This window comes from Panthera pardus, unplaced genomic scaffold (assembly GCF_024362965.1).
Source record: "Panthera pardus isolate Hobbes unplaced genomic scaffold, ASM2436296v1 HiC_scaffold_25, whole genome shotgun sequence".
In the NCBI taxonomy this organism is placed as follows: Eukaryota; Metazoa; Chordata; class Mammalia; order Carnivora; family Felidae; genus Panthera; species Panthera pardus.
This window is the reverse complement of record NW_026526821.1, coordinates 81,337,464-81,409,552: the sequence shown is the minus strand read 5'-3', so window position 1 is coordinate 81,409,552 and position 72,089 is coordinate 81,337,464. Positions and strand designations below refer to the sequence as shown.

The following is a 72,089-nucleotide window of genomic DNA, read 5'->3' as shown; positions in this document are numbered from 1 at the left end:
CGCTGGCCTGCATTAAAGGAGATCTGCTCCCCTTAAATCTAGAGTACACGGTCCTTAGGAGAAGTGAGAAAATCTGTCGTTGATCAGAGGGCCAAGATGGAATAGTGAGCCAGGTGGTTGGAGACATAGGGAGCAGGAGCCTGGGAACTCTGGCTTTGAGATGGGCCAGGACCCATCTCTCAACTGGCTCCTGAGGCAGAGCATGTAACACTTGCACAGAGGTGTTTGCCGTCATTACTGCTAATAGTAACACTTGTGTTCAACATCCGAGTATACTCTGTTTACACTTGCTTAAGTGGTGGAATTTTAGGAACTGCCCCTGGCGCGATAGAAAGGGGTCGGCGTTTCTATGGAAACCCTCCTAAGTAGGATCCTACCACAGCGTTAGTCAGGTTAAGAAACAGACTGAAGGTTGGGATCCATTGAGGAAAGAACACTTGGGAGTAATAATCACTGATAACTGCCGAGTGCCTTCTATGTGCCAGTATTATGCTAGGCACACTCTGTTCATACATTCTTCACGGCAATTCTGCAATGCAGCTTTTTTTGCATACTAACAGATAGGGAAAGTGAGGCTAAGGAGATCAATAATTCGCACAAAGTCACAGAGCAAGTAAGTGGTCTGGCAGGAATCTGAACCCAGGCCAGCTGCAGTTAGATCCACATTGCCACTGCCATGTTCTGTCTCTTTGTTCCGTAGGTGCTAACACTTGGGCCTTGGGTACACACAACCCTTCAGAACCATCCAGGGCCCTCCCATGAGCACAAAACCTCGTGTAGAGGACTCTACCCTCGGATGGTGAATATCCCAGCTTCAAGCTACACGGCTATGAAGGTACCCCCTAGAAGTTTTGTTTTTGCTAGTTACATACATCTCTTCATCCACTTAGTTACTAGTCACGTCATAAAAACCATGAAAGCAGAATGTTTCCGACGCCTTTCTGTTACTTGACACTTTTAATAGCTTGGATTCCAGGCGAAGAATTTATTGTGGTTTGAACAATAAATGGTCATTTTCAACCCCAACTTTACTGAACAGTTAGCTCACTCATTTTGTTATTTATTGCCTGCCCAAATAAGGCAGAGCACAGTGTCACTAAATCTTTCATTTAGTAGGAAAATTATATTTCATTTGAATACACACATGTGGTAGTTCTACTGAGTTAAAACTTACTGAAGCTCATTTTGAAACATAGAGTATCTGAAGGTTGTATGCACAGTACATTTCTCTATGTCCTTTTTTATTTAGGTATAGTTGACTTAAATACTATATCAGCGTCAGGTATACAACATAATGATTTGATATTTGTGTATATAGTGAAATGGTCACCACAATAAATCTAGTCAACATCCATCACCACACACAGTTACAGTTTTTCTTCTTGTGATGAGACCTTTTCGGATCTACTCTCTTAGCAACTTTCAAGCAAAACGATATAGCTACGGTTGCCATGCTGTACATTACATAATTCCCATATTTTATAACTGGAAGTTTGTACTTTTTGACCCCCTTTACCTATTTTGCCCATCCCTTCCACCCGTGCCTCTGGCAACCACTTCTATGTCCTTTCTTCAGTTAATAAATACCTAGGGTCCAGCTTAACTGCCAGCTTAACTCTTTTATTGCAAACCTATCCAAGTAAAATCGTATGTTCAATAATTCTGGAAGAAGACAAGTTCTTCCATTTTGAGGTAGTATCTTTTACCGTAGAGTTAAGAATTTGAAGTTTATCTGATGTTGACTTGGCATGATCAGAAATACTTTTTTGTATTATGACATTAGTGGGTGTTTTTTTTAAATGTTTTTATTTATTTTTGAGAGAGAGAGACAGAGGAGAGAGACAGCCCTAGTGGGGGAGGGGCAGAGAGACAGGTAGAGAGAGAATCCCAAGTAGGCTCCAGGCTCTGAGCCCAACATGGAGCTCGAACCCACAAGCCATGAGATCATGACCTGAGCTGAAGTCAGACGCTTGACCAGCTGAGCCCCCCAGGTGCCCTGACATTACTTCTTAAAGGGGAAGCTCCAGGATTATCATCCTGTTATATAAAAAAAAAACAAAAACAAAAACAAAAACAAAAACAAAAAAACCTGTATTTCAAATACAAAATGCATTTTCAGTTCTGTATTTTGGTATATATTGAACCCATATTACCCCATTGGTAGAAAGCAAGAGGAGGGTTTTTAGATTTTCTGTTATATTAACAGTTACATCAAATGTGTAAAAGAGAAGATAGACTTGAGCAGCTTGTAACACCACTGAATCTGAGTTTCATTTGGTCAGATTGACAGAGTGATTTGGGAGTTTAACCTCCTCCTAAAGAGGCTCATACATGAGAAGTGTGTCAGTTGTATTGAAAAGGGCCTCAAAAGAGCTTCTCCCTGCGGGATTCAGAATTTGAACAGCATTATCAGCTACTCTCAGCGCGGCTGGTGAAATCTGGCTTCTCAGATAAAACAGGATCCCAAGAAATGACATTTACAAAAGTGTGGGTCGAGCCAGTTTGGAGCAAGACTTCACACATTCACACTGTAGTCCTCACTGCTGGCAGAGACCAAATTGTGAACATTTTTAGCACGGAGAGCTGGCACTTGGCTCTGACCCCCGTGGTGAGGGCCCATAGAGAACGAGATAAAGGGTTGTACAGTTCGCTCCTCATAACCACGTCCTCTTGACATTGTGAATTTTTGCACGAAATTATCCAGAAGGCATTTCAAAATGCGCTTTACTTCGTAAATCATTCCTGTAAGTGAAAAACATATAGTGATCACTGGCGAGATCGGGGTTTCCTTTTCCAAAGTTTTTGGAGCCAACTTGTAGTTTCTTCCCACCCAGGGAAAAACTGCTAGAACGCTTGGGGGGGGGGGGAAAGTAAAATTTGTTTGTTTTAAATGTGAGTCATGACAAACCTAGGGATTAGAAACTCAGAAAGAGGAAAACTTATCTGAGCAGGGAGAGTAGCCAAAAAATTCGGAGGAAAACTGGGGGTAAAAAATCCTGTTGCTCCAAGACTTTTCAGACCAGTCTTTTAGGTGAAGGTACATCTCCACAAAGCAGAATAAAATGTTATCTGGAAGAGGGGATACATTAGTCCAGCGTGACTGATTTTCAAAGTGTCAGAGTCCCTAAGGTAGAGACTAAGGTTGGGTAAATTTGGAAACTGGGAACTGAGTGGAGAAGGGAAAGGGGATCAAAAGATAGGTTCAGAGTATAAGATGGGGCGGTGCCAAGCATGAAGGGGGCCCTGGTTTGCCAAGGGAACCATGGGGGTCTATGTTTTGGGAATAGGAGGTAGGAGAGAAGCAAAATAATAGCTGGCTGCCTGTCCAGTCAGTCCTCATCGACTATGACATGGGTACACATCTTTTTTTTTTTTTTTTTTAACCAGCTTTTCATAAACTGTAACGCGACACTGGCCTTCAGTCATCACAAAGCCTGCAAACCTAGCTGCACCACACAGCTGCATGACTCTTTCCACAAGTCTATGCACCTCACCTCTGGTTTCACTGGCTCGACCAATCTCGGCCGTTCTGGATTGTTCCCTCCCAAAGTGCTCTGCGTACAGGAGCAGCATGGGTCCCTGAAATCCAGAGGCAGAGGTCTGATCACAGCCATCAGCCTGAACCTGCTGTCATGGACTTTTTCCCCATTGCTGCCCTTTAACAGCTAAATAAGCAGGTGGCATTTCCCCTCCTGCCCCACTCTGCCCTCTAAGAGGAGTAGTAGGAGGTGAAAGGGAAAAGGTCAGCATGTTTGAATATCCTCAGCCCACCCAGGAAGCCCTGGGATCATCAAGAACGACCGGGGTTCCCCTAGATAATTTTTCAGCATCCTTCCCTCATGCTCTGCTTTGCACATCACTCAACACACCCTGCGTCATGGATAATTTACCAGCTCTTTTACCGGTTACATTACTTCACAGGGGGTGGAAGCTTCCAATTGGCCTGTAGCCCTCCAAAGCTTAAAAACAAGCCTATTTTCTACCATGTTGAGCTTTCAGGCTCTAGCCATCGCGTTATTATACCTGAGCCCCAAAGGACATCCTTAAAATAGGGGAGCTCCAGATAGCAGCCCTGACACATGGACCTGTTTCTCATCTAAATTAAAAATGTCCAAGTCTATTTTTTCCCCTCTTTCTGGGAAGCTGACCTAAACAAGTAAGGATGTGCTATAAATGTCTTTCAAGACTCAACTTGTAGGTTCTAATTATAATTAAGACAATAATAATATCACTTTGTATTTTCCCTGCGCCTTTCTTGCAAAGCGCCCGGAGCATTCCCAGCTACGTGAGGGCAGGTATTACAAGTTCGTTTGTGTCTACCTGCAGATTCTAATTATACCTTCTTTTGATTCTAGTTCCAAACTCCTCTTCCTTCCCAGAGCCCAAGGCGCAAGGGCGCATCACCCGGGCTAACTTTCCTGGGTGTCTGGCCTGCCCTCCACCCGTGTTATCTGATGGAGCAGGCTTTCTCCTCTGATGTCTGACCTGGAGGCTGGGCCTGACCCTGGGGCGTTTTTAGAACCGTGGCCAGCTCTTCCCAGTCTCTTCCTGCTGCTTGAGCCTCTCTCCATCACCGCCCTGGCTCCCCAGACTCCCCGGTGCCAGGGAGTGAGCTCGGCTTCCTGCCTCTGCCGCCAGGAAAGGGCCTTTCCTTTCATGGTGCAGAGATCCTAACCCTGCCCTGCGTGGACTCGATGCCCTCGCTGGCCCAGCTTCAAGGCGGGAATGGGCTTGGGCTTGCTTATGTCCCCGCTGCTTTGTGCCAGTGTGATTGGGGCCAGGTATCACACGGCAGCTTTGTTTTGTCTTCCGGGATCTCTTAGAACTTACAGTGTGGGCTCTTCCCCTGGCCCCGGAAGGAAACCCAGACAAAGCCTCTGACCTTTCTTGCCCCATTTAGCAAAACATAAAGAGTCCTATGGTCATTGAAGTCACAAAAGCAACCTCAATTCAGAAATTAAAATGTCCAGTCTTATGTAATAATGAAAACTCTGAACCAGGTTGAAAACTGAGGCCTCTCCTGGCTCCAGGCTCAGGCCAACTATTGGGGGTGGGCAGTGGGGGGGACTGATGTGATTGATTTTCTTTTCCCACTTCTCCTCTCTTGATTCGTAGACTCCAGTTTCTGACACATTGTCTCCACCCTCACCCCCACCCCAGGTCCCTCCCCTCCCCACCACCACCACTACCACCACTGCTGGAGGAGAAGGGGGAACTAGGGAAGGGAACAGGAAAGTTCCAGGCTGGACTTTCTCAGGACTTGGCCAATATGACAGCTCAGTTTTCTTCAGAGAACCCCCACCCCCTTACCAGAATCACTGGGTTCTCTCACCTGTGTGCCCTGGGACAGTGACAAGATCCCAGTGGTTGCTTATCCCTCCTTGGTTCCCTGAAATTCAGTGACGTCTCTGCTTCTCTAAGCTGAAGTCCTTTTACACCCTGCCCTCCAACCCTGCCATCAAGGTGGCTCCATGTTACTGCATTCTTTGTCCTGCATGCACTCGCCCGGTCCTCTCCCCGGTTCTGCCAGCGAGGCCACCAGCCGGTCCATTTAGGTTTTCCAGGCTGATCTAAGCCACAGTGACCCCCAAACTGAAGGCAACACACATTAGGTTCTCTATAAGCCCCTCTACTGTGAGGGAAAGGAGGCACATCCTGTTCATCCCATTTGTGTACAAGGATGGGGGGGCCCTCAGCTCAGCATACCATCAGCTTTCTCCAAGAATCCTTAATGAAAATCTTGCCTCTCAACTCTGTTTTTAGGTTGGATGTAGAGAGGGCATTATGAATAATCTCTTTGTACCTCATTTTGAACATGGTTTTTATTGTTCCTAGTTCTTTGGCTATAACCCAAAACTGTGGGAGAGGGAAGCACAAGCAGAAATCCTAGCTGCTCTCCCTTTGGGACTTTAACATCACACGCTCCCAAGAGCCCTGATCGTTAGAACACGGATTTTCCCCCCACTTCAAGTAGGAGCTTTTATGATGCCATAGTGTTGAGTCTCTGAAGAAAAATAGAATTAGGATTTCTCTGTGTGTGTGTTTCCCTGTGAAAATCAGAATAGCTATACCTTCCTGGCCTCCACCAAAATTAGACTTTTCCAACGAGGGCAAGAGAGCCATGGTATTTGAGTTCACATTATGAATGCATCTTGTGAGTACCTGGTACCCAGAAGGAGTTTATCCCACACAATCTCAATCTACTTCCCTAATTAAGACAACCATGGTACATTTTGGATTGCCTCCCCTTTCTATTAGTATCATCTGGGTGTCTAAAAGTACACTTTGGAGAAGCATCTAGACACTTTGGAAAATGGTGGTCAGACACAGTTTTACCTAATGTTTCACCTTATAAAGGTAACTGCTTGATAAAACACCTACTAAAATTCAGTACCAGAAAATATTTCTATCCACACTCAAACTTGTGTGCTTTTTTTATTTGCCAATGAGAGCTACATAACTGGATGTATTTCTCACTCTGCTCTGCCTCCCAGGAAGCTCAGCACAAAAGTGAATGCTCCATTGCCCAAGCTAGTGTGTCTATCTTATTCCACTTTTAATTGTTTCCATTATTTCTCTTTCTTGAAAAGTTTTGCTATATTTCTGGGTATATTTTAACATCATAAACCACCTCCAATCCTTTTTTTTTTAATGTCATCAGGATATAAATCCTAAATAAATATGAATAAAACTCACATTTATTCATGCCTTCAGAAATATTTGCTGCTTACCTCCTACTTGCCCAGCCCTTTGCAAGTTTCTCCCCAGAGGTATCACTAGCTGCCTTCCCTCTCCTTGGGAGCTTAGTCACATTGTAGACAGAGAAACAATGGTGAGCAAACCAATCTTCCCCGCCCCCCTCACAGAACTCACAGGGTACTGGGTTTACATGCAGGAGGAGGAGCACTAAGAACTCAGGGCACCGAAGAAGACCCTGAGAAGGAAAGTCAGGAGATGATGGGGTTATGGAAGCCAAGGGGAAGTGAACGTTACTGAAGAAAATCGTCCCCTGCTACAAGAAGACCAAGTAAGACAAGAAGTGAGGTGTGCCCACCTAGCAACAAGAAGGTCATTAGCTACTCTTCCCAGAGCAGTTTCACTGGAATATTGGAAGGGAGATGAAGAAGGAGAGACAGCAAGTGTAGACAACTCCTTCCAGAAGTTTGGCTGTGGCAGAGAGAAATGGGCTGCTGGAGGAGGACGTGATGGTTGTGCTAAGAGGGGACTCAAGGCTGCAAAGGAAGGCCACCTGGGTAACTTCAAATGATTATCTGAATTTCTGTTGAGTTCCAAATCTCCTTGTGCTTAGGGTGAATGCTAATCTCCCAGAAAAGAGAGGGGTTCAGGGATGGCTGGGCTAGGAGACAAGGAGACAAGGAAGGGTACAAGAACTTGAACTGATCAGTGATTGGTTTTCTTCTCTTAAATATCACTGTGGCTGTGGCTGATATCTTCTCAGAGCACCCAGGATCCCAGGAGCACCTAAGGACTCTATTCTTGACTCCAATGTCTGGCGCACTTGGCTGCCAGTCCACAGCTGGCCTCCAGCCCAGCTTGACTTAAGAACACCAGAGTTTCCAAAATCTGCACGATCAATTCCTCCACATAGCAGAGGAAGAAGGTTGCCAACAAGCCCCACGAAGATGGGAAATACATTCACATTCTATTTTTCCAGCCCTGGGTTCAGGTCCTCTTTGGATCTCTGTTGGTTGCTTTTCTTGTTGACCCTGCATTAGCTTGATTCATCTTAAAGATGGTTTTAATGACTTATGAAAGCAATCTGCAGTGTTGTTTTAATGTTGGGAGTCTAAAAAAGGAGCCAGATAGCTTTAAGGCAAATAGAAGGGCCACATGCAGCTTTTCCAAATCTGCTTTCCCAATTGTTGAAGGAAAGTGGTAACTTTCTCCAAAACCATTGTGACTCAATATATAATTACACGATATTCTGCCTGCTCTTTCTTCTTCATCATGCACTCAACTTGTATATCATGTAAACATTCAGTCAACTCTCTCCTATTTTATAATGAGATTTTTGCATTGCTTGCATGTCTTTCTTTGTGTTGGCTTCTGGGAGGCTCATATTTGGGCTTTCTTTTCAGATACAGCAAACTTCTTGAACTTTTTGGTTGGCATATTTCTTTATCCACTTTCTTTGACTCTTTTTTTTTTTCAATTTTGCCCATATTTTATTTACTTCCTGTACATGACATTTTTGGAAGCTGCTTCATATTTTTTTTTTAAATGAGGTAGGGAATAAATAAAATCAATAACCAATTTTACAATCTTCTGTTTTATGAATCCATTCTGCTTTCAGCTTATTCTCATTTGTGGTGTAGGAGGGATTCTCCACCTATTTTCAAAGATAAACTCCTTGCCATTTCACCAAAGACTTCAGGTAGGGGTGTGTGTGTGTGTGTGTGTGTGTATAACACGACACAGCTGAATTGTTGAGAATGTGAACTTTGGAGAAAGACTGCCTGGGTTCAAATCCCAAATCCATTATTGACTAGCTGGGTGACGTAAGCAAGTTTTTTAATTCTGTGTACTTCAGCTTTAATTACGAGAATAATGCTTACTTCCTAGTGTGATCGTAAGGATGAAATGCTAATACGATCATACACGGGAAGTGCTTAGAACAGGTGCTCAATTACCGTTAATGGTCATCGCTGTTGTGGGGCAGGCAGGTAATGCTGAAAATCGAGGCTCTCTACAGAGAGAGAAGAGGAGATGGTACCACTAGTTGTCCTCTCTCTTTTTGGGACATTATCCAGACTGTAGAGAAGAAAGACAGGGCTGGGCCTGCTGAGTGGCTTAGAAACACCCCCCTCTGCCCAGTAGGCCTGTTTCCTGGTGGAGACTCTCGCTTGACAAGGTCTCACCCTAATTTCCCTGCTTTATTGGTTGGACCAAAAAACTTCAGAGGGAGCTGTGTCTCTTCTTCAGTTTAATCCATCTCTCAAGCTTTTAATTCCAATGGCTTAGACTTTCAGTTTGGTTCTTTGTTATTATTAGTCAGGGAGTCCATTTTTATTTTTATAAAGTGACATGTGCTCATTGTTAAAGGAGACAAATGGTCCTATAAGGGAATCTTCTGTTCTCCTCCCCAGAGAAATCACTTTCAGCTCTATCAGTTGATTATTTGGGATTTACTGCTCTCTCTCTAAATAACATGTTCGTATTGTTGTTTCTTGCCTGCTTATTAGTTTGGGCGACTGGCATTATATTGCAATCCTGCTATGGAAAATAAGGTCTGAGTTTGCTTCCAGTCATGCCTCCCCACATTCACCCAGTCTCCCCACATTCCATTCTTCCATAGGTTATTCTCTGAGTTGATTAGATCACTACTCAGTGTTTACATTGTTGTGATCACATAAACACCTTTGATTGCTGGGCCATGTAAGACTACTTTTCCTTTCCTGTAACAGTTTTGTTTCCCATGGAATCAATACTTGTTTTTCTCAACTGCTTATTTTTTTTATGAATTTATTGCTCATTTAATCCCAACCCTCTGATGGTTGTTTAAACCTTCTCCTAGCCTGTTCAAATATATCAGTATCTCCTCAACCTTGTCTTTTTCTTATTAAGAAAATTAAGAGAGGTTCTTTATATATCCAAAATATTAATCTTTTGCTAGTTATGTTTGTTGCCATTATCTTCTCTCATTTTTTACTTTGTTTTTTCACTCTTTTAGTGGCATGTTATGATGAACCAAAGTTTTACTTTATTTTACATACTCAAATTATAGTTTCTTTTATATTTTTGCACATTTGTTTGTGAAAATTTTCCTCATTCAGTGGTTATAAGAACATCCTACATTTTTTTAAAAAATATTTAAGTTTTGTCTTTTTAACACTTAAATATTTAATCTATTTAGAATTGATTTCTGTGTGTGGTATGATGTAGGAGCTCAATTTCTCCACCCACCCCCCCCATCTTTTTTTTAATGATTAACCAATTATCCCAGCTCCATTAACTTTTCTTTTTTACTTTTTTAATGTTTATTCATTTTTGAGAGACAGAGAGAGACAGAGTGCAAGCAGGGGAGGGGCAGAAAGGGAGACACAGTATCTTAAGCAGGCTCCAGGCTCTGAGCTATCAGCACAGAAGCTGACATGGGGCCTGAACCCATGAACTCTAAGATCATGACCTGAGACAAAGTCAGATGCTTAACTGACTGAACCACCCAGGTGGCGACCAACAACCCCCCACCCGCCACCACCCCAGCTCCATTTTTGATTACCCCATTCCCTTCTTGGTTGATATATAATGCTTGCTGTATTATGAATCAAGTTTTTCTCATACAATGAATTCATTTCTAAGCTCTCTTCCATTCCATGGAAGTGGTCTCTTTGCCTACCACCCCCCACCCCCCCCATCAATTCTCCCCTCCACCATGTCTTAATTGCTAGGATTTTACAGTAAACTCTGATATCGGTAGGCAAGTTCTCTCCCTTCTTCTTCTACTTCTCCCTCTTCAGGATTTGGTCTCCTTCTTCTGGCCCTTTGCCTTTCCATATGCATTTTATAAGCAGTTGGGGTTTTTCTGCAGAATATCCACAAAATATTTCCAGTGATTGAAACTACAGATAAACTTGGGGCAAATTGATCTTCATGTTACTAGGTCTTCATACCCTTGAACATAACTTATTTTTCATTTGGAGGACTTTTATTTTATTTTTTTAAGATTATTTATTTTTGACAGAGAGAGAGAGAGAGCACACATGTGCAAGCAGGGTAGGAACAGAGAGAGAGAGAGAGAGAGACAGACAGAGGATCCAAAGGAGGTTCCGCCCTGACAGCAGAGAGCCCAATGTGGGGCTCAAACTCACAAACTGTGAGATCATGACCCAAGCTGAAGTCCCATGCTTAACTGACTAAGCCACCCAGGCACCTCTCATTTGGGGGTCTTTTAAATCTCTTTCAATGAGCTCTTCTTCCTTTTTTACTATTTTTTTTAATCGAGGTATAGTGAACATACATTATAATAATTTCAAGCGTACAATATAGTGATTCAACAATTCTATACATGACTCAGTACTCATTATGGTAAGTATGCAACGAAATCATATTTTACATCAAGGCTGAGACAAGTTTTTTTTTTCCTTAAGTTTATTTATTTTGAGAGAAAGAGGAGGGGGCAGGAGGCAGAGATAGAGGAACAGAGAGAATCCCAAGTAGGCTTTTCACTGTCAGTGCAGAGCCCAATGTGGTACTCAAACTCACAAACTGTGAGGTCATGATCTGAGCCGAAGTCAGACACTTAAACAAGTGAGCCACCCAGGCGCCCCAAGACCCAGACAAGTTTTTAACGCTAGGATCATAGCCTGGGTTTCTACATTCTGTAGATAATATGAGTTCAGATCTCACCTTATGCACAGTACAACTCCTATTCACCTCTGGCTTTGATTTTTCTTTTTGCTTCTGTAACTTGGCAATTTTCTTTTCTTGATTTCATGCTAAGTCATATACTAAGAACATTTTGCTTATATTTTATCTAGAAGTTCTTAAGCATTCAGAGTGAGTGAAGGACTTCCACTTGTGTGTTTATCATCTTTAGCTGAAGTCCTCCTGATAACCCTGTAAAACATCTCTCTTGGCTTCACAAATGAATCAGAGGTTGGAAAACCTGTGATAGAGAACACAGTGTAGCTTTCTGTCATCAGCCGTGTCTGTCTGGGCCCATTCCCATCCTTCTCCTTTTGGGCTTCCTAACTTATTTGGATTGTCAACAAAGGCACATCTACTTCTTCAACATTCTGATGACTTTTAAGAAGCACTCAATAATAGCAGAAATAAACCTATTAAGAGGTGACCGCTAAGTTTGCAAATATTTATTAGTTATTTCTTTCATGGATGAAAAAATTAGAAACACATGTGGTAGCAGCCAATAACAAAGCTTTTCTGGACTGCAGACTACAGGTCTTCATCGTTTCCTCTCCTTTCCTCCTCGAAGTAAACAAAAACGCCCGTTAACCCCAGAGGCTATCAGACAAATGTCCATCGTGCTGACCTTGCTTGACGCCTTTTAGAAAAGCTGCATACCCTTAGAAGTAATTTGCAGAGCCGTGATCTCTCAGCCAGCAACTACAACGTCAGTGTTCAGCAAGCTCCCGCTAAGAAAACAGAAGATTTAACCACACTAGTAGGAAAGTCAGATGTTTTACATATAGACCACGACATTGTGCTGCTGGCTGCCTTCTGCAGAAAGATCCCAGGCAAACATATTTCCTCTCTTGAGAGGATCAGACGCCTACAGAACCACTCTCTCCCCAGCACACAGTGTAGTCAAGCGAAAACAACTCACAGATGAGGTAGGAAATGTCTCTGACAGAGAAGGGTAAGTGGAGGGTATTTCACAGAGATTAGTAGTGAAGTTAAGCATGGTGCTGCCTTTTTTTTTTTTAACGTTTATTTATTTTTGAGAGAGAGAGAGACAGAGCATGAGCAGGGGAGGGGCAGAGAGAGAGGGAGACACAGAATCTGAAACAGGCTCCAGGCTCTGAGCTGTCAGCACAGAGCCCGACATGGGGCCCGAACTCTGGAACTGTGAGATCATAACCTGAGCTGAAGTCAGATGCTTATCCAACTGAGCCACCCCGGCACCCTTAGCATGGCGCTGTCTGGGAGGGAGCAGAAAACAAAGAGAAGACGGAGCTCTATTTCACAATGGGCCTGAGCTCATTTCTGCTCTGCGGCTGTAGGTCTCTGTTTGGCACCAGACTGAATGGGATTCTGAGTGTTCATGACTCTCAAAATAAAATATGACCAAAGAGTCCTAAATTCCTATGATAAGATGATATATACTGTTATTATTATTCAAAAGTAATAAGGATAATGCAGTAAAAGAGGAATTAAAAGAGAAATGGCCCCCCTTGGAAGACGATTACTTGGTGCCTGGAGAAGTAGAGGCTGAAGCAGCCCTGTCTGGCCCTCCTCCCTTCCAGGAAAAGAAGACAGTCCTTAAGCCTGACAACAGAATCATGGTTTGGACTCCAGGAGTCCAGGTAATGGAGTTTCAGCTTCTTTGCAGTCACCAGAGATATGTCTCGTTCTCAGAGGAAAATAGTGAGGTGGTAAACTGGAGGGCCAGGAAGGTGGGGGGACCTGGGTGCTAGGAACTGGGGTTCTAGCTCCTGTAAACACTGTGGACCTAAGCAAGGAGTGAAAGCAGTAGAGCGCCCCGCCCCCTGAGTGCTTGGACAATGAGCACATCAGCAACTGACCGGTGTGGGCCGGAGGCCAGAGAGCCTCCTCGAAAGTTCTGCTTTATGTAAGTTTCCTCGGACCTTCTCATATCTTGAGGGGACTATTTCCAGTAATGAATAAGATGTAGACGGTAAAGGCTCAGGGTAAGATGTCATTTGATTTAGAAAGTATTTGGGTAATTTTTTTTTTTTTTTTTTTTTTTTGTACTCAAGTGTGGTGTTTACAAATACATACCTGCCACAAAAGCCACTTTTTTCCTCAGCACTTGTATGTCAGGCATGGAGCTAAGGACTTACATGCTTAATTCTTACGAAAATCATTTCAATGTATGTATTACTGTTGCTGTAGACATAGCTTTGATGGGGACCAATGGCTGACATCCTATACCCTAGAGCAAGCATATTTTAAACCATTCAAACAGCGTTTGGATTTTGTTATGCAAGTAATGTAACATATGGAATGTAAGTCACATTTCTACTTGCTCCTTGAGTGTGCAAAAATTGCAAGCTTTCCATTGACATAAAACATAAAAATGAAAACCAATGCATACTGTCCTAACAGAGGCTGAAGAGGCATCAGCAGGGTCCTGGGTTTGGGAAAGACTGACTGACTCGAAGGAAGTGAACATTTAGAACCATGGGCAAAGGGCTGACCATGCAAGGGCAGCCCCCAACCAAAACAAAATACTTCAGGCCTGCTACCTCTAGGATTATCCCCACTTTACAGATGAGGAAAATGAGGCAAGAGTGTTTGAGCAGCTGCCTAAGGTCACACTCCTGATAATAAAAGAGACAGAAATTGAACTCAAAGTCATCTGATTTCAAAGTCTATGAAATTTTACAGTTTGAGTCAATCCTTCCCCTCTCTCCCCTTCCCTTGATGTTTTGAAGATTCTCCATCAGGGAAAGGAACTGCATTTAAAAAAAAATTATGGGGGCGCCTGGGTGGCTTGGTCAGTTAACCGTCCGACTTCGGCTCAGGTCATGATCTCACGGTCTGTGAGTTCGAGCCCCGCGTCGGGCTCTGTGCTGACAGCTCAGAGCCTGGAGCCTGCTTCCAATTCTGTGTCTCCCTCTCTCTCTGACCCTCCCCCATTCATGCTCTGTCTCTCTCTGTTCAAAAATAAATAAACGTTAAAAAAAAATTTTTTTTTAAATTATGTTTATTTATTTTTGGGGAGAGAGAGAGAGAGAGAGAGCCAGGGAGGGGCAGAGAGAGAGAGAGAGAGAGAGAGAGGGAGAGAGAAATCCCAAGCAGGCTCCCAGCCATCAGAGCAGAGCCCGACTTGGGGCTTGAACTCACAAACTGTGAGATCATGACCTGAGCAGAAACCAAGAGTCACTCACTTAACTGACTGAGACACCCAGGCGCCCCAGGAGCGGCATTTGGACCTCCGCAATGACATTCCAGATTTGAAGCAAGAGAAACAGCCCCAGAAGCTGCACTGATATCCCTAGTGTTTTCATTTCTTCTCTCTTTGGTCCTTTTTTAAGCATAGAGCACTCGAAGCAAGGTGGTGTTAGAGGCACACGAAGCCACATCGTTTCAGCTTATTGCTTCCAAAATGCATTTTCAGAGCCGCTTCCATTCCCCCTCGCCCCAACCAGCCAGACGTCCTCCCGCCCACCCACCATGTGCTGGCCATGTGCAGCCAAGCCGCCTGTCCCTAGCACCTCTGCGGGGTGGCAACAGCTCGGTCCTATCAGAGATTAGCTGCAGAAACCCCACTGTTCATCAGCACCCCTGCATCTAGAGCTAGAAATAGCCCAGCAGTTTCCATGTACCATAAAGAATAGAATAGGGATGGATATGGGTAAATTTTTTTCAAGCTATTTGGTACTTGATTGTTTTTGTATTGGGCTGTGTACACGACTTCTTTCCAGAGTCAATAGAACCCATCCACATTTGGGGAAAGGAAGCCTTATACTGCTGGCCAATACAAAGACCTGGGCAGGCAGGTCAGCAGCCCCGTTTTCTATTGTCCCTTCTCCCTTCATCTTCAGGGAAGCTGCGGGGGGCCTTTTCCTTTTTCTAACAGCTTTGGTCTTAAATGTCTTCTAAAAATCTCTTCTGCTGTTACTAGGAGACAGGCCTTATCACTCTGGGAACTGAATGTGCCAGGGCAGGATACAGGGATGTGGGCAGGTGAGGGTGGCAATCAATGGTTCATAGAGTAAGGCCATCAGAGTGAGCAATACTCCTCCTCACTGACTTCTGATTGACTGCTAAGCGCAGGTTCCCTCCATCACTCCCTCTTTACTTCGTTGGTCTTCCTAAGAGCCTGAGGACTCCTCACTGGGAGAGAACCCCGGCCGCCTCTGGTCCTTAGGGCTCCTTTGGCACAGCCTTTTGCCCAGGTCCATATCCAGGGAAATGATCCTGGCTAGATTTCAGCCTCCATTTACTCCCTTAGTTGGATGCCCATGCACAGGGTACGACCTGTACAGCTGTGCATGGAGTCCCTTGTCCTTACTGCCCACCTCCTCCTGCCAGTGTAGAGATGGTCATTTCTCAGGTCCTCTTCTGCTTTTCAGAGTCAATTTGCTCAAGGTCAGTGAATCAGCTGCATTTTATGTACTTTGTCCTGAGCAGTTTTAATCTGAGAGATACCAGGAAAGGAAGATTCCCTAGACTCCAAGGGTATATGTTATAGGGAGGATTCATAGATACCAGGTTCTGTTAGCTTAGGCACCTGTCAGAGTCTGCAATTTTCAAACACCGTGGGACATTAGTCACCCAGCTTTCAAAATGTATTATTGCCTGGATCTTCTACAAAGAGATCCTTTTATGGGGCGGGATATAATAAGGGTTAAGTAAAAACAGAAGAAAGACAACTCTAAGTCTTGAACAAACTGAAAGCCCTTTGTTCATGATTTGTTCACCAAATATGTATTAAGTGCTTATTGTGTGCCAGGTGATAGGATATGAGAATGAACAAAAAGAGACATGAGACATTAAAAAAACTGACATAGCAGGGGAGAGAGAGATTAAACAAAGAAACCCACAACAACATAATCACAAGCTGTAAAAGTTCTATGAATGAACAGTACTCACTGCCCTTTGAGGACATAGAGTATGTTTTATATGTTCTGGTATCACCAATGCCTGTTACTCAGTAGGTGCTAAATAAATATTTGTAGAATCGATGGATGGATGGATGGATGGATGAATAACTACATGAAAGAAAGAATAATTGCATAGCATAAGAACCACCTAAATGCACATCATTGAGATATTGTGAAGACGGAGAGCTGTTATTTCTGGGTGATTTTCTTACCTTGATTAAACTTGCATTGCAATCTCAGATTATCAAATCTCTCTGCAGATCAGCTATAAACTGGCATGGTCCAGAATCCCAGGCATGTAGCATCTCCTCACAGGACCTTGTTTGCTACTCCGAAATTCTTGGACTGAATGTGGGTTTCTGGAAACCAAGTAATGTAAATAGCCCTTCAGTAGGAAGAGGCAAAACCTGCAGGTACGGTGTGATTTCTACCACATTCTCTTTGTAGCTTTCTTTAGGTTTTCTTCCGGGTTTATGGCATTGTGGTCATCTCTGAAGTTCTGATTTCCTACTTGCCTCGGTTGAGACTCTTTGGTTATAAGATACTGAAATACATTTAAAGAAACTAAAAAAGGGGGAATCATAAAGAAAGAGGGAAGAATCTCATAGGAACCAGTTTAGAAAGTAGAGCTTATCTCTCTATCCCTTTCCCTTTCCCTTCCTCTCCCTCTCCACCCCCTCCCATACCCCTCACCTAGAAACCATAATGCCCAACATCTCTTCTTTGCCCTGCTTATCTTCCCCATTCTCTCTGCAGACTGACTTTCTCTGCAAGGCTATTGTTAGGATTACACTGAATGTATAGATCAAGTTGGGAAGAAGTAACCTCTTGACAATATAATTTTCCTATCCATAAATATGGAGTATCTTCCCATTTATTTAGTTCTGTCAATGGCATTATGATTTTAATTTCAAATTCTACTTGTTCCTTGTGGGCATTTAGGAAGCAACTGGCTTCTGTACATAAACCCTAATCCTTCAACATTGCCATAATCACTAATTCTGGGGACTTTTGGACAGTTCTTTTATATTTTCTACATAGATGGTCATCCCAATCTGTGTACCTTCTGATTAATTAATTAATTAATTAATTAAGTCTTATTGTATTTGCAAGGCATTCCAGTACTATATTGAAAAGGAGACATGAGGTGTGCCTAGGTGGCTCAGTTGGTTAAACATCCAACTTCAGCTCAGGTCATGATCTCGCGGTCCATGGATTCAAGCCCCACATTGGGCTCTGTGCTGATGGCTCAGAGCCTGGAGCCTGCTTCGGATTCTGTGTCCCCCTCTCTCTGCCCCTCCTTTGGTCACGCTCTGTCTCTCTCTCTCTCAAAAATAAATAAACATTAATTTTTAAAAAAAAAAGAAAAGGAGATGTGAGAGGGGACATCCTTGTACTTAATTTTAGTGGAGAATATTCGAGTTTCCTACCATTAAGTATGATGTTAATTGTAAGTTTTTTATAGATAGTCTTTATCAAGTTTAAGAAGCTGTAGATTTTTTATGACACATCACTTTTTTTGTCCCTGTAATTGCAGTTGTTTCTTTCGGCATCTTCCCTTAGGCTGTTCTCCCTGGGTCAAGTGCAGAGAAGCCAGGTCTCATCCATTCTTGGCACTCAAAGGCCCACTGATGTGACTTAGGAGCACACCCCACAGGTCAGAAGCTCTGGAGTTCCCTGCTGAATCATGAAGTCCTTTGGGACCATCCCTTCTTCTTCATGGCTGCCAGTCACCTCCTCCCAGAACACCTTATTGTGAAGAGGGTCCATTGGGAAGGTGTCTTCTTGCTGTTGTCCTCTAGTGGCTGGACAAGATGGGGATGGCCTCCTGGAGCTAAGACAAAGGGAGACACTCCAACTGCCCAGGATGTGGGAGGCAACTGAATGGGGTGCAGGAGTTCCTCCCAGATCCCTAGACCCTGTGAAGAGCATATGGATTAGAAGATGCACAACTTGAATCTAAAGGATTTTTTTGAACAGTCTTCTGGATGTTGAGTCTGTGCCTGGTGAGCTAAAATAAACCATGCTACCTATGTCTTCCTCTAATAATCAGTAGATGTGCCCCCATTTCCCTAGGCAATGTTTGATCACTGTTTCCCACACCAGAATGTAAAGTTCCCCAAGGGTAGTGACTGTGTCTGTTTTGGTTCACATGGCAGTCTCTGCCCAGCCCAGTGCTTGGCACATTGGAGGCCCATGGTAAATACTTGCAAAAGGTCTATATACCTGACCAGGAAGATGGGAGGCTAAGTGGACAGCCAGCATTGGACGATGGGGGAAAGGCTGAAGATGAGAGCGTGTGTAGAGCCAAAAGTCAAGTCAGGGCATGGGAGAATGTGGAATAGGGTCAGGACCAGAGAAGAGGGGCCAACACTTAGTAAAACATGGAGGAGACCCTAGGCAGTTCTGGGGAAGCAAAGAGCAAATGCAGAGGGCCAGACAATGACAGCAATGAAAGTAGGACTAGCAGGCCGAGCGAGCAAGTTGGAGGGGTCAGCAACCCTGGGACTGCTGCCCAAAGCAGGTGTCTACTTGCCTGGGTGAGCAGGGCAGACTGCATTTAATGGTCAGAGGTTAAAGAGTAGGTAGAATGTGATTAAGCAGTGGTTTTCAATTCTGGCTGCACATTTGAATCACTGGGGGTAATTTTTTAAAATATAAAGGTACCAGGTTCCATGTCCAGAAATTCTGATTTTGTTTTCATCCTGAAGGCAAGGAGAGGCTACTGAAGGTTTTAAGGATGCGTGTGTGTGTGTGTGTGCACGCATGAATGTGTGTTGATGTTTATTTGGATAACAGATTGCAGAGACCGGTTAGCAGGGTATTGGGCATATGACTCAAGAATAGGTATTTTGCAAAAGTATCCCATGCATTTAAAATATGCATTTGGGTTGGGGAACCACTGTTCTAAAACAATAGTCTTTGGTCTTGGGTGCACATTGTATTCATCTGGGGAGCTTTAAAAACTTTTGATGCCTAGACCTCACTCCCAGGGATTCTGATTTAATTCTGTGCAGAGAGATTTTTCAAAATGCCTCCAGATGTTTACAGTGTGTGACCAGGGTTGAAAACCACTGTGTCTCACTGTTGTGAGACTTGCCACTCAGTGTGGTCCAAAGACCAGCAGTATAGACATCATCTATGAACTTGTTGGAAATGCAGAATCTCAAGTTCTACCCCAGATCTACTGATTCAGAATCTGTACTGTAAACAGATTCCCTGAGTGATTAGCATGTATAGTAAAGTTTGAGAAGCATTGGTCTAGAGCAGTAATTCTCAAAGTGTGTTCCTTAGAGCAGCAACAGCATCACTTAGGAACTTATTAGAAATGCAAATTCATGGGCCACTGAATCAGAAACTCTGGGAGATGAAGTTTAGGATTTCGTTTTAACAGGCCATCCATTATGGTTTCAGAACAATAATTATAAATGGAGAAGGCAACAACTTCAGATTGCAAATCCACAAGGGAATCTGGCCAGCTGAGTATTTGAGAGATTTAGGGGTTAACTCACTTTTCTAACCTCTTCGTGCAGCTTTGGCTTTCAAAAGACTTGGAATAAATAAATAACAGTTTCTCCTCTGTGAGAGCCACCTTCCTCCCATCTTGGGACACATCCGGTTGGAGTGATGGCTTGACATTTTTCTCACGATCTCTCTGATCCCCCTCTCAGGATATCTGCCAGAGGCTACGCCGACTCCTGCCCAAAGGCTGACTTCCCAATGACTTTCATATTAAATAAAGAAAAGATGGGGCAGAGAAAGCAGCTGCGGGGCCTCAAAGGCACAACCCAAGAAGAACTAAGGAAACAAACACTATCTGCTCACAGGAAGTGAGTTTCCTCTTTATGGCTCAGGTGCACAGAGTGAGACCTGTGGCAGAGGGAGAGGTTACTGCAGTTGACCTAAGGAAGGAGTATTCTCCCTACAGGTGCATTTCTCTGGCTGCACCCTCTGTGTAACAATGTGTAGCCATAGGTATGATTTGTCCCAAGGTATCCAGCTCCTCTCCTCCATCTTGTGACTAAGCCAGGCTTTGGTCAGGCAGCAAGCTGTAGAACACATGCATATTTTGGCACTGGAATAAGGAGCTAACATTTCACAATAATGGGATCAAGGGTGGGCCTTCCCTCTCTTTGTGGATTTTTAAGCAATGTGCAGAAGGTCTATAAATGTGCTTCAGGGACAGGCCAGAGGGCTGAGGCTTGAGTGTTCAATATAATACAAGAAGAAGTTTTGTGTCCTCATCATTCGCCTCCCCTAGCGGAAAGGGGAAGGGTCTTTTGGTGAGGCAAAGACATACTTTGCTAGTTTAAGAATGGGGTCAAATTGGGGCGCCTGGGTGGCTCAGTCATTTGGGTGTCTGACTTCAGCTCAGGTCATGAACTTGCGGTTCATGAGTTTGTGCCCTGCATCGGACTCTGTGCTGACAGCTCAGAGCCTGGAGCCTGCTTCAGATTCTATGTCTCCCTCTCTCTCTGTTCCACCCCCGCTGTCTCTCTCTCTCAAAAATAAAGACTAAGGGGCCCCTGGGTGGCTCAGTTGGTTAAGCGTCCGACTTCGGCTCAGGTCATGATCTCACTGTCCGTGAGTTCGAGCCTCGTGTCAGGCTCTGTGCTGACTGCTCAGAGCCTGGAGCCTGTTTCAGATTCTGTGTCTCCCTCTTTCTCTGACCCTCCCCCGTTCATGCTCTGTCTCTCTCTGTCTCAAAAATAAATAGACATTAAAAAAAATTAAAAAATAAAGATTAAAACTTTTTTTTTAAAGAATGGGGTCATTTTAAAGAATGGGGTCATTTTAAAGAATGGGGTCATTTTTTTTAAAGAATGGGGTTATATGTTTCTGTGATGGAATGACTGAGATATTATTTTGAGGTTTAGTCTTGCTAGTTTTTTCCTCCCCTATTCCAAGAAGGTAGCTGGGCCCTTTGAGGTTCCTTCCAGGAGAAAAATTGTCCCAAACTTGGAAATAGGCAAGAGAGAGTAAGATTTAAGTGTTGTTTTAGGGCACTGCTGGACCTGCCTATTTACTAGGCCTATTTTACAACTCTGTAGGGATAAGGTGAACTTACAGATTTTTGTCAGGTAGAGATGCAAACAATTTCTGTCCCTCAGAACAGATAACCCTCAAAGTTATTGTGAATGGCCCTGCTGGACATTTTACCCCATTTTGTATGTGAACCAGCAATCTACGAAGCCGTGTATAAGATTCTCAAAAGCTCTTTGGAGCAGCTTCACATCCCGCCAGTTTCTCTGCAAAATGGGGCTGAATACAATCTTCTACATGTGCTCATTTTATATTTACACGAGAGTCACATTTCTTAACCTTTTGAGAATGTAACATTCTTTTAAGACTGGTTTATGTTACAGACACCTTCTCTTTCTGGCTTTTGTTTTTCAAAAGCCTAAGCTTCTTGGCAGGTTTATGCTAAGTGGGGAGGGAAAGAAGACAGAAACAGCAATACAGAGTTGGGGAGATTCCCCCCAAACTGGGCAGGTGATGGGCCCACAGGTTCTAAAGTTTATGTTGACCCCTGGCCTGCTCTCTCACAGAGTCCTGGGAAACTAGTAGGTTTCCCAGAGGGCGATGCTGACTAGGGCACCCAGGCATTGTGTTCTCAGCCTCTACAGTGATCAGGTACAGAGCATGGGCTCTGATTAAAGTTACTGGATCAAAGGGGCCACATGAGCTTCGTTAACGCTCTTGAAAAGGGACCGGTGTGAGTTAAAGACCTGATGGTCTTTGAGGATCCTTATACCACCCTGGAGGGATTAAGATCTCCAATAATTACTGAGCTCAAATTTGGGAAATCTGAGACTTAGAATCAGATGTAAATAGAGCAAATTAATGTGACATTTGTCACATACCCTAGATAGTGGGATAAGATCCCTGCCTACTACATTAGCAGGTGAAAGGTTTGTTTGTCTGACCTCTGTTCCAATTGGAGGTGCCTAAAAAGCCCCACACATCCTCCCACAATGGAGAGATGGGGCAGCTAAGTAAGGAGGTGTCCCTAGTTCCAGGGGAAGCTGATCAGCCTGTTGAAATCCATCACCAGTGCTCGAAAAATAGTTCTCACCTACCTTTCTGCTGAAAGGTAGGATCAATCCATCATGTGGTCAAAGTAATCACTCTAGGGTGATGTGAGAGAATATTTGGTAGAGTCCCCTGCCCCAAAATACCAACCTCAGCCCCTTAACTTTCTGAATCAAAGCTTCTTTCTGTCGAGCCTTCAGGTTTGCAGATCTCAATACACATATCCCTGGAAAAGATTTCTATTGAGTGTTTCTCAGGTGTGTTCAATGAAAATACCTAGGTCAGAATCAGCTGGGGAAACTTAATAAAAACGTGTATTCCTGCGTGCTGCTCGAGACCTGTTGAATCATGGGAAGGAGAAAGCGGGAAGCGTGCCTATATTTTCAACCAGTGTCCTAGGTGATTCTGATATCCTCTGAAATCTGACAACCTCTAGAACAGGGTTAAGAGGAAGGGCAACAATTTGGCAATAAGCATGTGGGTCAGGGCTCACTATCTTGGGGTGTCAAGGGCAAAAGAAAATGGCCTCCTATGAATTATGGGGCCCCTAGGTGGTATGAAGGGTTTGCGTTAGAAGCTTATGTATATTTTTCAGGAAAGAGTGGTCTTACCTCCTGTAGGGTCTCTCAAGCCTTGCTATTTAGAGTGTGGTCAGAGCAACAGAAACAGAGCATCACCCTGGTGCTTTTAGAAATGCTGACTCCCAGGGGCGCCTGGGTGGCTCAGTTGCTTAAGCGTCCCACTTCGGCTCAGGTCATGATCTTGCAGTTTGTGGGTTCAAGCCCCACGGTGGGCTCTGTGCTGACAGCTCAGAGCCTGGAGCCCTCTTCAGATTCTGTGTCTCCCTCTCTCTCTGCCCCTCCCCTGCTTGTGTTCTATCTCTCTCTCAAAAATAAAATAAACATTAAAAACAATTGTTTAAGGGGTGGCTGGGTGGCCCAGTCAGTTAAGCGACCAACTTTGGCTTAGGTCATGATCTCATGGTCCGTGAGTTCGAGCCCTGTGTCAGACTCTGTGCTAACAGCTTGGAGCCTGGAGCCTGCTTCAGATTCTGTTTCCCTGTCTCTATGTCCTTCCCCCGCTCATGCTCTCTCTCTGTCTCTCAAAAATAAACAACACATTAAAAAATTTTTTTTTAGAAATGTTGACTCTCAGGCTCCACCCAGATCCACGGACTCAGACTTTGCATTTTAACACAATCCCCTGGTAATTCTCTCCCACGTTAGGTTTGAAAAGCACTGCCCTAAGGCAGGTGGGGACGCTGGATTACTGTTCTTGTGTGTTGTAGCAGACACCCTTTGGGGGCCTTGCAGCTCCGCTCCTGTGTGTGGTTCTGTGGCTGAGCCAGCCTGGGCCTCCCACCGAGCAGCCATCGCTGCCCCCTACCTCCTTCCTTCAGGCTCCCCACCACCAGGGTGAGGTCAGCATGGGCGCTGCAGAGGCCCCCTGTGGCTTTCCTTCCCAGGCAGCTGGGAGCTGTGCCCATCTGCTCCTGCAGAAGGGCCAGGCAGCTGGAGGGACAGTCACCCTCAAGTGGCACAATTGAGAGGTAATAAGAGAAATGAGTTAAATCGCACCCCCCTCCGCGTCTGTGGCCATAGACTCTGTAGGTGAGCGAAACGAAGGGGGGTGGGTGATACCTCTCAGTCCCTTCCCTGCAGGCTCCCACTGAGCGTGCTCCTGACCTGGGTCTTGGCTGCCCTCCCGCTGCTCAGTGCTCACCCACACTGTCCTTCCTCTTCAACACCGCCTGCCAGAAGACTCGTTACTCCACTCCCAGCATGGAGCTGGCTGGCGGCCAGACAGACTGCCTAACCACTTAGCCAGAACGACGGCCTCCTCTCCACGAGCAGCAGCTGCTATCTCCTCTCTGCCCTGCAGGCTGCAAAGGAGCCTCCTGGCTCCTCTGGATCCAGGCATGGCTGGGGGCCGCTCTGGCGGTGGGCTTCGGAGCCCCCTTGGCTCCATTCTCTGTGTGTCACCACTTCCCATATCTGCTCGTTCCCTTCCTCTGCCTTTCTTATTCCTCTCTAATTCCTTCTGATATTATTTCTCCCCACACCACCCCTCAGTCATGGTTGCCACCTATATACAGACATGCTTCCCTACCTCACAGCTCTAACATCTCCTTCAACCCCAGGAGATGGGGCTGCTGCCTTGCTTCTCTCTCCCCCAACAATACAACTCCTTGGAACAATTGTCTTCACATGTTCTCTCCCGTTCCTCCTTTCCATTTGTTCTCCTCACTGCAACTTGCCTTCTACCCACACCGCTCCACCCAGACTGTTCTTACAAAGACAACACGCCCACCATGTTGTAAATCCAATAGTCATTGCAGGCTTTGCGTGCTTGACTTCTCAGCGGTCTTTGATACAGGGACACACCCTAGTTCCTGACACTCTCCCATCTTTTGTCTCCGTGGCAGCCCAGACTCTTTGTTTTCTTCCTATCTCCTTCTTGGCTGGTTTCGTCAGCTTCTTCCCTTCTGTGTGACCCGGAAATGTGGCAATTTATCTACACTCAGCTCTGGGCCCTCTTTTCTTTCCTGCCTGCTTCTCTTCCTCAAATTTAGAGCCCAAAATGGTTTCTGTATAGAAAAATAAAATCCTTTTTTTCTAGAGATTTTAATCATGGTCTGAGATTCATTCCTAAAGAACGAGCAAACATAAGTCTTTAATTTCAAACCATGATAAGTGCTTTGAAGAAAGCATTTAAATAGAGAGTCTAGTGGAGAAGCTGATTCACACTGATTTATACTGATTCATGCCTCAGAGGAGGCACATCTGAGGAAGCGATGTTAAAGCTGAGAGCTGAAGGGTGAATGGGAGTTGGGCAGGTGTAGGATCAAGAGCAGACGCAAAGGCAAACAAAACAAAACAAAAAGCAGCAAAGTCTAGCTGGTGACATTCATATTCCTATCTCCGACCCAGACGTGTTCTCTGTGCTCTACACCATTCGCACCTTCCGGAGATTTCCATTTGGTTGTCTCTCGAGTACCTCAAACTTATTATGTCCACAACAGAAGTTTGGATTCCTTTACACACACTTGTTTTCTCCCCAGATTTCCTTTCTTCAGTAAATGGCTTCATTTTCCACTCATTGCTTGAACAGAAACTTGAGAGTTCTATTGACCCCTCACTTTGCCTCACTCCCCAAATTCCCCCCAATGGCCAGACCTGTTTATTCCACTACGAAAACATTTCAAGGATCCATCCACTCACTCTACTGCCCTCAGTCTGGTTTGAACCACCATCTTCTCTCACCTAGAAGACTGCAATAGCCTCTCAACTAGTCTGCCAACCTGCACACAGGCTATCCCTTCCCCATGCAGCAATGTGATCTTTAAAAATGGGGCAGTGCTTGCAATCCTTCAACATTTGCCAATTCACTTAAAATACGAATTCTCTGACATGCTCTGTGCAGTCCTACACAATCTGACCCCTGCCCATCTTAGCAACCTCATCTAGGGCTACCTTCCCCTCACTCACCATGCTCCACCCTCATGACCATCTTTCAATTCCCCAAAGCCATCCCATTCTTGTGTGTTGCTTGTCACAATCTAGATGACTAAGACATATTTTTCTCTAAACTATTGAGTTTCCATTCTATAAAGTGGTGGAAACTTATCTCAGCCAACTTGGAGTTTCTCTGGTGTTGTCTGACTTCCTAACATTTAGGTTGTGCGAGGTCATTGTGTTGGTAAAGGCCCACTGGTCTTGAGCCACCTGTCTACAAGGGTGTCAACTGCTGAGACATCCTTTGTTCTCCTAATTATAGGCCATGGAGACATGTAGGTCACTGCTGAAAGGAGTTCCTAGTCTTTTTACCCCTTCACAAGTAGTAGTAGGCTCTCATTGTGACTTTCATGTCTCATTTGGGAGATAGGACTCTCTGCCTGGAGATAGCATAAGAACTCTCTTTGTGAAAGAACTATTTGTCCAGACTCATTGCATAGCCATTCTGTAGCCGGGGTCTTGCCTTCTCTTGACCCACACCCCCCACTGGATCTTCAGGACTGACAACATTTCTGGCCACTTCATGTCTCCTTCCCCTACCCTTCCACATGCCTGGGGGATCTCTCCTAGTCCAGAGGAAACAGGCTTCCCTGAAACTCCACATCTCCCAAATATTTTAGTTCTAAATAAAGTCTTCTACAGTTCTCTAAGGGCTATTAGGTTTTTGGAAACCAAAGTCAGAAAGATTCATTTCTTTCTGTTAACATCTAAACTTAAAGCAATGGGTACTGAGTACCAAGCAGCTTGGCTTGAGGGATGGGAAAAAGGAGAAATAATAGGAAAATGAAACATTTATTAAAATTTCAGGCATATTATTGTACCCATTGTTTCCATGCCTACCTTTCCTGCTTTGTTAGGGCTCTCCAGAGAAACAGCACCATAGGAGAGAGATGGGGGTGGGGGGTGTGAGAGAAAGAGACAGGGGAGATTTTAAGGAATTGTCTCATACAATGGTGTGGTGGGAATTAGCATGAAATCAGCATGGCAGGATGAAGACCCAAGGGAGAGTTGATGTTATAGTCTTGAGTCCAAAGACAGAATTCCTTCCTTCCGGGCGTCCTCAGTCTTTTCACTCAAGACTTTCAACTGATTGGATGGGCAGGGAAGGGGAGAGATTGGCATTTGCTTTGCTAGTGGCTAAAACACATGCTTTTCTGCTCTGTGGGCAATTCTACAGCATCTTCACTCCATGGCGGGATAAGGGTATTGGAAAAGCCAGAAGCCCCCCAGCCCACCTGATTATGGTAGCCATTGTAGCTGTGGAATCCCCAGGAGGTCAGCCAGTCAGTTGCCATGTCCTGACCATGTTCCTAAAGCTCAGATGTCCAGTTGCACAGGGACACAGTTGTATCTTCCAGCTGTGTTTTTGGTGCCACAGTTTTATGAGTAAAACTCGCATCTTCAGATCCCTTCTATGTAAAGTGGAGTATTATTTGTATAGCAGTCAATATATAATCAAGAGATTAAGAGGTTGGTCAAGTAGGAGCTGAGGGCCAGTACTTTAACAATCTCTGGAAGCAAAAATGGGAATTAAAGAAGTAGTTAATAAGAGCTACTGGGATTCATTTACTAATCACATGAGTTTCTTCAAGGTCCACTCTGTTTTGAGTGCTTTAACTTAAATCCTAAGGAGCTACACTAATTCTGTTTATGTTATATATTATGTACCCAAATAACATGAATCAGTCAATTCTGATTTTAGATTTCACTCAGAGTCCCCCCTAACCTGCTTACCTGATAGTGAAATGTACTGATGAGACCAAACACCCTGATGTCTAGAACACACGCAAATATAGTAGGAATGAAAAGGTCATGAGTATTCCATGAGCTCTTAGGAAACAGAAGGTCTAGTCAGATGATGAGCAGCTTTATTACTCCTCCTCCAAGAAATGTTCAGCAGGCTACTACATTTTTTAAAGTATGTGTGTTGGGGGAGGGGATTGTTTGGTGTGTGTGTGTGTGTGTGTGTGTGTGTGTTCCTGAATGTTCCAGGGATTGGAAAAAATTGAACTAGACAGATTTTAAACATTCGCAGATTGATGGATTGATGTGGCTTCACTTTTGGCCACTTAGGAGCAGTGGGCTCATCTGTGTTCTGTCCCACTAAAAACTAAGCAAATTCCTTTCCCCCTCCACTTTCCCCTACAGTATTTTGAAGACTATATCTAGGTTCTGTGAGATAGTGTAGATCAGATATTGAGATCTGATATTTATTTCCCAGATGTAGCTAGGTACTGAACTATTGTCCACTTTTTACGGTAAATGGCTCACACACTCTAAAGAACATTTTAATCATCAGTAGTATATTCCAAGTTACAAAAAACAACAGTAATAAATAACAAAAGACATAAAATCACTGCACATGTTCTGGGTACGATAATTACAGAAATAGTCTGGAAAATAAAATATGACCAAAACGATATCATTTATACAAATGGTATTTTTTACATGTTCAAATGATGAGGCAAATAGCTGATAAATTAATTAGATCTTTAATATAGAATGGGGATTTTAATCTGTTTCCCTAAGTTTGTAGCAAGCACACTTATTCCTAGTTGATGTCTTCATATTCGCAAACAGAGAATGTATGATAATGTATCACATCACATTTATTCTGGCTCTGCTCTTAATAAAGAGTATGATTAATTCTTTAACACCATTCTTTCTGGAAGTTCTAATATTGGAAAAGAATGGTTTTCTGTCTCAAACCACTCAACAAGAGTTAATGAGGAAACTAAGAATGCTATGAGATGATATCTGTAATAACCAGTTTAGTGGTGACATCTACAAGGATCCCATTATCTGTAGGTAATAAATGCAGAACTGGGTAATAGTCTACTATTTGAACCTATTGGAAAATACTGTATTTTGGACATAAATGGCTTTCCCTGCCCGCCTGCATCAATATATGAGAAATTGGGGAAAAATTTTTTTTTCATGCCAGCAAATTGCGTTTTCTAAAAAACATCAGTTAAATTCCTGATTGTTAGAATAGTACTGGCCCCAATTAAAATGTAATACCCATAGTTTTCAGTTTCCATCCACTTAGAGAAACAATGAATAATGAAAACCAATCTCAAAGGAACAAAGAAAACAATAATAAAGCCCCATTCAGCACTGAGCCGAGTCATCTGGAATTGGGTTGGGTTCGTTTTGGGTGGGCGGGGCTCTCAAATGTTGTCTCTCCGTCTCTTTTCGGACTCCGTAACTCCACTGGAAACCGAGGAAAGGTGGGGATTCTCTGCACACAGGACAGATACCGGAAGGATCTGTAGCACCAAGTGTAGGTGAGCTACCGCTGCTGATCTTCCACCAAAACAGATGAAGTCTTATTTCCCAAGGCTCTTTCTTGGAAAAAAAAAAAAAAATTATGAAGTGTTGAGGTACAGAGAGCTCCAACCAGATGCCAAATTCATGTAGCCAGTAAATCTGAGATTGGTAGAAAGTCCTGCTCTGTTCTCTCCCACATTTGCCCTGCCCCCATGAATGACTCACTCAGATCCACACTGGGCCCAGTCACAGAGGAGGCAGTCAGGGGCTAAAAGTGACTAAGCACTTTGGGAAATTAGCACTCTGGTTTGTCAAATGGTGGATCTGATTATATATTCACATCTTGGGACCCGCCTCATTGTGGCGCAGCCTCATCCAAAATCCCCCACACCCAGAGCTGGTGTAGAGCAGACACAAGAGCTTGAAAAGGACTTTGAGAGACTAATTGTCTAAGGACATGAATGGTTACAGTCACAGGGCTCTCACACTGGAATGCAGTTTATGAAGAAGAGCATTATTATTCCAAAACCCACATTCTGCAGACGAAGTGGAACTTCTCCAACTGGTTGGTGAGCTCCTCAGTTGTTTACCTCTGGGCTTCGTTTCCAAGGGTAGCTTATTTTCCAGGCCTCACCGGCTACAGGAAGAGAAAGCAAGGGTCCCAAGTTACAAAGAGGTATTTGAATTCAGGCACCTCCTGGTTTCATAGGATGCCAATGTTCACCAGAGTTTAGGAGGCTACTTGGGTTGTTCCTGCCCAGGGTCTGAGCTTTCTGGCTCCATGGGGAGGCAAGTCTGCCCTGCAGGCCTCAGAAAGCATGGGTCTACCACTTTCAGATCTACTGCCCTGTCTGATGAACCAAGGACCAGTTTCAATCTAGACAAGGTGAGGTTTGATTCTCAAACCCTTTCTGGGACTCTGAGCTCAACCCCTCCCACTCAGGGCAAGTTCTCCAACTCATAAAGGAGTTTGAGGGAAGTCTTTTCTTTTTCTTGCTCCTTTCCATGAGTGTCCTAATTCCAATATCCAGGACTTGGAGACAGGTCTTCTCCTTCAGATCCTCTTTGAAGTAAACCCTGGTGGTCTCTTAGATGTTTCAGATCCCTGAACCAGGCAAGCAGGTAGTTCTAGCTGCTGCCCTCACTGTAAACAGATATTTAGGTACCCTTTTCGTGACAATACAGTTAAATGCAGGCATCTTATTCAAACAGGAAATTTACATTTTTCACATTCTTTAACCAGAGCTAAAGCAATAGAGCAGATTAGGAATTTGGGCAATGTGAATGTTCGTCATACTTTTCCCAGTGTTGGCAACAATATTACTTTCTCCATCTTCTTCATCCCCAGGTGTGACAATAGCCTACCTTCCAGAGCCTGCCCTGGAGAGTAGTTGCCTCTTCACCTGGTAACAGCTCCGAAGGAACTAGAGCATGGCACAGTGCTCACAGGATCAGCCTTTGGCATTAGAAACCCACTTTCTTTTTTTCTTTTCTTTTCTTTTCTTTTCTTTTCTTTTCTTTTTCTTTTTCTTTTTCTTTTCTTTTCTTTTTTCCTTTCCTTTCCTTTCTTTTCTCTTTTCCTTTCCTTTCCTTTCCCTCTTTTTCCCTTTCCTTTTCTTTTCTTCTCATTTTGAGAGAGGGAGAGAGAGAGAGAGAGAGAGCACACACGTGTGAACCAGGGAGAGGGGCAGAGGGAGAGAGAGGATCTTAAGCAGATTCCACACTCAGCATGGAGCCCAATGGGGCTCAATCTCATGACCCTGGGATTGTGACCTGAGCCAAAATCAAGAGTTGGACGCCAACCGACTGGGACACTCAGGCGGACTGAAATTCACTTTCAAATCTCCAGGCCATGCCATCATTTAAAGAGTGAGGCTTGAAGAAGACAAATCAAGGAGAAAAGAGAAGAACCAGGAAGGTCTGGGATCCAGAAAGCCAAGAACAGTGATTGGCTCTGTGTAAAGTGAATAGGTAAGACCGGTAGGTGGACAAGGTCATGAAGGAATGGGCTTTTTCCAGGAGTTTACCTGTGAGGGAGCTGGACAGTGGCAGACTGGCAAGGGAGAGAGATTTTTTATTTTAAGAAGGGAGAAACATGACCACGTTTATAGGCTGCTGGGAAGGGTTCAGAAGAGGGGAGAAGAAGAAAAAAGGAGAGAATAAAAGGCTAAAAGAAATTGGATCCAGAGTCCCAGAAGAGGCTCTATGGAGGAGACAACCCAGCTTTTCCCTCGAAAGTGGAGGGGAGGGCTGGAAGGTGAATGTGATGGCAGAGGAGTCCGAAGTTCTGAGGGTAGGAGTTGAAGGAGTTCATAAAATAGAAGATGCAATGGGCTGAATGTTTGTGTTCTCTCAAAAGTCATATGTTGAAGCCTTAACCCCAAATGTGATGGTATTAGGAGGTAGGGCCTTTGGTGGGGGGGTGGTAATTATGTTCAGAGGAGTTCATGAAGGTGGAGCCCCATGAGAGAATTAGTGTCCTCATAAGAACAGAGATCAGAACCCTCCCTCTCTCTACCATGGGAGGACATGGCAAGAACACAGTCATTTGCGAACCAGGAAGAGGGCTCTCACCAGACACTGAATTTGCAAACAATTGGCCTTGGACTTCCCAGTCTCCAGAACTGTGAGAAATAAATGTTTATTGTTTAAGCTACCTCATCTATAGTATTCTGTTATAGCAGCCTGAACTAAAACAGAAGATTTGGTCATTTTCTGAGAGAAGCATGGCCATGGTTGGGGAGAGGGCGTGGGGGCTGTGGTGGAGGTCCATACATATGTCATTACATATATCCATACACATATGCAATTAGATAGATATAGCAGAGGTAGAACAGGACTCTGTTGCTAAAGTGGAGTGGGGTTGAAATTTTTTTGATAAGATGTTATCAAATAATGCTTCTAGAAAATCAATCTTCTTTTTCTGGAAGAAAATAGAAGCACAACACTCAGAAGGCTGAGGTAATAGCCCAAATCAGGATGCATGTTGCAGTTTCCCTCCTGTGCCCATGATGGTCACTATTAATGGACAACCACTCTTTCCTGATAAACTCAAAATTCTTTTCAACATAGGACTCCAATAGCCTATACCAATTAATTGGAATTGGCCCAGGAGATGGAAACTGCTTTCGATTTAGGTCCAGATGAAAGGTAATAAGCCTGGGCTAGATTTTTAGCAGCAGGGATGAAGTGATGGTAAGTGAAGGAAGTGAAGTAAAGGATTAAGTGAGGCCCAGCCTCAATTCACTGGTTCACAGAGCCCAAAAGCAAAGGATGGCTCTAGGAATGACCCCAGAACTCAGAATCTCCTGGAAATACCCATAAGGCCAGTACCTACTGAAGTCCAGAGCTCACCAGGATGGGTTCTAGTCATCCCAGATGGAAATCCCAGGCCAGTTAGCCTTGGTTGGCTTCCAGAGGTGGAGAATGAGGCAAACCACAGATCTCATGATGGAGTGATGTTCCCCATGGGAATAGATGAGTGTTTCTGGCCCTGACCTGGTAGAAGCCTCATAGGAGGATGTAGTTAATTCCCTCTAGTCATTCTGGGCCATAGTGTCCTAAAAGCTAGACCCAGCCCAGGCTAGAAGGAAACAGAAGCAGCCTTGGGTCCACCTCTGAGAAATACCTTTCCCTTATTCCTCTCTTCCTTTGGGTTGAGGGCTTCATCTGGCAAGAAGCCTCACTTCTTCCTCTCTGCTAGAAGTCCCTGGTTTTACACCTTTGTTTTCTTCAACTACTGCAAAACCTATCCTGGATTATACAATATGGGTAACGTGATGCCAGTGGCTGAGGCTACTGCCTCCCTTTCAAGCCCGTGGTGGTGATGGATCAGACATCCATGTTAAGAGGTAGTTGTATTAATCACTGACTTGCCACCACAACTTCCTTTCAACTGAAAGGAATTCATAGCAAACAGAATAAGTCATCTATCTGCATCCTAGTCTCCACTTGTTTAGGGATTTGTGTTATTGTTACATAAAGAAATGGCTTTAATATGAAGGCCTTTGGGGTTAGTTTTTGCCATTTGTCTCTTGGTTCATGTTTGTTTCCCCTTAGGCACTTAACAGAAGAACCAAAAACTGGACACAGAGGACAATCTCCGTGAGACAATGATCCAAAAGGGACTAGGATTTAACAGAAAGCTATAGATCTACGAAACCAAAGGCTTACTGAAAGAATTAACAAGGAAAACATAACATTGAAATTGTGTGTGTGTGTGTGTGTGTGTGTGTGTGTGTGTGTGAAGGGTGACACCAGGGCAGAAGGAGAGAGGGTAAGAGAACGAAGTGTTCTTGCGTGGGCAGGTGGAGGTGTGACTTGAAATACCTATGACCAGACACACATGTGGCAGGTTTGAATCCTGAGAGTAACACATGCTCCCTGTCACTCATCACCCTGGCATTTCCTCAGGGCTGAAATGTATTAGCATCTAGCCACCCACACTTTTTTTCCTGTGTTCTCTCCTAACGTAATTAGTAAAAGATTAAGTTCTCCTGAGTAAGTGCCAGGACCTGTTTAGGTACCATCTCTTTTGGCGAGGTCCACAAATAATGTTTCTGTCATTTCAGATAGTGGTAGGAATCTTGTAATTGATTTAAAAGCAAGACAGCATTGGGGCACATGGGTGGCTCAGTCAGTTAAGCATCTGACTTCAGCTCAGGTCATGATCTCACGGTTTGTGAGTTTGAGCCCCAAGTTGGGCTCTGTGCTGACGGGTCATGAGCCTGGAGCCTGCTTTGGATTCCGTGTCTCCCTCTCTCTCTCTCTCTCTCTCTCTCTCTCTCTCTCTCTCTCTCAAAAATGAATAAACGTTAAAAATTTTTAAAAAGAAACAAAAATAAAAAATAAAAACAGGACAACACTCAAATTATATGTAAACATTCCTAAAGCTGTAGACCATATTCCAAATAAGGCTACTCTCATGGTTCCTGCCCTGCTCCCTCCTAGTTTAGCAGAGGGATCTTTCCTTAGCTAATAGGCATTAATTGAGCACCTATTGATGAATAGGAAGGATACATGGATTATGACAAGTTGACCTTAGTAAGTTTACAGACCTTAGTTTACAGACTGGTTGGGGAGGCAACATTAACACACCCAGGGCAATAGGTACCTGCTCTCTATAGACTGAAGGTTTATGTCCCCCTAAAATTCATACGTTGAAACCTAATTCCTAATATGACAGCATTTAGAGGTGGGGCCTTTGGAAGGTGATTTGGTCATGAGGGTGGAACCCTCAAGAATAGGATTAGTGTCCTTATCAAGAGACCCCAGAGAGCTCCCCCACCCCTTCTACAATGTGAAGACACAGTGAGAAGATGGTAGTCTAGGAAGTGGGCCCTCAGCAGACACTAGATCTGCCAACCCCTTGATCTTGGACTTCCGGCCTCCAGAACTATAAGAAATAAATTTATGTTGTTTATAAGTCACGCAGTCTATGGTATTGGTACAGCAGCCCAAATGTACTAAGACAGAAGTACACTACCTGTGACTCTGTGTGACCCTACCCACAACTCACAAGGGGCACACAAAGCGTGCTAATAGGAAATCTGTGAGATCCAGAATAAGAAGAAACATTTTTCCAAGATGAGCTATGAATTGATTCTAAAAGCAAAGCAATGAATTGTTTTAGTTTTTAAAGTAACCTTGGAATTTTTAATCACAAAACAAGTAACTGTTTATTTTAGGATATACAGCTTCAAAAAAAATTTCAACTCACCAACTATCCCATGACCAAAATGCCATAACTGTTGGATTCACCCTGCACCCAAGGCCCCATCTTTTCCCCCTCCTCCCTTTCTATCACTCCAGTCTGATCTACTTCACACCTCTAAAGCATCTTCATTAGATTCTATTTCACAAAATGTTTCTACTGCTAAAGCAAGTTTAATGTTTATTTATTTTTGAGAGAGAGAGAGAGAGAGACAGAGACAGAGAGAACAAGTGAGGGAGGGGCAGAGAGAAAAGGAGATGCAGAATCTGAAGCAGGCTCTGGGCTCTGAGCTGTCAGCCCAGAGCCTGACATGGGGCTCAAATCCACAAACTGCAAGATCATAACCTGAGCCGAAGTCGGACACTCAACTGACTTAGCCATCCAGCCTCCCCTGCTAAGGCAAGTTTAAAAAACTACTGCTAAACACCTGGGCCAAGTGACTCTCCTTGAGACCAGCTTTCTTTGCTTCACTCTTCTCATCAGCCACCAGTGGCGAGTCCTTGGCTTGGCCATTCAGGGCCCTCTGCTTCTGGCTACAATCTATCTTTGCATCGTGTTTTCCCATCACCCCTTACAAGACCCTGTCTCTGGAATACAACATGTATGACACTATTCCCAAGTTTTTGCTCACATCTTTCCACAACACTGTGGGCCCAACTCTTCTGTTCAAATGTCTGAATTCAAATACCATGGCCTGAATTTGTCTAGCTTTATTGGCCTATGAATCACAGCAATAGTAGCTCCCTACATAGCTTGAGTGGTGCAAGACTCTGAGGTTCCTCAAAGTCACGCCTAGAAATTTCACTCCAGGCAGTGTGTGACTCACATCGTGCCACAGACAGGTTGCCCCTGCCATGTTCTTCCTTTTCTGCTCCAGCCACCCATATGCTCCACATTTATGCTTCCAGCTGAGACTACCACTCCTGTCCATGCCCTCCATGAAATACCATAATGTCCTTTCTCCTGATGAACCCAAGGCTCAACACGCAAGGTGTCAGAACTATAGCCCCTGGAGTCCTCAAGTGACAGGTGCTAGGCCAGCCTCTATCTCCTGGACTCCAGGGGACGCTGGTCTCAGCTGAGTGACTCCGATCCTTCCTGAAAGCAGCTCTTTGGGCACCTGCCCTCTTTCTACAGGCTCAGACCAGAGTCCTTCCCATTCTCCTGCCCCTGATCCTCCCCAGAAGCACTTTTGACAATTTACTCATGCAAATGGATGTCCAAAAGCTGTTTTCCCAGCTGGCTCATCAGAGGTGCTCAGAAATATTCTAATCTTGCTGGTGGAAAGAGTTTAGGTTCAAACCAGGAGTCTCACTGCATTTTCTTTAAGAACCTCAGACTCAGCACAAACCTTCATAAACTCCTTTCTATCTCAGCTAAATAAACTTACAGGCCTCTGTAACAACCATGGTTGTACAGTTAATTTGGTAATTAAATATCATGGATTTCCTTGTGACAACTCTCCTGTTCTTTCCTTAAATTGGTGTTAAATATATTATTGTACTAGAAAAAAAAATGTATTTTAAAGGAATACCTTGGGGCACCTGGGTGGCTCAGGTGGTTGAATTTCCGACTTCAGCTCAGGTCATGATCTCATGGTTCATGGGTTTGAGCCCTGCATCGGGCTCTGTGCTGACAGATTCTGTGTCTCCCTCTCTCTCTCTGCCCCTCCCCAACTCACTTTCTCTCTCAAAAAGAAATAAACCTTAAAAAAAATTTTTTTTAAAAAGGAATACCTTTGTGATTCTAAGGATACTGAGCAAAAAATGGAAAATCAAGAAAGATAGTCCCCTTGCCTATCAATTCTTAAGAACATAGGTATAGCTTAAATAATCAAAAAGTATCCGTGTTTCATGTTTATGTCTTACTTCATCATTGACATAAGGACCATGGTTTTGTATTTTGTAATCATGCTTTGTATTTGTAACCATGACTGATACTCAGTAGGCACTCAAATACTAGTTGGTTCTTTCATTTTAGAGAGGTTTAAGGTCATTATTTGTACCTTAAGAGAGCCGGGGGGCAAGGTGGGGGGGAGACAAAGTAAGACAGGACCGAAGAAATTACACAAAATAAAAATTTCCAGAAGAGATAACCATGGAAGAAAGTTTACTTTAGCATTTTAATGATAGGTTAAAAGGTTCCTAAAGCAATATCCCATCTTATAGGCATTGCTTTAAATGTACATATTGTGTATCTCATTCTCCCATTCCACAAATATATTAAGGACCCACTGTGTATTAAACAGACTTGTAACAAGACAGACAACATCCCTGCCCTCCAGAAACCTCCAGTTTAGTGCAGAGAGGCAGAGACTGAAATAGATCATTTCAGTCTATGATAAGCACCATGAAGGTAATAGAATGGGGAGAAAAAGTATATCTCTGTTGGACTAAATGGTCAGGGAAGCCTTCTGAGGAAGTGATATTTGGGCTGAAGCCAACAGATACCAACTACATGCAGTCCCACAGGTTGTGCACTGCACATGAGCTCCATTTACATGGCCAGTAATGGTGCCCCTAGAGTTATGTGGTGCAGGAGTTCGGAACTTTCCAAGCATGTGTAAGGCAATTCACTTGTGTAATTAATTTACTTTGCTCAAGTAGATTTGCATGTCCATCAACATGCACCTAGTCCATCTGGATACAGTGGCACTCGTGTGAACCATGTGGTGATTCAGACGAGTCAGGAAAATGACCGTCGGCAAATTGCAGGCTATAGTTGATCAGCTTATGACTATATGTTCTCCACTTCTGGAGACATGGGAGATGAGCCTAGAAACTGACAGACTTTAAGTGAGAAAAGCTTGAGATTATTTTTGGAACCAATCCACTGTCTACTCCTCTAGTCATAATGCCAGGAAAAGGAAACATGAGTAATTGCTGTCCAAGCCTAAAGCTGGTTTTCATGGTGAGAAATCCTCCTGCTTCAGAAATGATCAAATGTGGGGTTTTGAAAATAGCTTTTATAATTACAGACTATACTATTAAAGGCATGCCACTCAATTAACCATTTGCTGCATGGCATGGTGATATTCCATAATGATAAGTTAACGTATTCCATGCTTAATAAAAAACAAAAGAGACCAGCAGACTTCTAGTAAAGACAACTCTATAACTCTGTGCTGGCCACAGATCTCCTGTTAAACTGTGCTGAAAAGCAAATGTATAAAAAACCTTTAAGATCCCAAACTGGTTTAATGGGTTTCGCAGAAGGTGTTCAAAGGTAGCTTTCCCATCAATTTAGAAATGGAGGCTTAAATAGAGGTCATACATTGACCTCAGTTCATTCCAGAAGTGAGACATCCAGGAACTGACCCCTGTTCCCTGAATCTCTCAGCTGATTCTACTTCCTCTCTGAACTGTGCTAATCAGTGTTTGAATCTGTCCAAGTCAGTTCTGAAAAGGAAGTTCCAGACACTCCTCCCCCCCACCCCCCCACAGTCTGGCATGTAGAGCCTGACAGGAGTCCAAGAGGGAGGGGAGCTGGCAGAAACACAGGGCAGGATGGGGCAGAAGTAGTGCTCCTTGGGAGGTGCTAAAAATAGAAAGTCCTGCCTAAACAGGGGAAGGAAAAATGCAGGCCAGGTTTGGCAGGTGGCATTATTCAGGGACTTCCAATTGTTGGGAGCAGGATGGAGGTACCCATCCACCAGTGCCAGGTGGAGCAAGGTTATTCTGGGATATCTGATTCAAAATAGGTGCAAAGATGGGTCAAGGTGCAAGACCTAAACAATGAGGGTTGAAGGACAGACCATAGGCTCCAGATAGCTACCTAGAGTGTGCTTTATGAATTCACTGTGCATATGAATTGCCTAGAATCTGGCTAAAAATGCATATTCAGATTGAGTAGGTCTGGGGTTCTGCATTTCTTTCTTTTTTTTTTTTAAGTTTATTTATTTATTTTGAGAGAGACAGAGTGCGAGCACAAGTGGGGGAGGGGGAGAGAGAGGGAGAGAGAGAATCCCAAGCAGGCTCTGCACTGTCAGCACTGAGACCAATGTGGGACTTGAACTCAGGAACCATAAGATCATGACCTGAACTGAAATCAAGAGTTGGACACTCAACCAACTGAGTCATCCAGGTGCCCCAAAGGGTTCTGCATTTCTAATGACTCTCAGATGATACTGACGTAGCTGGTTCATGTACCACCTTTTAGCACGAGGCTAATGTGCTAGGCAAGATCCTTCCCCCTTCTTCCCCTAACTGTCATGAGGCCAAGAGAAATAGGGAAGCTTTGTACTCTAGATTAGGCAATAGCATCACTACTGCTCAGGAACAGTGCTGACATTAGCCCATGGACTGGGAGCAGTCAAAGCCCTCTATTCATTTCAGGGGAGGGGCTAAGCAACTGGCTGCAGGATGAGTTTCGGAGCAGCAAGAAAGAACCTGAATCAGTGGATATAAGAAAACTAATTGGAAGCAAAGAGGGGTCATATCTGGCAAATCAAAGGGAGAGGCTTAAATCTTTGTACTTTTTTTAACACCTCATTAAAGGGTCTCTCCCCACCCCCACTGCGGTCAGCGCTCTGACTCAAAGAGGTCCCCCTCTGCAGAGTGGAAGTTGGAGAACATCGAACAGACACTGACGCAGGCTGGAGGACGGGGTTTATGAGTTATTGCTCTCACACTAGCCTTCTAGGAAAATGCAAAGGGAAGCTCTCCTCCTGGGACACTTTTCTGGGTTCTAAATTGGGCGCTGCAATGGTTAGTTTAATGTGTCGAGTTTGGCTAGACTATTGCACCCAGCTGTTCAATTAAACTCTAGTGTAGGTGTTGCTGTATTTTGTAGGTGTGGTTAACATCTACAGTCAGCTGACTTTAAATAAAGGAAGTTATTCTTGATAATCTGGGTGGGCTTCATCCAATCACTTGAAAGGCCTTAAAAGCAAAACTGAAGTTTCCCTGAAGAAGCGGAGATTCCACCTGTTAAGTACAGTTCTGGCTTCTGCTAGAAAGTTTCCTGCCTGCTGGCCTGCCCTACAGATTCAGACTTGCCAGTCCCCACAGTCATGTACACCAATTCCTTGCAATAAATCTTGTTACATATACAGTCAGTCCTCATTATTCACAGATTCTATATTTGTGAATTTGCCTGTGTTGTAACCCCCAAATCAATACTGGCAGTGCTTCTGCAGTCATTCACAGATATGAGCAGAGTGACAAAAAATTTAAGTCGCCTAATGCATGTTCCTCAGCTGAGGTTGAATGAAGTGACTCTGCCTTCCTGTTTAGCTCCCATACTGTAAACAAGTGTCCCTTCTGTGATCTATTCGGTGCCATGAGTTTCACATTTTTGTGCTTCTTTTTGGTGATTTTGCTGTTGAAAATGGCCTCTAGCGTAGTGTTAAAGTGCTGTCTAGTATTCTTAACACCAGAAGTCTGTGATGTGCCTTACAAGAATATGCACATATTAGATGAGCTTCATTTAGGTATGAGTTATAGCGTTGTTGGCTGCGAGTTCAGTGGTAATGAACTAACAATATGCATTGAATAAGATGCCTTTAAACTGAAACACAGATAAAACAAGGTTGTATCTTGATTGGTTGATGCAGTGCCGTGCCCAGGGGCTCACCGGGAACCTAACTCTGCATTTCCCCTGAGAGCAATGGCTCAGTATTTGCTAAATCAGTGTCTGTGGTGACTTACTGGAATATTACTGTGAATAACAAGAACAGACTGTTGGCAGAGGTGGGGGCGCAGGGGGTTCTCTCTCTGGAGGTATCTAACTGGTGCAGATGTAGGACCGTCCTTTCCTGTGCTGGGCACAGATAGTGCGGATCTTCTGTCCTTTCTGCATTCAGATCCCTGACAAGATTCTGCAGAAGGAGGAGGAAAGAGGCCCACGTATGAAACATCTAGTGAATGTTAATAGTCCCCTGTTAAAAGCAAAGTTTTTCTCTTATTCATATTTAAGAACACAAAATATATGCAGGCCCTGTCATTTGGTATTACCCCGTCTCCCTGATACAGTAAGAAACAGGCTAGACTAGGTGATAACTGGAATACAGTTCAGCATTTTTAATGTAATTTGGATGATGAGCCCCAAATTACTTTTCCAATGTAAACTAATCAAGTATATTCCAGTTTGATGTCTTTACCAAAAATAAACTTCTTCATGAATGTATAAAAAGATAATTAGACTGTCTCCAAGGCATTGGGTCAGTTCCCAAAGGCAGAGAGAAGCCAGTAAGTCTCAGGGTAAAATGAAGGCACCAATTCAGCAACCCCACTGCCCTTCCTCTCCCCACCTCAGTGGTCAATTTTAGTCTTCTCGGAGGCTGTGGTTATGATTCCATCTTGCCAGCTCCATGGCTGCAGGCTCTATTCCTAATTCTAAATTTGTCACCTTCCATGTTGTGCTGTCACAGGAGGGACTGGCAAAGAGGAGTCATGTCTTAGGTCCAATCCCACCTGGCTCCTGGAGCACCACTCAAGCTCACACCCTACCCTCTTTGACGTGGGTCAGCATCTCCAGCTTTGCGGGTATCACGCACCTTCCCCTGTGTGCCCACCGGCACCTGAAAGAGGCTTACAAATGCTTACAAATCTCTTTTGACTTTAAGAACATGTCACAGCTAGGACTAAGCACCATTACATCAGCCACTATTGATCCTGAAATAAAATGCTCACTGGACAAAAAGAGTAAAAGTTTCTTTCATGCACAACTCCAAGGAAATCAGAACACCATTCTCCTCTCAGACCATCCACAAATGCGTTTCAAGCATCAAAACGTGTTTAATGTAAACTGAAGAGGACAATGTAATGCAGTTAGAAATCTATTTGTATTCAAAAGCATTACCCTTTTAATGTTTAGGAACCTCCATGACATGAATAGCATGCCCCGCTGTTAAATGGTAGAATGGGAGCTGCCTGCCCCTTGGCCTATTTAATTGATACACTAAATAAGAATGATATACTAACTAAAATTAAAATAACTGCAAAAATGTGTACCTCTCCCCATAAAAATTATAGAAATATATGTAGCGGACAAACCGATTGAGTCAAATAATTTCAACTCAGAAAAAAAAAATGTCTAAATGTCTAAATAGGACTAACTCTTAGGACGTTTGGCTTATAAGATCCACCTCTCCGGTGGCTTTTCGTCCCACGTTTACACACCCTACTGGCCACGTCCCCCACATCAGGTGCCTGGTGCTCCCCTTGCTCTCTCAGCTGGTGGCCCCCTTTGAAAGGATTCAATTAAGTCAGGAGTCAGAAACTACAGCCCACAGGCCAAATGCAGCTCACTTCTTGTATTTGCAAATGAGACGTTCTAGAAACCCAGCCATGCTCATTTTTTGTGCACCGTCTATGGCTGCGCTTACTCCGCATTGACAGGGTGAGTAGTTGTGACACTTCATGGTGCACAGAGCCTAAAATATTTACTATTTGATCCTTTGTAGAAAAAGTTTGCTGGCTCCTGGATCAAGTCCTTCACATTAAGGTATAAGTAACAGTTTTATATGTTACTCTTCCGGTTGTGACTTGGATATTAGTAGGAGGTAACTTTTTAATCCAAAAGAATTGGTGGCTCATAATGGGATTTCAGTCATTAGCAACAAGATATTCTGGAGATGTCTGGGGGCGGAGGAATTTCTTAAGCTCTGTTACTACCTGCTCCACCTACCCATCAACCCAGTTGTGGGTCCACCTGGTGACGATTTTGATGAAGTTGAGAGGGTTGTGATGGCATGGAGAAAGACCTGAAAGAGGGGTAGGTCCAAAAGGGGGTTGGGGATGCTGCCGATAGCATTCTGTGGAGTGGGAAACACACAGGCCAGGAGACCGACATTTGTCTCAGTCTGACTGAAATGTTTATCCTTACCATTTATAAATTAACAAAACAATTTTGAGATTCATTTAAAGGGAATCAGATTCCTGATGTTGCTTGTCCCCTGATCTTTTGTTTTTTTACTTTAACTTTACAAAAAAAAAAAAAAATGTTTCTGGCACATAGATTTTCTCTCTGAAGTTCCCATGAGCTGTGTCATGTATCGGTAGGGAAGTCTCCTCCAACAAAACAGCAACAGAAATCTCGTGGTACAGCCTTGCCCTCAGAACACAGGGGCTCAGCGCACACTAGCAATTATTAAGGAGACTTCACAAGACTTTGAAGTGGCCACTGCACAAGATGCAAACAAGGACGTCTGGTTTCCCAACCTGAGGTGAATCAGAGACTAAGCGTGCGTGGAGAGTACTGACCGTTCCTAATATTTGCATTTGTTCAGGATATTACAGGCCCCAAAATGTTCTCCAGAACATCCTCCTGTTTAATCCTCAGGACAATCCTTTAATGTAAAAAGTGTCATCCCCATTTTTACAGGTAAAGAGACGAAGGATCTGAAGGTTTAAATGACTCACCCTAGATCAAACAGCTCTCAGAAACGGTGTCAGACAAAATTTAGGACCAGAGGGTTGATTCTTTGAGCCCACGCAGGAGGGAGCCTGGGTCCTCAACAAATTCTGAGAGACCAGCACAGTTATTCATGGAACTCTTGAATGCCAAGGTTTTGTCTCTCTTTAGGTACAAGAGTAGTAAGCGGCCACCTAAAGATGCATAGGCTCCGTCGAGATGTGCCCACAAGCTACTCACATTTAGTGCCAGGACGCCCCTGCTCATGGCTCCTGGACCCTCCTGGGATGGGACCACATACCGCTAACACTTTAAGAGGGCTTTTCACAGACTAGAAAAATGCAGACCAATTACACAAAGGTGTTCCTTCCCACAGCTGACCCAGCCCTGGGCCAGAGTTCAGCTTAGCAAGCTGAGCAGGCCAGATCCAGCCCCCGTTTCAGCCTTTCCCCCAGACAAGGCGTCATTGTCCAAGCACAGCTGGTACAACTGTCCTGTGCCTACCCTGTTCACAGACCTCTCTGCACTAGGAGGGGATCTTTCTCAAAAGAAAGAAAACCTTATTGAGAAGAACTGAATTCATACAGGACAATAGACACTACACAGTTTATCAAGAAGGTAACAGTCACAGTCTAAACTCAGTATGGTTTGGGTGGTGATGACAATCTTTCTGAGCTGGTGAATGGAGCTAGTCACCAGTCAGGTCAACCCCCTCTCATCTGATTCTCTCTTTTAGCCAAGCCTTTCTCTGTGTCCCACTCACACTCCTCTCCTCCATTAATTCAGGTGCTGCCACATCTAATGGGAACATCCATGAATTGGAGGAAACATGCCTCTAGCAGGAGGGTGGAATTTTTCTTTGCAAGTGGGTGGGTGGCCATCCCCTTCAACAGGTCTCTGTCACCCCATGACGGGCAATCCTGCTGAGATAGGTCACCTGCTTCAAGCCTACACGTTACCAAGAAACCAAGCACCATCAGAGCATGCTGGGTCTCTTCCCACTCCTCCTCTATGTGTTCCAGGAGCCTGAATCCTCCCCTAACCCAATGGGCAAAGTCCATCTGAGCTCAGTCACCTTTCTTGCTCAAAGGTCAAAGGCAGCAAGAGCTCACAATCCTCTTTTGCATTGTGTTTTTATAGGATTTGAAGGAAAAAAATGGACCCAAGATCAAAATGTTAGCTCCAACTAACCCTGGGAGAGAACAGTAAGGTCACCCCAGGATGCAGCTAGCAAGAAAGCAGGAGGAGAGTTGGCTGGGAGCATAGCTAATCCCAGCCGCTCCCTCTTCATGTGCCACGACCAAGTAGCATTAAGAGCAAGACTGTTAGACTCGTAGAAATGGACCCCCAACTGAAAGCTTCAGTTTACACTAAACACATTCCGTTTCAAGGGGCCCTGCCTTGCGTTTATTCAGTGTGCCAGAAAGGCACTGACAAGAAGGGACGCTGACATCATTTCCAGTCTTGTTTTGATAATTACTGCCACTGTGGTCTACATACAAAATTGTTGAGCAAGTGAGTTTGTTTCAACAACCTCCAGTCACATTTTCTACACCGTCCCTTTATTTGTATTTTTTAACTTTAGAAAAGTAAATCTTTATTTATTTTTTATTTATTTATTTTTAAAAATCTACATCCATGTTAGTTAGCATATAGTGCAACAATGATTTCAGGAGTAGATTCTTAATACCCCTTACCCATTTAGCCCACCCCTCTCCCACAACCCCCCAGTAACCCTCTGCATGTTCTCCATATTTAAGAGTCTCTTATGTTTTGTCCCCTTCCCTATTTTTATATGATTTTTGCTTCCCTTCCCTTATGTTCATCTGTTTTGTATCTTAAAGTCCTCCTATGAATGAAGTCATATATTTGTCTTTCTCTGACCGATTTCACTTAGCATAATATCCTCTAGTTCCATCCACATAGTTGCAAATGGAAAGATTTCATTCTTTTTTGATTGTCGAATAATACTCCATTGTATATATACACCACATCTTCTTTATCCATTCACCCATTGATGGACATTTGGGCTCCTTCCATACTTTGGCTATTGTTGATAGTGCTACTATAAGCATTGGGGTGCATATTTCTCTTTGAAACAGCATACTTGTATCCCTTGGGTAAATACCTAGTAGTGCAATTGCTGGGTCGTAGGGTAGTTCTATTTTTAATTTTTTGAGGAATCTCCATATTGTTTTCCAGAGTGGCTGCACCAGTTAGCATTCCCACCAGCAGGGCAAAAGAGATCCTCTTTCTCCACATCCTCGCCAACATCTGTTGTTGCCTGAGTTGTTAATGTTAGCTATTCTGACAGTGCACCTTCCTTTTAAAACTCTATTTTCTTCCATGTTCAGATTTGGGTTTGAGTCATTTTGTCATAGAGTTTGGGGTTTAATTACCATTTTCATCATGTAACACTTTATGGTGCCTATAGTGGCCCTGGGTCTCTTACCGTCAACTTTTGACAAATAATGAGTTGTCTAAAGAACTTTGACCTTCTACTGTGTTTTCAGGAGACTATGCTGTTCTAAGTTAGATTGTGCTTTTGTATATACCTGTATCAAGTCAGCCAAAATTATATAGGCAATATGTAGGCAAAGTATGCTTTTTAGTGACATAAGAGTTTGTTTAAACAATTTATGAGAGCGTTGTGGTTTTTAAAAATGGTTATATAAAAAGCAGTATTTTGATATTATGTACAAACAGAGTAGAGTCACCAACGGGAAAGAAAACTCTCTTCTGCTTCCTATGGTAAACAATACCAGCTGCCGTAATAATTGTGCTAAGACTGTAGACCAGCCAGTAGTGTTCAAATAATCCAGCAGTGTACTGTGAATTGAAGATTATATTAGAAAACAACCATGACTAGAAAATAACTAACTGGCATGGAGTCGAAATGCAGAACAGAGAATGTTGGCAAATTTGCTGCTTTATAAGAACCAAATTAAAACTGGAATTTATTGACAGGCTAGTGCACATCACAAAATATTAGGTAGGAAAAACAGATAAATGTGTGGTTCTGGAAAATAGTGACTCGAAAATGGTGTCTCGGTCAGTTTGGGCTGCTATCACAAAGTACATAGCCTGAGACACTTACAAACAATAGAATTTTGTTTTTTACTCGCACTTCTGAAGGTTGGAAGCCTGAGATCAAGGTGCTAGCATGGTCAAGTCCTGGTGAGGGTCCTCTCCTGGGTGGCAGACTGTCAACTTCCACTTGTATCCTGACACAGCCGTGAGCAGAGAGCAAGCCTTCTTGTGACTCTTAGAGAAAGGCACTCATCTCATTCACAAGGGCTCCATCCAGATGATGTCATCAAATCCTAATTACCCCTAGAGGCCTCACTCCCTAATACCACCACTATGGTGGGAAGGGAGTAGAGTTTCCACATATGAATTATGGAAGGACACAAACATTCAGTCCATAAGAGGGGGACATCCAGGAATACGAAAATATGGCAAGGAAGTTTGGATCTCTTCATCCTTAGCACCTTGCTGTACGAACAGCAGATGCTCAGAAAATGTCTGTTAAGGTCAGCCACGTTATTCTTTTCAGTAAGTTGTGTGGTCATACAACTACAAATTGAGTAATTTGTGTGATTTGGAGACAGATCATATTTTGCTCTCAATTTCCTTCAAAGCGTGTTAATAAATATTCTTAGTCAATAGGCCTTTTCCAGAAAAATGGTTTTTTGCCACCAAAAGCCATCAATGGTACAAAATTACTTAATTTTTACTATCGCCAAGGAAGAGGTTTTTAATTTCCTACAATGGAAATACTAAGAAAAAAAATTAAAAAAAATAAAAACCTCTTAAGACACTTTGTGGTATGGAGAGAGTTTCAAGAAATAGCCAAATAGGGTGAAGGTTGGAGGGAACCCTGCCCCAGCAATGACCCTAAGACTCACTTCCTGTAATTCATACACTTCACAGACTTTTCTCTCCTGCATGGACACCTGTAGGAGAGCCGCTTGCATGGGAGGCCTGCTGGGTTCCAGAAAAGTCTCGTGGCTTCTCCCCTACGGCTGGGTGTCCGATGCTGACAGGTCTGTGTACAAAAGCTGTGAGCAAGCAATGGGGAGTCTGCTTTTCCGTTCACGCTGTCTGGGAGAAAAAGCTGACAGGTCTCGTTTCCTCTCTTCCTGTCTCTGTCTTCATGCTGATCTCTGTGTGCTTTTATAACCTCCTCAACTAAGGACTCATTCCACCTCCTCCCTAAAGAATAATGGAAAAGAAAAACGAATTCAGACAATCTGTTAGTACCAATTCAGGTACTAATGAAGGCAGCCCCGGTGAATTGTGAGGTGATTACTCATGCCACAAAACCGTTTTAGAACCCAGAAAAATAAAACTGGCAAGGAGGCTTAGCAATCTTTTGCTGTGCTCATCCTCTACTTTTGTAGCGGGAGAAAACTGAGCCCACAGAGTGAAGATGACCAGGCCAATGACCTTCTCATTCCTAACTCATAATTTTCAGAAAGGAACGTTTGTTTGGCCACAGGAATTTCAAAGTTTTTGGACCAGTCAAAATAGATTTCATTTTAAAATATCTACCTCAGACACACATTCCTGGGAAAATACCTATATAGCGTGAAAGACAATGGCTCGTGAAATGGAGTATAAATTTAAGTAGTACTACATTGATATATGCAGTCCTAAACCCTAGAATAATGGATCCTGTTCCCCATCCAGGTCACTTGGAGTATGTCTGATTAACAACGTGTGCTCCAAATAAATAGATATTATGAACAGAATCATCCAGACAGGCAGTTAATGAACATTCCTGGATTATATAATGACACGAATACAATTTTAAAACTTAAGAGACAATGAACAAAGTCAAGGTCACCTCATTTTCTCTTGATAACCTTTGTAGACACACTCTCAGCTGCCTTCTTAATACTCTCCAGCATCATTTCTGCAACTTGCCCTGATGATTTTTCAATTAGCAGCCGTGTGAGCAACTGGCCGTGCACGCACGCGCATATGCACACACAATTCTCCCAGGAACAAAAGCTGGCACAGGACATTAACTCAACTCAACAGGAAAGAAAATGCTTTTCTTTCCTTCCTTCTTCTTTTTTTTTTTTTTTTTTTAAACCTTGGTGCAGGCACCCTTCTTAGGGGCACGCTGTCAGTCTGGGCCTTTGTCTTGGCTGGCTCCTGATTTTTTAATGCATGCTGAAAACACCACTCCTACAAACTCCCTCCATGGAGGGCACTTTGGATGGCTGCCACTGGCTCTCACTGTATTAAGAAGCATGGATCCATTGCTATTATGGAGCCTGAAGCAGAGCCAAGAAGAAGTCTCAAAGGGCCCTCTCCCTAGACAGATGTGAGCAGAATAAAAATGAGACACAAATGATAGCATGAAGCCTCTGGCACTCTTCGGGAGAAACCAGGGGCTGTGGTGTAGGCCAGGAGGATGTTGTGGTTCTTGGGAGAGAAATGAAATTAAAACATGTTATTCTTTACATATTAAGTTCCTTCAGACCTATCATCAATAGGGTGGGTCTTTTTCTGTCTTTATTCCTCAGAGTGGGAATGGGAGTTCCCTAAGGCAAAGATACACATTCAAGACTGAGCAGGGCCGGGTTGAGAGATGGCTCCATGGCTTTCTAAGTGCCCATGGTCCCCATCCTGCTGATCAGATAACAGAGGAAGCAATTGAATACTCTTGTTTATACTAAAGTATTAGAGACTTAATGTGTTACTTCTCCCGGTGGTGTCTGCACACCAGAGGTCCTTGCTTCCCAGAGTCCCCAGGAGAGCAAACAATATTTAACCTAAAGGAATATACAGAACTAATGGTAGAATTCCAGGCACCAGAGCTTTTAAATCGCCCTACCCCGGAGACCATCTATTACTACAAGGATGGATCTAAATATCTGATGAGGTGACAAGAAGAAAAGGGAGTGTCATACATAAATAAACCTGGAAGGGTAAGTCCTCATTCTGCTGTACTTTCTTTCTCCTTCCTCTACCAATCATTCTAGCCCTCATAACGATGGTTTCTGCAACCCATTGCCCTTGTGACTAAACTGGTTCTGAAGATTCAGCAAAGCATGTCACATGTTTTATTGGTAAAGATGAACTCAGTGCTGAGTGCAGTGCAAAATGAAATTAAGGGTCAAAAACAATGCCGCAGATCAAAAAGAATGAAATCTTGCCATTTGCAACTACGTGGATGGAACTAGAGGGTATTATGCTAAGAAAAGTTAGTCAGAGAAAGACAAGTATCATATGACTTCACTCATATGTGGAATTTAAGATACAAAACAGATGAACATAAAGGAAAGGAAGCATAAATAATATAAAAACAGGGAGGGGGACAAAACATAGGAGACTTAAATACAGAGAACAAACTGAGGGTTGCTGGAGGGGCTTTGGGTGGAGGGATGGGCTAAATGGGTCAGGGGCATTAAGGAAGACACTTGTTGGGATGAGACTGAGTATTATACATATGGGACAGATCACTGGAATCTACTCCTGAAATCATTATTGCACTACATGCCAACTAACTTGGATGTAAATTAAAAAATAAATTAAAAAAATCATACTAAAAACAAAATGAAACAAAGAACAATGCCCTGGAACTGAATAAAATGGCAAAAAGTCAGGTGGAAATGTTACTCCACCCCAGAGCTGGTGCAAATAGCACCCAAAGCCTCAGGAATCACTAATGTTTTAATGGGAAAGGACACTTCGCTAATGATACATGATTGTTTTTGTTTGTTTGTTTCCTTTTATTATGAGAGTAAGAAGAGAAGAAAACCCATCTGGTGGTGCCAGGGCCAGAGGATTTACCAGATATTTGCTGACCCACTGCATCTCAGTGTTTCTCCGTCATTCCTTCAAACTCTCGCATTATCGCCCTTTACTACACCTTCCAGCCGCCAGCAAGACATAATCATACGGATTCTGCTTGAGCATCGGGCCAGGGGCAGGCAACCCAGGGCTTCATGGCCTAGAGGGGGACTTAAAAAACAATAATAAACCAACTAAAAAGCCAGTCTGCTTTCTATTATCACCATGGCAAGCAAATCTAAACAATGTCAGTAATACTCTGCTCTCCCCCAACCGAAAAAAGATCTTTTGTTGAGCTAGGTTCTAAACAATTGTAGCAATTGCTGCTGGGTTTTAATAATATACATGTAAACTTCAATGTAGCACATTTTTTTATTGCTTCTCCTTTAGTAAACATCTTCTACATGGAACCTGATTCAGAGACCCAACTCCATGCATTTATTTTGAGGGTAAGTACATAATAGAGCTTGCTCTGGGCACAAGTCTCCCACCTCTCCTGGTACATATTCTCGTGTTCAAACAATTGATTCAAGATAAATAACGATAGCATAGTAATTGTAAAGACAAACAGAACTTGAGTTATTTCAGTTGCCCTTCTATGTCACCGCTTGGAGTTTTTTACTGTTTAAATTTTCTGGGATTTATCGTGCAATGGGAGTTTTATGCATTTCTGCCAAACACCTCCTTATGTTTAAGACTTTTCCTATTGATTTAATATGTTTCTTCATATGAAAGAAGCCTTTCAAGATTAAAATTAAAATTAATAAAAAGTGTTCTTTGATCAAAGACAGATTGACACTTCATGAATATGGGAAGAAAAACAAGTTTGACAAAGTCGCTGACAAAGTTGCAGAAGTTAATGGCAAAAACAGAAACTACAAAATTACTATTCATCACTGTGAAAGACCAATAAATAGGTCTAAGTTTTCATCTCTGTCTTCAAAACAATACGTTAATGACATTAAAAGTATTACCCCCAGATTCTCTTCCTTTTATGGGATATTTATTTTTAATTTTTTAAATGACAGAATACATTTCATAAAAGAACATTTCTTTTCTGACCATTATTATTATTGGTTTCACTGTGCGATTACCGCTAAAAATAATTTTGTCCTATAGGAATGGGGCTGTTAGAAATGATCTGCTCTGGGTGTCCAATATGAGCCCCACCACCCCAATCTTTCACCTACTCTGCCTTGAGTACAGCCTCCTCCCCCACCCCACCCATCCCTCCAAACAGGACCTGTTAGTCAAGTATTAGAGAAAGGTAGATCTGATGCGCTTTATTTCTTTACTGTTTATTTATTTAGAGAGGGGGGAGGGGCAGAGAGAGGGGGAGACAGAATCCCAAGCAGGCTCCCCAGTGTCAGCGCAGTGCAGATTTGAGGCTCAGTCTCACGGATCGTGACATCATGACCTGAGCCGAGATCAAGAGTCAGACCCTTAACTGACTGAGCTACCCAGGTGCCCCAGATCTGATGCACTTTAAATGGTTCATCCCTCCTCCCAAGTTCTTCTTCCATCTTTCTCCCACTTTTTCTTCTAGAGACTAGAGTTAGGTTACAAAATTAGAAGGGTTAAAACTAATTCTTCCACTCCCTTTTCCCATTAATTGAGGTTAGAGATGAGCAGAGGGCTGCCTCCCCGGGATCTGCCTACCCACCTGTGTGAGGCAGGGGAGGGGGTGGGAGAGAGGAGGGCTCAGCTTCCACAAGCTTGCCTGGACTCTTGGAACCCTGTGTCAAGCCAGAAGCCCTCAGTGGCTTTCCTCTCTAGAGGGAGTTTGATAACTCAAATCTTAGCACCCTCCTAACACCTCGAGAACACTTAGTCCTAAAATGCTGCACTTAATGAGCACGTTGCTCCCACCTTCCACCCCCAGACCACCAGCATCACTCCTAATCTCACAGAGAGAGGGCAGTTTACATTTCGGTCCATACACACACACACACACACACCCCCCCCCCCCCCCGCCAATTCTGATGAGCCTGATGCCTCGAACTCTGAATAATCAACTCCAATCCAGAGGGAAAATATTTTCCACCCAAATTTAACACAGGATCATCATCACCCTTCAATTCTCAGAAGGTCTCTACGTCTCCAACAGAGATTCATTATGTCTTTAAGTGTAGCGTTTCCTTCATGTTGGTAACAGGGAAAAGTTATGATATTTATTTTTCATTTTTCCTTACAGAATATAATGAATTCCACTGATGACCTATTTCTGAAATCCACCAATCAAAGGAAATTGTAAAGTTCACCATAGTAACAGCTCAGTGTCAGTTGCCTGAGTGAGAACCACACAGCATAGGAGGCCCCGGCCAATCACGGGGCAGAGTAATGTTACCATCTCATAGCAACCAAGAGATCTGCATGGCAACATCAGTTGCTATATGAAAGAAAAATTAGAAACAATATTCTGCTAGGGAGAAATAAAAGTATTAACTGTTAAGTCATACTTGAGTCACGGTTGGAGGACCTATCCTAAAATATCCACCTAAATATAGCTCCGATAATACCTGTCAGATCCAAGAGTCCATGTGCTAGGAACCCCTCGCCCACCACCGACTCGAGCCACTTGAGCATGAAAGAGAGGGGACTACCCATAGAACAGACCACTTCTGAATAGGAAGGGAAAGAGCACTTGAATACTAGCAGCAGTAGGCAGATTTGGAGGGTAAATCACACATAAGTCATCACATTTAATCCATGAGAGAGGCAGGGCAGATACTAGTATTACCACTAAATTCTCCATTTCCTCCTCCCATCCCGAACCTGTTCCTCCCCCAGCCGCAACTATCTCAGCTAATGGCCACACAACTCTTCTAATTTCTCAGACCAAAAACCTCACAGGCCTCCTTGACTATTCTCTTTTTCTCACACTCAATCCAGTTCATCAGCAAACCCCGTTAATGCCACTTTCAAGAAATGTCCAGAATCGAACCATCCTCCACCCCACATCCACAGCCATACCCTGGTCCAAACCATCGTCTCTTCCTCCTAACCCATGTCCCTGCTTCCTGGCCTTGCCCACCTACATTCTGTTCTCAACGCAGCAGCCTGAACGACTCTTCCAAAACACAAGTCCTAGGCTGACAACCCTCCAGTGACTCCCCATCCTCTCTAAAGTAAAAACCCAGGGGCGCCTGGGTGGCTCAGTCAGCTAAGCGTCTGACTTCGGCTCAGGTCGTGATCTTGCAGTTCGTGGGTTCGAGCCCCTCATCGGGCTCTGTGCTGACAGCTCAGAGCCTGGAGCCTGCTTTGCCCCTCCCTGTCCCCCACTCTGTCTCTGTCACTCTCTCAAAAAGTAAATAAACATTAAAAAAAATACCTAAGTTCTCCCCATGGCCTACGAGGCTGAACACAGCTTAGCTCCCTCTTATTCCCCTCTGCCCCCATCTGCTGCTATTGTCTGCTCTGCTCACCTGCTACAGCCCTACTGGTCTCCTTGCTGTTCTTCCAGTGCACCAGGATCCCTCCTGCCTTAGGGCCTTTGAACTAGCTATTTCTTTATTTGGAACATTCTCCCCACCCCAGATACCCTCATGGCTCACTGTCTCACTTCCTTCAAGTGTTCACCTCAGATGTCCCCTTCTCAGTGAATCCTTTTCTGACCTATTTTAAAATCTTTGTACCCACGCCATTAACCCCCAGCCCCTAACCCCCCTTCCCTGGAAGTGGGCACTAGAACAGTGCCTGGCACTTAGTAAATACCTGATAAATGTCTGATTGTGAAGAAAAGAAGCACTGTTTTACGGATAAAGTAAACTCAGGAAACTAAATGAGTTCCTCAAAGCCTCACAGCCAGCACGTATTAAAGTTCAGACCTGAACTCAGATTTGCCAGAGACTCCCCAAACTGTGTTCTGCCTTCTCTACTGCGTTTTGATTTCCTTTTCCAGATCTGCTACTCTTCTAATAAGTGCCAGGAGCCCATTAATTCCCTGGGATGGGAAGAGGGGCCACTAGGTTGATGGGGCATCTGTGGGCATGGCCACAGCAGCAGTGGAGAGTGGGGGTAAGCTGGCCAAGAGCAAAAATGATGCACAAGGAACACTTCCCAGTGAATCAGGAAGTGTGGCTAAGGCCATGTCGACTGAACAATGATATGATACCCCACTGGCGATGACCTACCCCACCCCTTTACTTGGTACTCTTCAGCTATCCTATCTCTTTACCCACTCAGGTAAAAACAAGGATTTAAATGGAATTGTTAGTCTGTAAAATGTTTCAACTCTTGCTAGTTTGTACTCAAAGAGTCTCAGAGTTGTATTAAGTGTACATTGCATGACTGGTAGAAAAAACAAACAGAAAAATCCAATCACCAAATGATATGTGTTCTGTTCTACACAATAGTTTTGGGTTGTGTTTCTGTTTTTTGTTGTTTTTTTTTTTTTTTTAAAGAGAAGCCACCTAATGTTATGGCATTATGTGGAATTTTGTGTTTTTGTTAAAACTATACTAAAAACTCATGGTCATGTGCCCACATTTTCCACCCTGATTCTGATAGCAGGTGGTAAGTGGTGGAGGAGGAGATGGGTGAGGAGATGGGAGAGACGATCCAGAAGCAGAGAAGGGAGAGAAATAAACCTAAGGCAGGAATATGTTGCTTCCATGGCCGGGACTGGTGATCGAGAAATGCTGGTGTAGACACAGACATCGTCAACAATCTTGTTGGGCACCTGCTGAAGACAAAAAAAAAAGTACAGCCCTTTCACCAGGAAACTAGAACATGAAAGACAAAATCAGGAATAATAGTAGCTATCCCTTCTTGAGCATGTGACATCATGGCAGGCATTTTGCTACACACTTTCATAAAGTTTTATATTTAAGCCTCTCAGCAGCCCTCAATAAGAGGAATTTCCCCTCCTCCCTCCTCCCACCATTATATAAAGTGACCTCAGAGAAACTAAATGATTTGCCCAAGGTCATACAATTAGAAAATGATAAGGCTGAACCATTTGCTTCCAAAATCTTCTTCTTCTTTTTTTTTTTAAGTCTCCACACCCAGCATGGAGCCCAGCATGGGACTTGAACTCGCAACCCTGAGATCAAGACCCTGAAATCAAGACCTGAACTGAGATCAAGAATTGAACCCTTAACCAACTGAGCCACCGAGGCACCCCGGCCAAAGTCTTTGTTCTTAACTATTACACTACACCTCCTCTCTTTAATAAGATTAATTAATGTGATACAAATAAACATGGAAGACACAAGGCGACATAAGGAGGTGGACATAAGGAATCATTAAAAAAAACAAAAACCAACCTTTCGTGAAACTACCCATCCTCCCAAGTATCTTTGTATGGAGAGCAAGGCAGGTGTGTGGATGTCCTGAGGGGGCCAGGCCTACAGTCCTGCTTCTCATCTCAAAGGCAATGCCATCCCTCCTCCATGTCATGCCATAAATTTATCTCAACATTGACAGAAAAGGAAATCCCAATGCTGTGCTCATAAAGGTTCATGTTGCTAAAGGTTGCAGAACACATATTGTTCTATAATCACTCCCTTGTTGACATAAAACTCACAAGTGAGATGTTTCATTACACTGAGAACCCAGGATGGTGAGCTCTCTCCACATAGTGAGGGCATCAAGGGTGGGCACCAAAAGCAAACGGAATTGGGGGGCCTGGAATGTTTCAGGGAGACTTCTGACCTGATGGGGAGGAAAGAGCAGGTGTGTGTTAAAGCGACGACCCCTCTTGGCTGCATTTTATTTCTTCCAGTATTTTTCCTTAGAAGCAAACTTCCACCTAAACAGGGAGAAATGAAAAACCTGTTACAGATTCCTGAATTTAAAAAAATTTTTTAAAGTTTATTTATTTTTGAGAGAGAGAGAGAGAGACAGAATGTGAGCAGGGGAGGGGCAGAGAGAGAGAGAGACCCACACAGAATCTGAAGCAGGCTCCAGGCTGTCAGCACAGAGCCCAGTGTGGGCTTGAACCCACAAATGGTGAGATCATGACCTGAGCCAAAGTCAGACGCTTAACCAACTGAGCCACCCAGGCGCTCCCTGAACTTTTTTTTTTTTTAAATCAAGCCTGACTTTACAGAAAACATGAAGCCAATATGCTATTGGGTCTGGCATTCTGCCATAGTCCTGGGAAATTTCTACCCAGACTAAACTTTCTGGCTATTTAGCCTGAGAAGTGGCTATTTCTCTGTATTTAAAGGTGGTTTAACTGCATTGCCTAATATCAGGACCATCAGTTCATTTCTATATTTTTCAAGCAGTAACAGCTCTCACCTTTGCAGTGAAGCTACCCTTAACCATGGTAGACCTGAATGCCCTTAGCATTTATTATTTGGACCAAACATTAGGCACTGGCATATTTGCCATGGCATACTGTAGAAGATAGTATGATCTAGAGGAAAGGATCCTGGAACCAGCGCTGAGATTTGCTAATTGTGAGCTTTTCGGCAGATTATTTATCCTTTCCTCCCTTCAGTTCTGTCATCCGTAAAGTGAATTACAAGCATATTTAATTTATAGAAGTTTTGGGTGAGGAGTAAATACTGTGGCAGGGCCTAATATAGTGCCTGGACGTAACAAATACTCGGTTATTATTTTAAAAGTAAAATACATAAACAAACGGACCAAGAGATGCCCCAAATGGGAATGTTAACTTTCTAACTGGATCTCTTAATCCTTGCTGAACTATCCTAATTAATTATGCACGATTCTCTCCTGAGAACCAAAGTGCGCACAATCCCATCTTCGAAAAGGAGACAATTTACCTCCCCAAGTTTTGAGACAAGTCTGCTACATTTCCCTCAAAACCGAATGTCAGTTTTCTTGTCAACATACTCAAGGACAAAGCCTCTCAATCCACTGATATCAAGTATTAGATTTAGGCTCAGTGTTTCTCTTCTGACTGCTGCAACACTGCCTCATTGCACCAAAACTATGGTTAAGGACAGCGTCATCTTTGACTCACTCATCTTTGACTCCACAGGTCTTCTGCTAACCTGTGAGTCCATAAAAACTACCTGTATAATGATGGTGTAGATTTCAGGCTATAAATCCTGTTTAAATGCAGATGGCCAAACTTGAAGTGGGTTGGAATAGTCTTTTGGCAGATGAAACCCCAATTTCAAATGATATAAAACAGGCTGTATGCTAGCCCTTCTCCCTTCAGACCATCTGGGTAACGTATTTGGCACGGATATCAGGTGAGTTTGATGGATGCCCTCCAGCCTTCGGGAATAGGACAAGAGTCTTCCCTGGTGCTCATGGGAGTTTATTGTTAGGAACTTGGGATAGAATGAAGCTGTTGGACCTGTCGTCTGACTGTTGCTGGAAGGTACAGCTGAGCATAAACTGTGGCAATAGGGGTGAGGGCAGGGGCAGTGCTGACACAAAGGTCCAGCTCAGGCATTTGGCTATTTGGGTGGAGAGCGGAAGCCTTGTTGATTTGCTGGAGGAGTCAGTGAGCCCCAAGGGAAAAGAATGCAAAAGGGAACTTTGGAACTGAAGGGAGCCTGGGGATGGGAGTCAAAGCCCCAGATGCCTGAATTCTGCCCAGGGGCCCTGGCTGACTGGTGGTGTGGAAGGGTGCTTTCAGATAATACACAGGAGAATGCTAGCCAGATATCCTCTGAGCCAACTCGAGGGCTCCTGTCTCTTGTTCCCCAGAGGGAGGTCTCTTAGGAAATAGAATAAGTCTGTCTCTTCAGGATGCTAATGAAGGAATCGTGAGAAAGAACGCTCACCCTCAGAGCAGCAGATGAAGTCTGCAGACAGCAGAGCAGGAGTGGCCCCAGTGACAATGGCAAGAAAACCTGAATGGCTTCCAAGGAGAATCTACAAGACATACTACCGTCCTTAGGTGCAGGCAAAGGAGGACCGTGCTTTGGAGGGCTCCACAGGACACAAACACAAAGAAGAAAATTTTAAAGAACACATGGCCGCTTTGTCGCTCGGGGTCTGGGTCTCAGCTGTGGTGCTCTGAGACCCTCCCCCTAAACATCTGCTTTCCTGACTGACTTTGTTCAGGCCCCAGGGACACATCTCCCCACATCTCTGGCCTGGCCTCCAAATGTCGTCGTTGATTGTGGCTTCTGCTGCTGTGGACTTCATAAAGGAGCACTGCTTCCAAGGGTGGGTGGGATTTGAGCAGCTAAAGCACTCAGCAGGCAAGAGAAGAGGACAATTGCCCCGTGTTTCTCCTCAGCACGAATGGGATAGATTATTGCCTAACAAGGTCCTGTTTTGCAGTAGAGCCGCGAGACAATCGTCTCGCTTTTTTTCGTGTTTCAATTTGTGGGTCAAAGAATGGCACGTATTTTATAATTTGTTTTCTTGATTTAAAACATGTAAATAACTCCATTGATGTTTTTGTCTGAGCCCCTTTAAATGTTAGGGGCCTGTTCTGTGAGTGAGCCAGGACCCCACCCCCAGAAGGAACAGGAGGGGAGTGCCCAAGGCAATGATTCCGCTGCATGGTGTGGGGGAGGGGGGGTCATTACCTTTCCATCTACTACCCAAGGCTCCTGTGTCTTCTCCCAAAGGGTGTGGCCCCAAAAGGCCGGTGTTACCAAATACTGAAACCAAAATCATCCTATTTGGCAAACATTCTCCAATATTGATGTGGGTGCTGCCTCCACGGCTTGTGCAACAGAGCAGCCAAGGCAGCACATTGAATAGCTGGCTTGTTTGAGTAGCAGGAACATTTTTACATAGAACTTCCACTCTCCTCCCTTCCTAGGAATGAAGGAAAGAGAACCTCCAACTTCTGTCCCCGCCGACTTGCTGTTGCTATCCAGGGGAGGAATGGCAGATTTGGTTGGTCAGAGCTTGAATTTACTGAGCCACACTCCTATGGATGGTGGAATGATTGGGTCTCATAATAGGAGAAACAGTCTCTGCCTCATAGAGTTCAGATTCTTCCTGCCTACCCCTGTGCTTCACATCTCCGTTTGGCAGGAAAACTAGAAAGGGGTTCTCGCAAAGGAAGGATAACCCTTTTCCTTCCCTCCCTGTTCAGCCCTGGCTGGGTGAGTGAGAGGAACTTTGACCTACCCAGCTGGCCCGGTTACGGGTTAGAATCTGTGCGGCAGGTCTAGTCCTGTGCTTGAAGGCACACGTGACTTCATGAGTCCCAAGGCAGAGATTCAGGGCCAGAGATGGGAAGTCATAGGTCCAAGTCATACTCCCTAACACATTTCTCCAGAATTCCTGTTTGTTGAAGGTGTATCAGACAAGGTAGGCTAAGTGGCTATAACATCAGACCCACTACATGAGAGAGAATATGGAAGATCATCTCTCTGATGTTTCAGTCTAAGGTGACTGGGTCTCCGTTGGGAGACAGCTCTGCTCCACACAGTCTTCCCCGGGCCCTGGGCTGACAGCACCTCTCCCATCTTCAACATGCGGCTTCCGAGGCTGCTCTGTTCCGGCCATCCAGGAGGGGAAAGAGAGCAGTCCAGGGAGAGATTCCTCTGAAGCAAAGGGGGTGGAGGTTGCCCATATAGCTCGCTCCCATAGTCCATTGACGAGAGCTCAGGTGGAAAACCTGCCTATTCTACAGGAGGCCAACAAACGGGAGCACAGATGGAGGAAGACAGCTAACATTCTCCACCTCAAAGGAGTTATGGAGCCTTGTAAAGAACATACAGGCTGCGCTTTTACTTGGAGGGGGACACTCTTCAGGAACATGCTAAAATGTTAGTTTGTTGACTAGTCAACTAGTGGTTGACTGCTAAGTTACTCATAAAAATGTTCCAACCCAAACCATCTCTTACCTCTTACCATCTCATCATATATTTATTGAATTATTTGAGCAGATTCAAAGATTTGGGGATAAAAGTAAACACAGGTTCTTCTTATAGGCCTCATGTAGGCTGTCTTAGGATGAAAGACACCTTAAGACTCCCAAGTTAATACATCTTTATCAGTTTGATTGCCTATCTCTAAAAACAATCAATGGTATTATGACCCATCCCTGGTAAAACATTGTGGCACCTTTTAATTAAGAGACAGAGCCTAAAGGATATATTGGCTCACTCAGGTTCTCCAAGCAATAATCTTAACTTCCAATATTGTTAACTTCTTTAGGTAAGATCATTAGAAAGTCATATACCTGGGACATAGAAGTTTAGTTGCTTCCCCACCCCCCAAAAAAATTGCTGAATTTTTTTTAAGTTATGCACCTGAGATTTGTGAGGCACAATATTTTAAATGTCTACTTAGGATCATTTATTTTCTTTCATTAAACAGTAGTTGAATACTTTATCCTTTAAGTTACTCATTATTTCTTACATAAGCACTCATGCAGCAGACTCCTGAAATCCTGAGCTGGAAAATTTCATATCTTCAAATGAATATACTGCATCTTTTTTTTTTCTTACAAGAACCATGCAATTTACCCCCTCCCCAGTTTTAGTTTCTAAGATTAACATTAAATTGAACAATCAGCTATAATAGCTGGTTATATTCTGGTGCCTGAAATCTATGCCCTGGCTTGTTTTATGCTTTCATAAACTTTTTTACTTTGGAATAATGGAATACTTTTAGATTTACAGAAAAGTTGTAAAATAGTACAAATAGGTCCTATATACCCTTCATCCAGTTTCCCCTAATATTAACATCTTAATTAATCTTGGTACATTTGTCAAAACTAAGAAATTAACACTGGTGCAATATTATTAACTCAGCCACAGACTTTGTTTGGACATCACCAGTTCTTCCACTAATATCCTTTTTCTGCTGCAGGATACTCCACTGCATTTAGCCCAGCGTGCTTTAATTGAAAGATCGTGTCCTGGCTGAAAATCATTCCTAAGAAATGTAATGACTAGGAACTAGAAAAAAAATTTTTTATTTAAAATTTGCAAAAGATTTTTTTTTTCAAAAAAAAAAGAGACATTAATTTATCCTTGGGGCAAACTACTCCTTTTTTGGGGGAAAAATACTCTGGGGTATTTAGTTACACAAATATAAAACAAATACTCACACTGTGTGTCTGTTGAAGCCTACGGAAAAGCCTTAACTTTACATATATTAGCTGGAGGTTTTCAACATAAACTAAGAGTTCTATTATGCAATTGAGTTGGGCTAAAGCTTTGTATGGGTATATGCTGGCTTTGTGCCTCTATGGGAGACAGCCATGAGTAGAGGATGGAGTTTTCCTAAAATGAGCAAATGTTCCCATTGCCAGTCATCCTGGGAGAAGACAGCCCTTGGGACAGAAAATGGGGACATGGAAGGATGGCCTTATATCTCAGTTAGGAATGAGAAGGCTTCCTTCTCTCCTAGCCTTGGATTTCAAGTAGTGAAGACAAGCTCAAGGGATTCCCAGCAGTGGGGATGAGCCTGCCCTTGCCACATGGAGACAGGTTGAACACCACCAAGTCTCATGAGGCTGATTCAGGTCTGCTGGGCTCTAAGAGCATCAATCATTGAGATATCCACCAATTTGTATCTCCCCTGTGCTAATCTTCTAAACAAGTCTTACCCCAAATTGTGGCTTAGTGCCAGCTGTGCTATGGGGAGTTAAGGGTCAGGCTGGGAATAGAGTGGCAAATAGGAAAACAGTAACCTCTCTCCCAATGCCTCAGGCAGCCTAGCTAGAGAAGAAGCTATAGGTTCCATATCTCTGAATACACATGAGTCCTCACCTTCAAGATCTCCAAGAAATACCTGGGCATATTTGATGAGCATATTTGATGGAAGTTAACTTCCTACAGTGTCAGGTAGAGGCTCAAAGTCATCATAAAGTGGGTATTAAATGTGACTTAATTTTAATGTGACTTAATTTGGACTACTAAGGTCTATATGTATAGGTTATACTAGAGTTTCTGCTCTGGTTTACTTTAATTGCTTAAATTCATTCATTCATTCAATCATTCATACTTATAGAGCACCTACTGTGTGCCAGGCACAGTTCTAATCACTGAGAATGAAAGAGAAAAAAGAAAAAGATGAATCTGACTTCATGAAAAAGTCCCTACCCACATGGAGAAAAATACATTGCAAGGTACATTGTGTGCCTTCTAAATCCTAATGAGGATGTCAGAATTACAGATATTTTAATTTTTAAAGCTATGATTTAATTTAAATATGGTTTTGCTACATGATAAAGGACTCTGATTCAGTCTTAAAAACTTGAAGGATTTAGTAGATATGGTTCATCAGGAAGGTTTGGGGAGCACATCTCCATCCTAAAATAACTTTCTGAGAAGAGAAAGAACCCTCTTAAGACTTCTGGCTTCTCTGTACCCCAAGCCCAGTAGTAATCATTGAGATTTCCTCTTGGCTTATGGCCAAAATCTAAACACTATCTTGGCCACTAACATCTGAAAAAACAGAACAATAAAGTCTTTAGAAACAGAGAGTCTTTAGACATTTCTTTTGAAAACAGCACTAGAATAGAGCTTCTAAATCTTCTAATTGCCCCTGCTGACGTAGTCTGTTATAAAAACACAATAGTGAATAGGCAAGGACCAGACGATTCCAAATTGTCAAACATCAGAGAGATACTACAAATCATCTCTCTTAAAAAATATGGCTGTCAAAGCCTATGATCCTGATTGCAAAGACATCTGTGACTAAATAATGCTGGTTATGGAAATTGCTGAAAAGTTATAAATAAAATGTTAAATAATACAGTACAGCTAATTCCCCAGGTGTTGTTTCTATTCTCAAGCAAGGATCTACATGAACCAAGTGACAGCATACAGCTTTCCTGTGGGTGTAAATCTCCAGAGATATTGTTCACTCACATTTGCTTATGTCCTTTTACTTGATCAGTCGCAATAACATTACTATTTCTTGCTTTGTTATTTCTTCTTTCCAATCCACATCAGTAGCTTGTTCTTATAAATAATTCAGCATCTATCTGGGCATTTGTTGGCAATATTATCTTACATGATGTTATATAGGAAGAGGGAGAGCAGTAATGCTTAAATATGGGGAAATAATGTTTCTTTCAATCTTTCATGCTTACAAAGTGGTTCTGTCACATCTTTTGCCTCTGAACTTACACTGAACTTTCTCTTCCAGCAAGTCTGGTTGCGTGGATTCAAGGCTGCTGCAAAATTTGATATAACTGAAACTTGATAAGAAGTTTCAGTCCAATCAAGTGTACCTACAAAATAATCTACCATACCTGTAATTCCTGGTGATCTTGCATCTACTTATATGTTCAAATAGGCTTTAAAGGAAGCACATCAGATTATCTGTCTGTATACACTAAGGGGCCAGCAGAACCTTTTATTGCCCCCCGTCCCAGCAAAATAACAGTGGTCAAATGTTACCCCAGTCTCAATTAATCCCACTTAATACCAAAATAATATATATGAAAGATTAAGAATATGGAGGAGCTTATGAACACAGAACTCTGAATTTAATTTAATTTTTTTCAAACAATTTGAGACAACACTGTTAAAATTTCCAGGACAAATTAGAGCCAGGTGTTCAAATTTGAGATTTGTAGTTGAAACCTTGCTGGCTTACTTCCCACAATACATCCTACATATCCCTGGAACTATTGGGAAGTTCACCATAATTGCAACAGACATTCATCTTCTGGTTTCTAAATAGAAGTAAAGAAGGCAAACTTTGAAAACAGAATGGAGTCCATTTTGGGGGAATTATATTTATACCTTTCTTGATTGACCAGGACTAAGAGCATACCTTTTCTAAATTATGAAAACCTATAGGAACCCGGGTCAAGTGTTGACTCCAGGCCCTCTGCACATGCTGTTCCCTCTACTCAGAACACTGTTTCCTTCCTGTCCACTCTAACTTCTAATCCAATTTCATTTCACCCTTAGCATCTTGGCTTCCGTGATACCTTAGAAGAAGTTGAGTGCCCCAGGACCGTCCTCTTCTTGTCTTCAGTGGCTGATTGATGTCTGCTTCTTTCAAAGAAACATAAAAAGTTGTAAGAAAGCAGAACCATATCTGTATTATTCTCTGCTGTCTAGCCATGTTCAAAGTAATTGTTCAAAATGTACTTGAATGGATATGTCAATGCATGTGAGTGAAAATAACAACTATCACTTGTATGTTTTTTACTAAGTGCCAGGCTCTGTGCTGAGTGTTTTATATGTGAGAATGAATAGATGGATGAATGACCATCAAAAATGAGCACTAATAACATTAGAATCATCTGAATGAATAGTCAATCCTGTCTTAAACAAGTTATGCATGAAACTTTTTGTTTACATAAAATTTAGAGGAAAGTTTCAAAGTCCAGTATTATATGATTTACATAACTTGCAAACCAGAGAGAAACCCAAGTTTTGTGGGTAAACTGTTAAGATCAAACCTCGGGGGGGGGGGGGGGGGGAAACCAGGATAAAACAAGAAGGTATTAACAGTAACCAGAGAAAACAGGAGATAGGAGATAAGAAGCCTGGAGTAAAGGTACATTTACTCAGGTTCCCAGAGAGGTAGATTACCCAAAAAGGGTTGAAAACTAATGCTATATATTCTATTTGGTGAACTGTATTTTTCACTTAGCACATGTTGAGCATCTTATCATGTCATTAAATGCTCCTCTGCAATATTTTTTCAACTGGCTACAAGGATTCTATTAGGCATGTGCCATTATTTACTTATTCTCTTAATTCTGGACTACCTAAATGTTAGGTTACTTTGACTTTTTTTTTTCTTATCAACTCATAGCTAAATCTTTGCACATGTCCGAGTATTTGCTTAGACTAAATTTAATATATTGAATGGACAAAACTATAGGTACCAGTATTTCCAATTCTATGGATTCACAGATATTTTACCCAGGCTGAGATCATATCCTTCCTTTAGTTCATAGAGCACAAAGCTGACAACTTCAAAAAAATTAACAACGTGTATAGCATTTTTATCTACTTGCATTGAGTTTCTTTACCATTTCTTCATCTTGCCTCAATGAAAGCAGCAAAATGTTAATAACGTTAAATTGAAAGAAATTCTGAAGGTGCCATTTGGAGATGGCAGGACGTTGGTCCTATGGTGCATTCTTAACAGTGAATATTTAACATATTTGTCATGCTATTTCTTCTAATTCTGGGGAATTTTATTTTTTTAACAAAAAAATATTTTTAATGTTTATTCATTTTTGAGAGACAGAGAGCTTACAGAGCGTAAGCAGGGGTGGGGCAGAGAGAGGGAGACAGAATCCGAAGCAGGCTCCGGGCTCTGAGCTGTCAGCACAGAGCCCGACACGGGGCTCAAACTCACGAACTGTGAGATCATGACCTGAACCGAAGTCAGATGCCTAACTGACTGAGCCACCCAGGCACCCCTAATTCGGGGAATTTTTAAATGTATGGATCTCTGTACCATGTTTTCAAGAAAAATCTCTAGTTTTCTAGATTAGTAAGATTTTTTAGAAATATTGACTGAATACTTTTGATTTCTTACCTTCTAAAAGGCAAACCAGGCCATTGATGGCTTGTCTGGTCTGGAGAGTTTCTAAAATTAGTATGAAGCCAGTCCTACTGTGACATAATAATGAGTAGAATCACTGATTTCATAAATCATAAGGCTCAGGGTCTATGAGAAAGTCAGCTGGGCCGACATTCCTGGAAGAATGAAAGCTCCTCCAAAGTCGATGCTAGAAATAAAAGATGAGGAACCATGATGTTTCTATTCAAAAGAAATCTTATTGTAGAGGATACACTTCAGCAGTGGCCATTCTTCAAGTGCAACGTCATCCTAGACAATAAAATGCTATAGGACACAATATAAAGCGGGGGAAAGTACAGCTAAAGAACTACTCTGTCTAGAATCGCTATTTGTGATATGGAGCCTTCTGTGATACCAGTTGTTACCTTGAAAAAACTTTTTTAAAAGAGTGATCCCAATCTCAGAAAACACTAATAGATCTTCAAACTGTAAAACCCTTCTTGCCGGCTTTAACCTTTCAAACCTACATGTTGTCAGATGAGTAAATTTAGTGGATGAGATGTATTCGGATCCCTTATAATAGAGATCTGATAATTAAGATGAAGAAAAAGCCCAATAGATAAGAACTTGTCTCAAAAGTTTTATCCCATTTTCATATTTCTTATGAAATTTGGTTTCCAGAGATGATGCCCAAAGAAGTAGAACAGCACTTTCACAGGGTTTTTGTTGTTGTTGGTTCGTTGGTTTTGTGTTTTGTTTGCTTCGTTTTGCTTTTGCAAGTTCAGGTGTTTAACTGCTGTTTTTCTTCCAAAATGGTAGTTTTTTTTCCCCTTTAGTCCACTGCATCAAGTCACGGGATATCACATTTCTAACAACACGTTGCATAGGCCAAATGCTTTCTGAAATGGGCAACACTCAAACGTCATGACATGAAGCATTAAGACCCATGCTGCCCTCTTCCTTGAAAGCTAAATTCCACTAATTATTTTCAGCAGTTTGCTCCTACCAACAAACATTCTTCTTAGCACACACTACTTATGCATCTTTAACTATGGTACAGATTCTTTGAAGACCTCTCCTTGTATCCCTAAGATAACAAAGTATCTGAAACATTCACTGCATCAGTTAATGCCAAAAGAGTAGAGAGTAAATCATCTCAGGTTTCCAACTAAAATGAAGACTCTTCCGTCTGGTAGGTCACCAAAAAAAGTGAATGTACCCATCAACTCCAGAACTTCTCACAACAGAGTCCCAGAAAAGTGCCTTCCTCCCAAAAGATCCAGTTGAAAACATAAGATACCAGGTTCAATAGAATAAGGTAAAGTTTCAACCTTTGGATAGCTGGCTCCAGACGGGGTAAACTCCATCCTACATTTATTTGTAGCATGCTGTTATCTCTTGGGTTGACACAGAGACCAAGGAAAATCTGACCTGAGGATCTCATGAATGCTGTATCTCGGGCTCCTGGATACATACAACTGGCAGAGATCCCCAAAGACCGGAAAGTTCTATGGTTTACTATCTTGACATCAATGTGGGTAGACCCAATGTTAGGTCAGATGCCATGTTTGAAATAAAAAACAGTGTGCTTTTCTGAAAGAAGAGTGCAGACTTGTATCAGCGATGCCATGCCCCAACTCAGAGAAATATGACCAGTTTAGTATAGCAGGAAGAGGTCATTTTCCAAACTGGTTACATTCCAACAGAATTTCCTAAAGGTCAGGAAGGCACACTATATTTCTCTGTAAACAAAACAGAGTAGGAAAGAATGATAAAACACTCAGGACGGAGTCTTGGCACACAGAGAAATGTTTTAAATATGTAGGTGGAGATCTAAGCATTCTTAGAGGTGAGGTAGAGTCTCACAGGGATGCAAAATGAAGGAAATGTTTAGAGCATCCACAGATCAGGAACACCATGCCTCCACCTGCTCTGCCCACTGCAGGCCCTCAATAAATGTTTATTGACTTGAATTAATAAGCTTCATAGTTCTAAAATGTAGGCCGAGGCCTAATTAGCTAGTCTATGCAAACCCTCAGGGAAAAAAAAAAAAGTCATTCTTAATGTACCTCCATTTTATATTTGGAGAACAAGGGGCACAGAATGGTTGTTACATCCTCATATCACCTTATAAGTTAGAGGCAGAGCCAAGACAAGAGCCCAGATGCACAAACACCCACCAGCCACCCCTGAACTGGCCAAATACTAACAAGGCCAGTCGCTGAGGAGTCAGGAACTCCAAAACAAATGGACTTTGAGGTCTAGATTCAGAGAATTTTTAGCTCCCTCAACAGATGAAGGGACTTGAAATTAACTCATCGAACTCTCCCAGTGCCTGGCTCAGGAAACTGGGGCTTCCAAGTTCAGGTAAGAAGTTACGGAGGAAGAATTCTAAGATGGTCCAAGGAAGACTGACAAATAGTAAGGTCTCACCAAAAAGGTATGAGTTCTGGAGGCAGACAGTCCTGTTTGGCATCCAACTCTATCACTCACCAGCTGTGACCTGAAGCAATTTACCAACCTCTCCAAGACTCAGTTCCCTCTTCTATAAAACAAAAATTGTAATGGCCATCTTGCAGAATTGATGTGGAAACTGAACGCTAATACAAATACTAGTCCATTATAGGCACTCAGAGACAAACCAACAAACAAAATGCCAGTTAAAAAGAACAATCCCACTAAGAACAGCAGAGCGTCATACATTTAGAGGATGTGTGAAGGTTTCCACCAACCTGATGAAAGGAAATCTAAAATAGTTAATAAATACATGGACAGGGAGGCATTCAACCTGAAGATCACAAGGATGATTTTTTCCAGTATGAGAAAAATGCAACTCATTTGCTCCAGCAACTCATGAGCAGATGTCACTCTGGAACGATGCCCTTGACACAGGGCAGGCTGCCTTTCATTGTCTGTTCTCCCCCTTACTCTCCCAATTATGGCTTTTAATATTTGATGTTCATCAGATACACCACATACTACATGGTGGTATATCCATATACCATATAGATGTGTTTCTTTTTTAATTGAAGTATAATTGACAGAATGTTACCTTATAGATTGCCTTTTTAAAACAGACTCACAAGATTGAGGGCAGATGTAAAACACACTTAAATTTGTTCAAAGACTTAAGAAAGAGTTTAATTACTTAACGTTGCATCCAATGGCAAGATTTGTGACAGAACTGGCTACTGAAAATGCATTTGGGGAGTTCTCACCTTCTAACCAAAACTTATATTAAATCAACATAGTGATATGCATTTGAAATTTTATTTGGCAATACAATGGTTTCTATTATCCATATCTCTGTATTAAAGGGAAACCATTCCTTTTTCACATGGAATTGATTTCAAAAGGAATTATATTTCTGAGAGAGAGATACTTACGAGATCTGTACCTGGGAGCCTCTGAGACTATAGATGTTAAATAGTATCAGTGTTGAAAGAACCTCAGTGGTCTGCTGAGAGCCTTGAAATATGTACCAATACACCTCTCTTGACCCAAGACTGCAGTCTAGGAGCCACTTAAAAATCTGTGGTAATGCAATGACCATTTAGAGTAACTTAAGAATCACCTCCAAAGGGCAATTACATTAAGAAAACAAAACAAAACAGGATAGTGAAGACAATTTGATTCCCATTAGAAAGTTAAAAATCCTGGCAACTTTCTTACTTCTTCAGGGTGATGTAAGTCAGAAGACTTCAGGTTCAGGAAAGCCAGGAATATACAATCCAGGGTAGGTTTTTAAATTAAATTTACCAATTTACCGTTTCCTTAAACACAATAGAAGCCAAATTTTTTATGGGGACATTTCCCCAATAATAAAGCCAAGCAATTTCACCTTCTAAGACATCAAAACTCAACACTTTTGATTACACAGGACCCTATTTTCTTCAAAATTAAATTTCACATTAGTAAATTTTGATCAACAAACTAGTCTTAGTTTCCCAGATGTCCTGCTCCATTCCCAATGACCTGGAGGGGCACTGCGAAGTCAAGGAAGTTTATAAGGGCTCTGCTTTGTCTATCTTCTTCTAAATGTTGGGGTTTCATTAAGTTCCATCTTTCCATCTTCCACCATCTTCTCATCTTACTTTACAGACTCTCCTTGGGTGATCTTGTCCACTTCTTCCTACGTGCTGATGACTTTCAACTCTCTCCCTACCTCTAGCTCAGCTCTTTCTCCTGAGCTTCAGACTCGTATCTCCAAACGCTTCCTGGACATCTCTGCCTGGATACCCCATTCTCAAATTCATCATGCACATCATGGAGCTCTTGTTCTCCATCTAATGTACCCCTCTTCCACCTTTCTCATTTTCCTTGCTGGTGCCGAGATCCGTCCAATCACATAGCCCAGAACCCCGAACACAGTGCTATATAAGCACAGGCGACACTTCAAGTATAGTAGCAAATTTACTACAGGGCAGGAAAGCAGGGAGGCATTCCAAGTGGCATATGTAATCATTGAGACACCAAAATGAGAAAGAACATGGCATGTGTATTATTAGTCAGGATAGGATAGGCTCCGCTGAGATGGTAAATAAACACATAATCTGTGTGGCTTTTTGTTTTTCTCTTTAAAAAAAGATCTGATGGGGGCGCCTGCGTGGCTCAGTCAGTTAAGCGTCTGACTTCGGCTCAGGTCATGATTTCACTGTTCCTGCGTTCAAGCCCTGCATCGGGCTCTGTGTTGACAGCTCAGAGCCTGGAGCCTGCCTTGGATTCTATGTCTCCCTCTCTCTCTGTCCCTCCCCTACTTGCACTCTGTCTGTCTCTCAAAAATATATAAACATTAAACAAATTTTTTAAAAAAAATATCTGATGCCAATTGGTCAGTTTTCTTGCAACATAAATCCAGGACTTAGTCTGCCTCCATCTTGCAACCCATTGTCTTAGATTTCTGCACTTTCTGGATTATAGACAGTAGAAAATGAGTATGAAGAGGTCAGACTCTCTCTTAGCTTCCTTGAACCAGAAGTGTCATATCCCTGCTGCTCACTTTTCTGTTGTCAAGTTTGATCATTGTCCCAATCCAACTACCAGAGAAACTGAGAAATATCTTCTCATCTGCCCAGGGAGATGAAATGAGGTAATGAACACCATTGTCTGCACTATAACATGTTTAGGAATCTATAAAAAGAACAGTGGAGCACTTGGGTGGCTCAGTCGGCTAAGCCTCCGACTTTGTTTCAGGTCATAATCTCATAGTTTGTGGGTTCAAGCCCCACATTCGGCTCTGTGCTGACAGCTCAGAGCCTGGAGCCTGCTTCAGATTTTGTGTCTCCCTTTCTCTCTGCCCGCTCCCCTCCCCCCCTCTCGTGCTCTGTCTCTCTCTCTCCCTGTCTCAGAAATAAACATAAAAAAAAAAAAAAAAAAAAGAACAGCATATCTGGAAATCAATGGGGATGGTGAGGGGTGATATGTGTTGTGGGGAAAAGGTGGGTAGACAGTGCCAGCAAAGTCAACAAAACTATCTAGAAGGACTGAGTGTGGCCAAGAGTCTGAGTGCCACGCTGAGGATAATGGGATTTTGAAGGTGAGAACAGAGAATCCTGGAGCTCAAACTTCCCAAACTGAGGCACCTGAAGTAAAGGGCCAGCTTCTGCTCCCAGGCCAGCCTAACGTTCCTATTGCTTTAAGAATCAGTGGAGTCCAGACTAAGGTCCGGGATCCAGCCTGAAAACAAATAAATGAAAAAGCTCCTGGTGGTACTGTGACCACCTTCTCTGGATGCTGTATGATTCTTCCTTAAGGGCTTGGTCCCCACACTTCCCCCTTGGTACTCCCTTCTCAGCGGCACCCCAGCTCCCAAGCAGGTTCACCTCCCTGTTCTCCCTAGCCTGACTTTCTCTTTGACCTTGGTGGATGTGGATTCTTGCCCCCTTTGCTTCTGAGAAGGCTCCACCTCCAGCAGTATTTACCCCAGCTGACTTCCACTCTGTTTTATACTCAGCTGTCTTCTGCCAGTTGAGAAGTCCAGTCAAAAGACAAAATAACAACAATAACACTTACTGTTTAATACATGCCTAGCACTGTTCTAGCATTTTATATACATAATCATATATATACACACGCACATACATGTAACCACCATACATTAATATTATTATATATGATTAATAAATTATATGTTATAACATATCTTATATACATATGTCTGTAAATGCTATATGTATCTAGATAGATCGATCGATAGATCATTTCATTCTCGAACCAAGGCCATGAGATAGGTGGTTTCACCTCTATTATGCAGATGAAAAAACTGAGGCAAAAGAAGTTGACTTGCCACATTCATGCAGACTGTAAGTTGGTCGAACTGGAATTTTAGTTCAGGATGCCAGGCTTTTAACCACTATGCTACACTACAAAGTAAAGGATGATGGAGAGGAAGGGAGATAGAAACAAGATAGCTTGACGATCTTTAAAAAAAAAAAAAAAAAAAAAGTGAGGAGTTGTGATTAGCCTGAGAAGCAGAAGAGTCTCCACTGGAGAGAACTGCAGAGGAGGAGGTGCCACCACAGGCTAGAAAGCCTACAACTATTCACACAAGGGGTATTTGTCTGCTTGAAAAGGCACAAACTCCTGAAGAGGATAATGCCTGAATTTTTATCAATGGAATTTCACATGCGTGGCAGGTGGGAGGCAGGGAGATTTGAGCCCCTCGAATTACAGCTCCTCGGCCCTGCCTCAGAGAAGTCCATTCGTCTTGGCAAAGCCCCTCCCACACACGCACAATGTGCGGTCTCTCGAGGCAGGACATCGTGTCAGCCCGGC

General features: G+C 43.1%; 2 long non-coding RNA genes across 3 annotated transcripts; one reads left to right on the top strand and one right to left on the bottom strand.

The window, feature by feature from the left end:
• The first annotated feature begins 16,424 nt into the window (after positions 1-16,424).
• LOC109264092 (uncharacterized) lies at positions 16,425-18,304 on the top strand. Its single transcript, XR_008417648.1, has 2 exons — positions 16,425-16,684; positions 17,835-18,304. It is a non-coding gene; the product is annotated as an uncharacterized LOC109264092 (long non-coding RNA).
• Positions 18,305-53,746: 35,442 nt separating this feature from the next.
• Positions 53,747-65,398, bottom strand: LOC109259053 (uncharacterized). 2 transcript variants are annotated; one of them, XR_002076551.2, is made up of 4 exons: positions 65,331-65,398; positions 63,760-63,826; positions 55,620-55,716; positions 53,747-54,648 (listed from the first exon to the last, which is right to left on the bottom strand). It is a non-coding gene; the product is annotated as an uncharacterized LOC109259053 (long non-coding RNA). The 2 variants fall into 2 exon arrangements; XR_002076558.2 differs by having other exon boundaries at positions 53,747-54,645.
• Between the last annotated feature and the right edge of the window lie 6,691 nt (positions 65,399-72,089).